Below are 72089 nucleotides of genomic sequence, written 5' to 3'. Positions count from 1 at the left end.
ACCTGCATGCATTACACCACATTGCCGTGGGGCAGGGCGACCAATATGCCCCTGAGATGGGCACGACAGTCCCTGTCCCTGGCTGGAGTGGGGGGAGGGAACACTGAGGAAGGGGAACCCTGTAGTGCAGGAGCAGGGAGGAAGCAGTTCCTGGGTGCATTGAGAAGGGAGTATAAAAGGTGGGCACCATCTTAGTTCAGTGCAGAGAAGTCTGAGCAGAAGTGGCAGGGAGCAGGGGCTCTGCATGAGCTCTGCTCCGGAGGCGGGCCTAGTAACAGAGGCCCAGGCCTGGAAGAGGGAGAAGGAAGGAAGAGGAGCGGAGAAGGCTCCAGGAACGAGGAATGAAGGGATCCCAGGGGTGCGGACGGGCGAGTCGCCACCGCACGCCCGAATCCACCTGCGTGGAGGGGTCAGGCCAAAGGGGGAGACCGGTCCCCGAACTAGTGGAGGCAGGAAACGACCCTCAGCTAGAAACCGGAGGCTCTGACATTTTATGTGGCGCAGCCCCTCGCTACACCCGCTAGGAAGGCACCACATAGGGTCAGGGAAACTGGCGCCAAGTTTACCAAGAGGAGGCCCTAGGCAGCCGGACAGAAGTGTTGGTAAGAAAGGCCAGACAAAGGACACACAAAGGGGGTCCTGTGAAGTGCTCCAAAGTTATCTGGGAGTTGTCTGAGCCCCTCACCTGGTGAGCACAGTACGACGTGGGCAGCCGTTACCTGCAGACGTGGTCTGGATAATAAGAACTGTGAGTAAAGGCCCTGGACTGCATCACTGACTCCGTGTCGTTACTGCTGCTGCCCTGCACCATCACCCCCATCCTCCGCATACACTGCCCTGAGGCTATACTCCTCCCGTGGGGAGTTATGCTACGCTCTTCTGCACCCACAACACCAGCCTCAGCGGTCTGCCCTGGAGCGGCGGTTCACTCTGACCGAAATCCACGGGTGGCGTAGTCGGACATTTTAACATCAAAACCACATAAATAGTTCCGCCAATGGTTTGACCGCCCTGAGCCACGGAACCGGGTTGCCGCCACGGAGACTACAACCACCAGCATCCACCAAAAAGGGTCCGGCTCCTGGTGTCCCAAGGCCCAGGGGGCGCGTCAGAACATTTTCATCACCTTTCACAATCACCAATGGGACAAGGCAGGGATGTTCTCTGTCCCCTCTCTTATACATCCTAGTGACGGAGCACCTGCTCTCATCAATTCGCCATAACCCCAATATTAGGTGGATTGAGGTGGGAGGCACCGAGTACAAGTGCTCTCTATTTGCTGATGATGTCCTAGTATATATCACTCAATCACATATATCCATCCCTGCTGTTATGGCTGAAATAGATCACTTTGTTACATGGTCAAATTTTAAAATCAATGCAGCGAAGTCTGAGGCCCTCGATGTCTCCCTCCCCAAATCCATATAGGATTCCATCCAGTCCAACTTTCCCTTTGCCTGTCCCTCACAGGGTATCAAATACTTAGGAATTCCTATTCATAGAGACCTCTCCCATCTATGTTATCTTAATTTTGGGCCCTTTATTGAACAACTCCATACAGACCACGGTTGGCAAGTTAGAACTGTAAGATTCACTACGTGAACCGCTGGTGTTTTGTGGAAAAGCACATGTACACTGCGTTCCAAATTATTATGCAAAAAGTGTTTAGGAGTGATAAGGGAAGAATTTGTTTGTTTGTCAGTTAAACTCATTGATGGTGATGTGTGTCAGGGCTCTTTATATCACTGTAAGCAATTGCAGACACCTGTGCTAATTAGTTTGGCAGGTGTGTCCAATGAAAGGCAAGACTACTTAAGAAGGCTCTCTCACATTATTAAGCAGCCTACATTTTCTGCCAAAATGGGAAAGAAAAAGGATGTGTCGGCTGCTGAGAAGCAACAAATTGTGGAGTGTTTAGGTCAAGGCATGACTACAATCAACATTGTGCGATGATCAGGATGAAGTGTCTTGGCAATCAAGAAGTATGTAGCTGATTCACAGTACACACGTGTGCGTGCTGATAAGGGCAAATTGAGGACTCTTTCCTACAGGCAATTACGTCAGGTTGAAAGAGCAGCGGCCAAAAAGCCTTGTCATAGCAGCAGACAAGTTTTTGAAGCTGCTTGTGCCTCCAACGTCCCCCGAACAACAAGATGCAGGGTCCTTCAGAGGTTTGCAGCTGTGCATACGCCATCCTGTCGACCTCCTCTATCCACTTCACACAAGCAGAAACGGCTCCAGTGGGCCAAACATTACATGAAGACTGATTTCAAAACAGTTTTGTTCACGGATGAGTGCCGTGCAGCGCTCGATGGTCCAGATGGATGGAGTGGAGGATGGCTGGTTGATGGACACCCCACGCAAACACGGCTACAGCGCCAACAAGGAGGAGGTGGAGTAATGTTTTGGGCTGGAATCATGGGGAGAGAGATTGTCGGCCCCTTTAGGATCCCTGAAGGCGCTAAAGATGAACTCCATAATGTATGTGGATTTTCTCAAACAGCACTTCCTGCCATGGTTCAAGAAGAAGAACCGTGTATTTCACAGCAAGATCATTTTTCTGCATGATAATGCACCATCTCATGCTGCACATAAAACATCTGCATCTCTGGCTGATATGGGCATAAAAGGGGACAAACTTATGGTGTGACCCCCATGCTCCCCTGACCTCTACCCCATTCAGAACCTTTGGAGCATCATTAAAAGGAGTGTCTATGATGGCGGGAGGCAGTTCACATCTAAGCAACAGCTCTGGGAGGGTATTCTGTCCTCATGCAAAACAATTGAAGCAGAAACCATCCAAAACCTGACAAATTCAATGGACGAGAGAGTTCAGAAGCTCCTTTCGAACAAGGGGTCCTATGTGAAAATGTAACATCACCTAGAATAAAGTTTTGAGTTGAAAACTGTTTGATTTCAGTTTCTAACAACCTGCTAATGCTTATAATTTCAAAAATGACCATTTTTTTGGTCTTTATTAAAATGAAAAGGTTGATCGAAAAGTTTGGGGGATCTAAGAGTGTGGCAACCCAGTAGTCATGATTACTTCGAATTCTGACAATATGAGGGTCATGCTGCAGGTAGTGCAGCAAGAAGGCACTTATGTGTCTTGCGCATCTCGGAGCCCCAAAATTATTTTCCGGGCTAGATGCAGCTAAAAATTATTTTAAATTTTAAATCTGGTGAAGCTTTAGTATAGATGGCCTAATAGGATCAGTGCTGCACACTGCTACAAAGCCCAAATTATTTTCCAGTCAAGATACAGATAAACATGATTAGTAATTTGAAAGCTTAAAATGGTTGGTAGGGTGATTTTAACCAATCATCAAGCTTTTACTCTCCCCAGGATGACACAGGGGTAGAAAAGTCGTTTCGGATCCATGATTTGTTCATCTTTATGAACGTGAGTCTGTCTACATTATCAGTGGAGAGCCGCGTGCGCTTATCTGTCAGCACACCACCAGCAGCGCTGAACACACGTTCAGACAGAACGCTGGCTGCGGGGCATGACAAGATCTCCAAGGCGTAAGTGGCTAGCTCCGGCCATTTATCCAGATTGGAAGCCCAAAAAGAGCAAGGGTCCAGTGACACAGTCGTGGCTTCAATGTTTACTTGGAGATACTCCTGTACCATCGTCTCTAGGCGTTGACTATGTGTCAGACTTCTTGTCTCCTGTGGCCTTGCAAAGGATGGGCTAAAAAAGTGGTGAAATGATTCCGCAAAATTGATGTTACCAGCAGATACTGTGGTTCTGTTACGGTTTGAGTGCTGAACACTTGACAGTCCCACGGTTGGCAAGTTGGAACTGTGAGATTCACTACGTGCACCACTGGTATTTTGTGGAAAAGCACATGTAAGATTCTGCAACAGTCTCTGCTGATACTCCTGCATGCGTGCATCCCTTTCTATGGCAGGAATAATTTCTGCAAATTTACTTTTGTACCGGGGATCTAACAGTGTGGCAACCCAGTAGTCAGGATTATTTCTAATTCTCACAATTCGAGGGTCATGTTGCAGGTAGTGCAGCAAGAAGGCACTCATGTGTGTTGCGCATCCAGGAGCACCAAGTCCCTGTTGTGTTGGTGGCGAGGTAACAATCATGCTTCCTTCCTCTGTCCTCTCCCCCCAACCTCGCACAACAGAAATGTGATCAAGGTCTCCCTCATCTGATGAGTCTTCCATCAGTTCATCCTCCACTTCTTCCTGGGCTCCTGCACCTTCCTCACTAGTTTGGCTGCTACCATGCGCCCTGGTAAAACCATCTCCCCCACCCTCACATGCCTGCCGCCTTGGTGCTGCCGACCGTCTGGACCTTGCAGATGTTAGCCCTTCCGCATACAACTCCTCCTCCTCTACTTCCTCCACCTCTTCTTGTGCCACCACCTGACTCCGAATTCTGTTTAACATGTGCTCCAGCATGTAAGTCACCGGAATAGTCATGCTGATAATGGCATCGTCAGCACTAAACATCTTCGTCGCCATTTCAAAACTGTGCAGAAGGGTGCATAGGTCCCTGATCTGAGACCACTCCTCCAGCGTGATTTTCCCCACCTCTGAATCTCGTTGGCCCAGGCTATACGTCAGAACGTATTGCACCAGGGCTTGTCGGTGCTGCCACAGTCGCTGCAACATGTGCAGAGTTGAATTCCACCGGGTAGGCACATCGCATTTTAGCCGGTGAAGTGGCAGGCCCAACGACTTCTGTAGAGATGTAAGTCGCTGAGCTGCGGGATGCGAATGGCGGAAGTGAGCACACAGCGACCGTGCCCTCTGCAGAAGGCCATCTAGTCTGGGATAGTGGGCTAAAAATTGCTGGACAACCATTCATGAAATTGGTTCTCCAGAGCTGACCACAACTCCTCAGCTGTGTGACTCACATTTCCCAGACATTTCAATGTAAAAACCGCCTGATGACGTTGAGCCCTACTGCCAGCATAGTAAGGAGGTGTGCAGGATCCCTTCTGCGCAGTTAGAAAGCTTGTGGCATGACCAGACAGGCTTTGGGTGCAGGTGGAAGGTCGAGAGGAGGTTGAGGAGGCAGAAGCAGTGGAGGAACTTTGACATAAAGAGGATTGACGCACAACTCGTGGGGACGGCAAGACTTGGACAGCAGCCCCTTGTCCTGCTGTCACCATAGTTACCCAGTGCCCAGTCAGCGACATGTAACGCCCCTGTCCATGCCTACTCGTCCAAGTGTCTGTGGTGAAATGCACCCTGTCACACACAGAGTTTCTCAAAGAAGCGGTGATGTTGTGTGCGACATGCTGGTGGAGCGCAGGCACACCTTTCTTTGAGAAGTAGTGCCGACTGGGCATCTGGTACTGGGGCACTGCGACGGACATAAGGTCTCGAAAATCCTCTGTGTCCACCAGGCGGAAAGGCAGCATTTCTGTAGCCAAGAGCTTGCAGATGGTGAAATTCAACCTCTTAGCTTTCTCATGGCTAGGAGGAAATGGTCTTTTACTTGTCCACATCTGAGGGACCGAGGGCTGGCTATTGTGCTTAGACGGGGTTGATAAGGGTGTCCCCGGCAAACTGCCGGTCTGTGAGGAAGATGCAGGCGGACATGTTAGGTTGCCTTGATCCAAAGGTGGTGCTATCGATGTCGGACAGCGCTCAACACCAGCTGGTGTTCCCACCTCCAAAGAAAATGATGACCTGCCAATCACGCTGGCTGTTGCGGGTAAAGAGGTGGCAGGTCTGCGCCCCAAAACAGGTGTGACTGCTGTCCCCCCAGTCACAGAGGATGAAGAGGCCGCGGATGCACAAGATATGGCAGACGGCGGTTGGCCCGGCCGGCTAGGCCGCATTGTAGCACACTGAGCTTCCCACTGCAACTTATGCTTCATGTCCATGTGCCGGTTCATGCATGAAGTACTCAAACTATGTATTTTTTGGCCTCTACTTAGCTTTTGCTGACAAATGTTACAGATAACACGAGTTGGGTCATCTTTATCGATCTGAAAAAATGCCCAGGCTATGCAAGGCTTAGCACCCATGCGACCTGAAGAGCCACCACGACTTGTGGTGAGAGGCAGAGTTGTGTTTGAGGATGCAGTTGTTGACGTGCTTCCAGTACTACGTCTCTGTCCAGGAAGGCGCAACCTGACCTCGTCGTCACTAGCATCTTCCTCCACCTCCTCTGCTGACCTCATCTCTTGGCTGACTGTGGGTTGACAGTAAGTGGGATCTCCAACCTCATCATCATCACCCTGTGTGTTATCACACCCGTCGTCCTCAGAGCCAACCTGTTCCTGCCCTGATAAAAAACTAAAGTTGTCGCTCCAATCAAGTATTTGAGTCTTATCATCGTCTTCCTCATTGTCTCCACCAACAGGAGTTACAGTTTGGGAATGAGGGTCTACATTATAGTCAGAACCTTCTGCGTCTGGTCCTGGATCCGACTCACAAAGATTCTGGGCATCAGTGCAGATCATTTCCTCGTCTGGATTCACAGAAGCGCTGGAGTCGACCTCTGATTCCCAGGCTATAGTATGAGTAAACAGCTCTGCAGACTCAACCATCTGTTCTACCTCATACTCAGACGGGCAGCTGGAGATTTGGGAGCTGTGAGGAAGCAAGTGCGATTTGGGTGACACCTTTGAGGACTGGAGTATTTGTGATGTTGAAGTTGATGTGGAGGAGAGCCCACTTAAAGGAGCACTTGATATCCGTTGAAGCACCTGCTGTTTTTGTGCCTCATCTGGAATTTGTAGCGATTGGCGTGGCCGTAAGAAAGGGATCTTATCACATTGTCCGCTAAAAGAAGTAGACATTTTAGTTTGGTTGGAAGATGGTCTTTCTTCTGCAGATGTTACTGTTGCTTTAACACCTACCCCACGGACACAACCTTTTTTCCCCTTCCCAACACGCCTATTCCCCTTTCCACCAGCAGCAGGCCTTTTTCCACTCATTTTGGTGGTTAACTAATTCACAACTCTGGAGTTGTTTCCACAAAAAAACAATGGATGGTAACCGAGCAGAGCTGAGTGGCCAAACTGTGGTATTAGGCCAAAACTATTGGCTGGGTTAGATGCAGAAAAAAATTATATTCAATTTGCAACCTGATGGAGGTCAGTATAGATGGACTAATACAACAAGTCCCACACACAGCTAGAAGCCCAATATTTTTTCAGAGGTAGATGCAGAAAAAAATATATTCAGTTTGCAACCTGATGGAGGTCAGTATAGGTGGACTAATAGAACAAGTCCCACACACTGCTAGAAGGCCAAATATTTTTTCAGAGCTAGATGCAGAAAAAAATTATATTCAGTTTGCAACCTGATGGAGGTCAGTATAGATGGATTAATAGAACAAGACCCACACACAGCTAGAAGCCCAATATTTTTTCAGAGGTAGATGCAGAAAAAAATATATTCAGTTTGCAACCTGATGGAGGTCAGTATAGATGGACTAATACAACAAGTCCCACACACAGCTAGAAGCCCAATATTTTTTCAGAGGTAGATGCAGAAAAAAATATATTCAGTTTGCAACCTGATGGAGGTCAGTATAGGTGGACTAATAGAACAAGTCCCACACACTGCTAGAAGGCCAAATATTTTTTCAGAGCTAGATGCAGAAAAAAATTATATTCAGTTTGCAACCTGATGGAGGTCAGTATAGATGGATTAATAGAACAAGACCCACACACAGCTAGAAGCCCAATATTTTTTCAGAGCTAGATGCAGAAAAAAATTATATTCAGTTTGCAACCTGATGGAGGTCAGTATAGATGGATTAATAGAACAAGACCCACACACAGCTAGAAGCCCAATATTTTTTCAGAGCTAGATGCAGAAAAAAATTAGATTCAGTTTGCAACCTGATGGAGGTCAGTATTGATGGACTAATACAACAAGTCCCACACACAGCTAGAAGCCCAATATTTTTTCAGAGGTAGATGCAGAAAAAAATATATTCAGTTTGCAACCTGATGGAGGTCAGTATGGGTGGACTAATAGAACAAGTCCCACACACTGCTAGAAGGCCAAATATTTTTTCAGAGCTAGATGCAGAAAAAAATTATATTCAGTTTGCAACCTGATGGAGGTCAGTATAGATGGATTAATAGAACAAGACCCACACACAGCTAGAAGCCCAATATTTTTTCAGAGGTAGATGCAGAAAAAAATATATTCAGTTTGCAACCTGATGGAGGTCAGTATAGATGGACTAATACAACAAGTCCCACACACAGCTAGAAGCCCAATATTTTTTCAGAGGTAGATGCAGAAAAAAATATATTCAGTTTGCAACCTGATGGAGGTCAGTATAGGTGGACTAATAGAACAAGTCCCACACACTGCTAGAAGGCCAAATATTTTTTCAGAGCTAGATGCAGAAAAAAATTATATTCAGTTTGCAACCTGATGGAGGTCAGTATAGATGGATTAATAGAACAAGACCCACACACTGCTAGAAGCCCAATATTTTTTCAGAGGTAGATGCAGAAAAAAATATATTCAGTTTGCAACCTGATGGAGGTCAGTATAGATGGACTATTACAACAAGTCCCACACACAGCTAGAAGCCCAATATTTTTTCAGAGGTAGATGCAGAAAAAAATATATTCAGTTTGCAACCTGATGGAGGTCAGTATAGGTGGACTAATAGAACAAGTCCCACACACTGCTAGAAGGCCAAATATTTTTTCAGAGCTAGATGCAGAAAAATATTATATTCAGTTTGCAACCTGATGGAGGTCAGTATAGATGGATTAATAGAACAAGACCCACACACAGCTAGAAGCCCAATATTTTTTCAGAGCTAGATGCAGAAAAAAATTATATTCAGTTTGCAACCTGATGGAGGTCAGTATAGATGGATTAATAGAACAAGACCCACACACAGCTAGAAGCCCAATATTTTTTCAGAGCTAGATGCAGAAAAAAATTATATTCAGTTTGCAACCTGATGGAGGTCAGTATAGATGGATTAATAGAACAAGACCCACACACAGCTAGAAGCCCAATATTTTTTCAGAGCTAGATGCAGAAAAAAATTAGATTCAGTTTGCAACCTGATGGAGGTCAGTATAGATGGATTAATAGAACAAGACCCACACACAGCTAGAAGCCCAATATTTTGTCAGAGCTAGATGCAGAAAAAAATTATATTCAGTTTGCAACCTGATGGAGGTCAGTATAGATGGATTAATAGAACAAGACCCACACACAGCTAGAAGCCCAATATTTTTTCAGAGCTAGATGCAGAAAAAAATTATATTCAGTTTGCAACCTGATGGAGGTCAGTATAGATAGATTAATAGAACAAGACCCACACACAGCTAGAAGCCCAATATTTTTTCAGAGGTAGATGCAGAAAAAAATATATTCAATTTGCAACCTGATGGAGGTCAGTATAGATGGACTAATACAACAAGTCCCACACACAGCTAGAAGCCCAATATTTTTTCAGAGGTAGATGCAGAAAAAAATATATTCAGTTTGCAACCTGATGGAGGTCAGTATAGGTGGACTAATAGAACAAGTCCCACACACTGCTAGAAGGCCAAATATTTTTTCAGAGCTAGATGCAGAAAAAAATTATATTCAGTTTGCAACCTGATGGAGGTCAGTATAGATGGATTAATAGAACAAGACCCACACACAGCTAGAAGCCCAATATTTTTTCAGAGCTAGATGCAGAAAAAAATTATATTCAGTTTGCAACCTGATGGAGGTCAGTATAGATGGATTAATAGAACAAGACCCACACACAGCTAGAAGCCCAATATTTTTTCAGAGCTAGATGCAGAAAAAAATGATATTCAGTTTGCAACCTGATGGAGGTCAGTATAGATGGATTAATAGAACAAGACCCACACACAGCTAGAAGCCCAATATTTTTTCAGAGCTAGATGCAGAAAAAAATTAGATTCAGTTTGCAACCTGATGGAGGTCAGTATAGATGGACTAATACAACAAGTCCCACACACAGCTAGAAGCCCAATATTTTTTCAGAGGTAGATGCAGAAAAAAATATATTCAGTTTGCAACCTGATGGAGGTCAGTATAGGTGGACTAATAGAACAAGTCCCACACACTGCTAGAAGGCCAAATATTTTTTCAGAGCTAGATGCAGAAAAAAATTATATTCAGTTTGCAACCTGATGGAGGTCAGTATAGATGGATTAATAGAACAAGACCCACACACAGCTAGAAGCCCAATATTTTTTCAGAGCTAGATGCAGAAAAAAATTATATTCAGTTTGCAACCTGATGGAGGTCAGTATAGATGGATTAATAGAACAAGACCCACACACAGCTAGAAGCCCAATATTTTTTCAGAGCTAGATGCAGAAAAAAATTAGATTCAGTTTGCAACCTGATGGAGGTCAGTATAGATGGACTAATAGAATGATGCTATGCCCAAAAGATTTTACTTCACTAGGTGCAGTAAAAAAATTGGTATTCTATACACAGGTGGTATATCTTGCAACACAGATAGGCTACTCCACTGACTAACACACGCTGCAATAGGCCAAAAAGGATTAGCTTTGCTAGATTCAGCCAAATGCTGTGAAAAAAACTTGCAGAGCACTGGCACAGACCTGCCTGGCAAAAACTGATAGGAACTGATGTAACCTAGTCCTGAAAAGGACTCCAATTACAATTAGTCTTTACTCCCACAACCTATCTATTTAAGAGCACAGATCTGCCTGATAAAAGTCGTAGGAAATGCTGTAACCTAGTCCTTAAAAGGACTGCAATCACAACTATTCCCTACTCCCAAGCTATCTGTATATTTGTGCGAAAATTGGCTTGAAATTAACAAGGTATAGCGCACACAGCAACAGCGGTGCCGTCTAACACGCAGCTGCAGCAGTGAGAAAATGGTGGCGACGGGGAAAATGGCTTGGTCTTATAGGGCAAGGACATGTGACATACACTGCCAATGACACATGCCCTTGCTTGTGTGAAAAAAAGCACTTCGCTCCGTGTGTGCGCTGCTGATAGGTTGACAGATTGCACCTCCCCACTGTAAATGCGGGAAAGAGAAAAAAAATGGAGATCTTCATTGTTCCTGCAGAGATCCATCCCCTGCCCCTCCCCCCACCCCGCTGTACACTCAAACTGCGTATTAACATTAATTTTCATCATTACTGAGAAAAAATCCAGTTATGATTTTGGTGCACGAACAGTTATCGAACATAACCTCGAACAGCCGAATTTTTCTCAAATTGTTCGTGTTCGCCGAACGGCTCGAACACCGCCCAAAACAGCTCGAAATTGAGATTGGCGAACAGTTCGAGTAGAACAACGCTCATCTCTACTGCTGAGTGAGGGACATATTTGCTTGTTTATTAGTTAGTATAGGTATTCCACAACATATCTATATATCCATCTGAACTAACAGTCTTTGTGCATAATCTGCATATTCTGCATAATCCAGCTGCATATATTCAGTGGTGAAGGTGATAGCAGGGTAGGGTTTGTGGCAGTGAATACAGCATAAGAGGGTCCATTACACGTTCTGTCTGCTCTTGCTGTTACAGGTATTTGGAGACATTGCTCCAGATATCAGGGGCCAGGGCTATTTTTTTTATCTTAATCCTGATTATTTGCTTAAAAAGCAATCCAGAGTACATCATTTTACTGCTCCATTTGCTTGTTAGCACTGCAAAATACAGCCAGATATTTTCCATCATCAGATGTGATCCCATATTACAGTGATAAAAATCCAGAAATTTGCAGTGAACGTGGAAAATATTGTCCTCCAAACAGAGTATGCAGCAGTGTGTCAGTGAAGCTATTCACACGTGGTCGTTGCCAAGAATAGAAAACTAAAGGGCCACTATTTAAAACCTTGGGTGTCCGTCAGATGTATTACATATAACTGCAGTACAAATCGAGCCGTTTGTAGTGAACATGGAAAATATTATCCTCCATTTAGAGTTTGTAGCAGTGTGTCAGTGAAGCTTTTCACACTTGGTCGCTGCCAAGAATACTAATATACAGGGCCGCTATTTAAAACCGGGAGTGTCCGTCAGACGTATCATATATAACTTCAGTACAAATCCAGCCATTTGTAGCGAATGTGGAAAATATTATCCTCCATTTAAAATTGGCAAGGTGCGTGGCAAGGGCCGGGAAAGTGGACGTGATGGTGATGGTGCATGCAGAGGCCGAGGCCATGGGCAAACTGAAATTGTGCCACAACAAACACCCACATTTTGTCGCCGACCTTCCTGTCCCAATTGCTAGGGGACCGCAGCACACAACTATTGAACCCAGAGCAATGTCAAAAGGTTGTTGGTTGGATAGCAGAAAATGCTTCCAGTCAATTTGCCACCACTACCACCACCCCCCTGTCTTCCACATGGTCAAGTCTCAGTAGCCATGAGTCTGGACCACATATTCCTCACCCTGATCCTCCTTCCTCCCACCATGCCGTGTGCCCGGAGACAACTGATCCCACACTTGGAAACTCCAAAGAGCTGTTCATGTTCACTTTCCATTTATAGATTCGGGCCTCTCGCACAGCCAGCTTCAAGCGGGGCAAGAGGAGAACCCGTGTAGCGATGCCCAAATATTTGAGCAGCCACAGTGTCATGAAGGCAATGGTGGGAAAGTGCAATTACTGTCACAAGAGGTGGATGATGATGAGACACAATTGCTAGAAAGTCAGGATGAGGACCAGGGTACGGAACTGGAAGACGAGGTGGTGGACGATGAAGTCACTGACCCAACCTGGCAAGGTGACATGCAAAGTGAGGACAGCAGCACACAGGGAGAGGGAGGCATAGAACCACAACAGGCAGGAACAAGCAGTGTGGTAGCCACAGACACAAGGTGGCAACCGTTCCCCGGAACACCAACACGACAGAAGTTGCCAGTACAACTGTTAGGTCTTCCCGAGCCTGGTTGTTTTTTAAAGACTCTACAGTTAACCCCAAAAAGGCCATTTGCACCATCTGCCAGGCCAGCATTAGCAGGGGTAGCAAAACAAGCAGCCTGACCACCACTAGCATGAACAGGCACATGAAAGCAAAGCACCCAACTAAGTGGGCCGAACGCCAGGGTCCAGAAACAGTGTCTGCGGGTGACACCACTGCTTGTTCTGCTGTTGTGCATGCACGCCAATCCCCTGTCCATGGCGCATGCCAAGATGCCTCCCGCTCTGCACCTGTCGTTGCACACTCTCAACTAGCACCATGAGAAACCATGTCCTTGTCCCAGCACAGTATTCATTTGTCCCTACTCAAGTCTTTGGAATGAAAGTGCAAATACGCAGCCAACGCCCCACAAGCCACACTACTAAACTCACACATTTTACGAATGCTTGCGCTCGAAATGTTGCCTTTTAGGCTTGTGGAGATGGAAGCTTTCCGATACCTGATGGCGGTGGCCGTCCCTTGGTACTCGGTCCCCAGCTGCCACTATTTCTCCCGGTGTGCCGTCCCTGCATTATACAAGCATGTGTCCCAGAACATTATCCGTGCCCTCAACAACGCAGTTACTGGGAAGGTCCACCTAACCACGGAAGCGTGCATAAGTGCTTGTGGGCAGGGAAATCTCGCTGATGGCATACTGGGTTGATATAGTGGAAGCTGGGACCAAGTCAGACCTTGGGACGGAACACGTCCTTCTGTTTCTGAGGATTGTGGGCCCTGGGTCAATCAGGGTTGCCCCCACATTCTACAGCTCCTGCACCTCCTCCTCTTCAGCCTCCATCTCCGAAATTCCCACATCAGTCAGAAGCTGGAAGCACTGCAGCACTGCCTTGGTCAATGGGCAACAGGCTGTGCTGAAGCTAATATGCTTAGGTGACAAACTGCACACCCTGAAGAGTTGTGGATAGCTTTGAAAGAGCAGGCAGATCTGTGGCTGACACCGCTAAACCTACAGCCAGGCATGGTCGGGTGTGACAATGGCTGGAACCTGGTGGCGGCTCTGAAGCGAGGCGAGCTCACACATGTACCATGCCTGGCCCAAGTGCTTAACCTCGTGCTTCAGCGGTTTCTCAAAACCTACCCGGATATGCCAGATCTGCTCTTCAAAGTACGCCACGTGTGTGCCCATTTTAGAAAGTCAGCTACAGCTCATGCCGCCCTTGCCGTGCTTCAGCAGCGTTTGCAGCTTTTAACTCACCGACTGGTGTGCGATGTTCCCACATGTTGGAACTCAACATTGCAGATGTTGGGAAGGATTTGTGAGCAGCAGAGGGCAGTTATTGACTACCAATATCAACACGGTCTTCGGTATTCAGGTCAGCCTCTGCACATAAGACCTCAGGAGTGGCATGGATGTCAGACATCTGTGCCATCCTCCAAAAACTTTTAGGACTCCACCAAGATGGTGAGTGGCGATGACGCCATAATTAGTGTCACCATCCTGCTTCTCTATCTTCTGAAATGCTCGCTGCTCACAATTAAAGAGGAGGCATTGCAGACGGCGCAAGATGAGATGGACCAAGGAGCCATACATGGTGATTACACACAGACCAGTCTCATCTCATCCCAACGTGGATTGAGTGACAATGAGGAAGAGGAGGAGGAAGAACAGGAGCTAGTTTCCTGCGCTATAGACGGTACTACCCGCACAGCTGTCATACCATCTGTTCAGCGTGGATGGACTGAGGAGAGGGTGGAGGAGGATGAGGAGGAGAGCATGGTCAATCGTCCTCTTCGTGAGGACATCAAAGTCTTGCCCGATATCAGTCTGGCACACGTGGCTGAGTTTATGTTACACTGCCTTTCCCGTGACCCTCGCGTTGTCCAAATTTTGGGTGACAGTCATTACTGGTTGGTGACACTTCTAGAAACATGCTACAAGGAGAATTTTCTATCTCTTATTCCCGTGGTGGACAGGTCTACTAAAATGGGGCAGTACCAGAAGGCCCTTCTGAAGGAGTACATTGCCGACTGCACCAAAGCTCTCTGTGATTCTTCTGTTTGTGCCTTATAATTATTGGGTATCAAAGCTGGAGACCTGGCATGAACTGTCTCTCTACGCCTTGGAGGCCCTGGCCTGTCCTGCTGCTAGTGTTTTGTCACAGCGGGTTTTTAGTGCCCCTGGGGTAATTTTACATGATAGGTGCATCCGTCTGTCAACTGAAAATACTGACAGGCTAACTTACAAAAATGAACAAAGGCTGGATTGGCCAGTCTTCTCAACACCTCTGAATGATGACAGCGCAACATAAACTCAAATCCAGTGTCTTTTTCTTGGGAGGTCTATTCCCATGCACATTTTCACACCCAGACATGGGTATACGCTTCCTGATTTTGTCTACTTCCTCTTTTCCTCCTCCTTCTCCTCATCCTCCACCACCACAACACCACCATATCAACCATATTACCATATTTACATCTCTTGTAAGAGGAATTTGAAGTGCCAGCAAATTTTGGGCAGCCCTGCATAGGCAATAACAGTATGGGAGACCCACTTCCTAATAATGGGAACATTTCGTTCATGAGGCCCTCCTCTATGCCCCTTGTAAGGGGCATTGAAGTGCCTCCACATTTTTAGGAGCCCTTGCATTCACTACATAGGCAATAACAGTATGGGAGACCCACTTCTTAATTATGAGAATCAATTTTTCATAAGGCCCTCCTCTACGTCTCTTCCAAGGGGCATTGCAGTGCGTCCAAATTTTTGGCAGCTGTTGCAGTCACAGCATACGCAAGAACAATATGGGAGACCCACTCCTTTATAATGGGAACATTTTGCTACCAAGGCCCTCCTCTATATTTCTTCAAATTGGTATTGGGGTATTTCCCAAATTTAGGCAGCCGTTGTACTCACTGTATACGCAATAACTGTATAGCAGAACAGCTCCTTTTTAATGGGAACATGTCATAACTGAGGCCCACCTCTATGTGTCTTCAAATTGGTATTGGGGTTTTTCCCAAATTTAGGCAGCCGTTGTACTCACTGCATACGCAATAACTGTATAGCAGAACCGCTCTTTCTAATGGTGTAACATCCTTGGCGGCGTGCTTTCATGGTGCACCACCTCCCACCATGCAAGACCGCAATCTTACCTGTCAGTCCATGCTGCACTCTTTGCTCCATTACCTGCTGTGTCCATGTCTCTTGTCTGATTGCTTAGGGTGTCGGCGCAGCTTTCTGCTTGTTTCTTATAGCTACTGTGTGCACAGTCCTAATACGTCCCCAGCCTATTGCTGTGAGTCACTGGATACTTAAAACCCCTCCACCCAGTAGGAGGTGCCTGAGCAACACTTTCACTCAGTTTGTCTTTTGCAACTGTGGTGCAAGGTCCTGTCCTGACTCTAGTCTGTCGCCACCCTGGGGGCTGAGTACCCAGGGCCTTTTCCTGTACCTGTTACTTCTAGTCTGTTTCTGACACCCTGGGGGCAGAGTACCCAGGGCCGCTACCTGTATTTCTGACTTCTAGTCTGTTTCCGCCACCCTGGGGGCTGAGTTCCCAGGCTCGTTCCTGTATCTTGTTCCCGGTTCAGTTCCTGTCTGAACAGTGTCCTAGCCCATTACTTGTTTCTCTCTATGTCCATACCTTCCATTTGCCTGCAGTGTCTGAACCTGCACCTAACTCCAACTCGTTGTCTCTGTACTTCTGTTTGTGAGTTTTGTGTCCACTCGCTACTTCATTGTAAGTACCTTGTGTGCATCTGGTTCCGCTTGTCCCCTTTCCCTGCCTCCGTATCTACCTCCTGTGTTCTAACCTTCTTCCAGTATTTTCCAGTCTGTTACATGTGAACAGAGCCCTGTCCTGTCTGCCTTCACCTTCTGCTCTGTTCTGCTCTGCTTGTTCACCGCTCCGGCGGTTCCGCTCTGCTCCGCTTGTTTACCGCACCTGCGGTTCTGTTCTGCTCTGCTTGCTCACTGCTCCGGCGGTTCCGCTCTGTTAAGCTTGTTTACCGCACCTGCGGTTCTGTTCTGCTCTGCTTGCTCACTGCTCCGGCGGTTCCGTTCTGCTTTGCTTGTTTACCTCACCTGCGGCTCTGCTCCGCTCTGCTTGTTCTCCGCACCTGCAGTTTTGCTCCGCTCTGCTTGTTCACTGCACCTGCGGTTTTGCTCCGCTCTGCTTGCTCACCGCACCTGCGGTTTTACTCCGCTTTGCTTGTTCACCGCACCTGCGGTTTTGCTCCGCTCTGCTTGTTCTCCGCACCTGCGGTTTTGCATTGCTCTGCTTGTTCTCCGCACCTGCGATTTTGCTCGGCTCTGCTTGCTCACCGCACCTGCGGTTTTACCCCGCTCTGCTTGTCCACCGCTCCTGCGGTTTTGCTCCACTCTGCTTGTTCACCGCACCTGCGGTTTTGCTCCGCTCTGCTTGTTCACCGCTCCTGCGGTTTTGCTCTGCTAGTCCACCGCGCCTGTGGCTCTGTTCCTGTATCCCATTCTGTAGTGGTCCCAATCCAGCCTGCGTTCATACCTGCCAGTATCTGCCTGTCTGCATTCCAGCCGTGCCTGTCAGCACCCGCCTGTCTGCATACCAGCCGCGCCTGCCAGTACCCACCTGCCTACATACCAGCCGTGCCCGCCAGTACCCACCTGTCTGCATACCAGCTAACCTGCCTGTTCCTGCATTCCCCGGTGTGGGTCAACAGCTGTGTCCGGTGTCTGACCTGGAGTAGCACCTGGTTCCTCTGCTCAGTTCCTCCCTGGTTCACGGAGTCGACTAAGCCACCGTGCGACCTTGGTCGGACCGGGTTGATACTTGGTACAGTGGGATCACTAATCACGCTCACGCCAGTCAGTCCGGACGTGAGCGTAACAAATGGGAGCATGTCGTTACTGAGGCCCTCCTCTATGTGTCTTTAAATTGGTATTGGGATTTTTCCCAACTTTAGGCAGACATTGTGCTAGCTGCATATGCAATAACTGTATAGCAGAATCGCTCCTTTCTAATGGGAACATGTCGTTACTGAATCCCACCTCTATGTGTCTACAAATTAGTATTGGGGTTTTTCCCAAATATAGTCAGCCGGTGTACTCACTGCATACGCAATAACTGTATAGCAGAACCGCTCCTTTCTAATGGGAACATGTCATTACTGAGGCCCACCTCTATGTGTCTTTAAATTGGTATTGGGGTATTTCACAAATTTAGATGGCCCTTGCATCATGGCATGGGCATTACCACTATAGGAAACCCACTCATTTATAATGGGAACTTTTTTTAATGAGACCCTCCTCTATGTCTCTTCAAAGGGGTATTGCAGCAAATTTTTTGGCAGCCCTTGCAGTTACTGCATATGCAATAACAGAATAGGAGACCCACTTTTTAATAATGGGAACAACAAAGTATAGTCCGCTGTTGGCTCTCTTACAATAGTGAGGGCCGACTGCTGGCCCTTTAAGAATAGTAAGGGCCTCCTGATGGCCCTATAAAAATAGGCTTTGCGACTTTCAGAATCACTCCTTCATAAATGAAACAGGATGCACCTGATCATGTCTCACACACAACATGCCCAGATAAGGTTGTAAAATCTTAAAATTACATTTACTGCTGAAAGTATTTTTCACCGTTGAAAGCAAAGCAAAAGTACAAAAATACATCAAAAACACTACGTGTGAACATAGCCCAAGGTATGGAGGAGCATTTTTGTTTTTTGCTATTTATTTTGCCTTATATTCAAGTCATTACCCTGGAAAGGGTGTTCCTTAATATTTTTCCCAGGAAAATCCATTTTGGTTTAGTTTTTGTATGTTTTATTGTGAGTCCGTAAAAGTGGCATAATACCCTTCAACATTGTTCACAGCAGTAACCCGGGAGTCAGAGATACTTCCAGGGGTCTTCCCCTTGCTGTTCCCATGTCATTTGAGCACTGTTCCCATCAATTTTGGCAATTTTTAGGCCAACTGGGGGTGCCAGAAAAATGCTTGAGTTTCCCATAGACTTACATTGGGCTCGCTGCTTGAATCGAGCACTCGAGCATTCCAATTTGCTCGTCTCGGACAAGGAGTATACAAGCATTTTAGTGCTCTCTCATCACTAGTAAAGAACATGCCTACATCTGAGAACATTTGGTTTTCTTTTTATTGTGATGCAAAAACCAAATACGACAAAATAAAGGAAAACTTCAGTGTGCATAACTTTTCACCTCCCTAAAGTTAGTACTTTGTAGAGCCTGCTTTTGCGGCAATTACAGCTGCAAGTTGCTTTCGATAAGTCTCTATGAGCTTTCCACATATTGCTAGTGTTGAGCCACCCCCGTAGTGTTCGAGTTCGGTTTGGTTTGTCGAACACCCGTATGTTCGCCGAACTGTTCGTCGAACTGTTCGTCGAACACCTTCGAACACCGTTAAAACCAATGGCAGGCAAACAAAAACACATAGAAACACATAGAAAACACCTTCAAAGGTGTCCAAAACCTGACAAACTGCTCAGAAGACACTACTAACACATGGAAAAGTGACAAGGGGGAGACACAGATATAGGCATGTCATGCCCTTCTAAAACCAAAATAGTGCGAAGCCGACACGGCCAGTCCGTTCCTGCCCGTGCGACCTCCGTGTCGCCAGCTTTGTGCCAGAGCTGCGGTGGACCCTGACGACCAGCCCCCCTCTCCCAATACTGGTGCCTGTCCGCTTGTGGGTCGAGTGAGCCCCCCTGTGGTGCAGGCAGGTCTAAGCTTTTTAATTTAAATTGTCTCTCTAATTTGAATGAATACACTTTAAATCCTTTTACAAGGATCTATTGGAGGGCAAGTCTCATGCCAGCAGCCGCGTAATTCCAGCTCCAGTAGCGTCCACTAAAGCTGCTGCAGTTAAAAAGCTTTTATAAGGATCGAGCTCGGCAGACCACCGCAAGGCGTCCTACCGCCAGTCCCAGCCCCTATGACTTGGGGTGCCTCCTGATGCTCTTCACTGAGTATCCCGGGGTCCCGAAGCATTTCCTTTGAAAAAATTAAGTGTACAAACTACAGGTGGTGTAGCTTGCTTAACAGCTGGGATAATCCGCTGACTAGCAGACACTGCTACTAGGCACAAAGTATTTCCTGGGCTAGATGCAGTTAAAAATTTGTAATTAGATACTCTCGTTGGATGCTGAGAAAGTATTCCATAGAGTCTCCTGGCATGCCATATATTATTCTCTTAAAAAGCATGTGGTAGGGGTCCCTTTTATAGCCAAAATCACGGGCCTGTATGTCAATACGTCACCTAGGCTGAAGATAAATGGAACTGTAGCACCCCGAGGGCTCGGTTGCTACAGAGGTATTGCACCTTACCCAGAGGTGTGATATCTCACTCTCAGGTAAGGATGGAGTGTGGATCAGAACCCCGACACCTGCATGCATTACACCACATTGCCGTGGGGCAGGGCGACCAATATGCCCCTGAGATGGACACGACAGTCCCTGTCCCTTCCTGGAGTGGGGGGAGGGAACACTGAGGAAAGGGAACCCTGTAGTGCAGGAGCAGGGAGGAAGCAGTTCCTGGGTGCATTGAGAAGGGAGTATAAAAGGTGGGCACCATCTTAGTTTAGTGCAGAGAAGTCTGAGCAGAAGTGACAGGGAGCAGGGGCTCTGCATGAGCTCTGCTCCGGAGGCGGGCCTAGTAACAGAGGCCCAGGCCTGGAAGAGGGAGAAGGAAGGAAGAGGAGCGGAGAAGGCTCCAGGAACGAGGAATGAAGGGATCCCAGGGGTGCGGACGGGCGAGTCGCCACCGCACGCCCGAATCCACCTGCGTGGAGGGGTCAGGCCAAAGGGGGGAGACCGGTCCCCGAAACTAGTGGAGGCGGGTAACGACCCTCTGCTTGAAACCAGAGGCTGTGACATTTTATGTGGCGCAGCCCCTCGCTACACCCGCTAGGAAGGCACCACATAGGGTCAGGGAAACTGGCGCCAAGTTTACCAAGAGGAGGCCCGAGGCAGCTGGACAGAAGCATTGGTAAGAAAGGCCAGACAAAGGACATACAAAGGGGGTCCTTTGAAGTGCTCCAAAGTTATCTGGAAGCTGTCTGAGCCCCTCACCTGGTGAGCACAGTACGACGTGGGCAGCCGTTACCTGCAGAAGTGGTCTGGATATTAAGAACTGTGAGTAAAGGCCCTGGACTGCATCAATGACTCCGTGTCGTTACTGCTGCTGCCCTGCACCATCACCCCCATCCTCCGCATACACTGCCCTGAGGCTATACTCCTCCCGTGGGGAGTTATACTACGCTCTACTGCACCCACAACACCAGCCTCAGCAGTGGCGGTTCACTCTGACCGCAATCCACGGGTGGCGTAGGCGGACATTTAAACATCAAAACCACATAAATAGTTCCGCCACTGGTTTGACCGCCCTGAGCCACGGAACCGGGTCGCCGCCACGGAGACTACAACCACCAGCATCCACCAAAAAGGTTCCGGCTCCGGGTGTCCCAAGGCCCTGGGGGCGCGTCAGAACATTTTCATCACCTTTCATAATCACCAATGGGACAAGGCAGGGATGTCCTCTGTCCCCTCTCTTATACATCCTAGTGACGGAGCACCTGCTCTCATCAATTCGCCATAACCCCAATATTAGGTGGATTGAGGTGGGAGGCACCGAGTACAAGTGCTCTGCATTTGCTGATGATGTCCTAGTATATATCACTCAATCACATATATCCATCCCTGCTGTTATGGCTGAAATAGATCACTTTGTTACATGGTCAAATTTTAAAATCAATGCAGCGAAGTCTGAGGCCCTCGATGTCTCCCTCCCCAAATCCATACAGGATTCCATCCAGTCCAACTTTCCCTTTGCCTGGCCCTCACAGGGTATCAAATACTTAGGAATTCCTATTCATAGAGACCTCTCCCATCTATGTTATCTTAATTTTGGACCCTTTATTGAACAACTCCATACAGACCACGGTTGGCAAGTTAGAACTGTAAGATTCACTACGTGAACCACTGGTGTTTTGTGGAAAAGCACATGTACACTGTGTTCCAAATTATTATGCAAAAAGTGTTTAGGAGTGATAAGGGAAGAATTTGTTTGTTTGTCAGTTAAACTCATTGATGGTGATGTGTGTCAGGGCTCTTTATATCACTGTAAGCAATTGCAGACACCTGTGCTAATTAGTTTGGTTGGTGTGTCCAATGAAAGGCAAGACTACTTAAGAAGGCTGTCCCACATTATTAAGCAGCCTACATTTTCTGCCAAAATGGGAAAGAAAAAGGATGTGTCGGCTGCTGAGAAGCAACAAATTGTGGAGTGTTTAGGTCAAGGCATGACTACAATCAACATTGCCAAGACACTTCATCCTGATCATCGCACAATCAAGAAGTATGTAGCTGATTCACAGTACACACATGTGCGTGCTGATAAGGGAAAATTGAGGACTCTTTCCTACAGGCAATTGCGTCAAGTTAAAAGAGCAGCGGCAAAAAAGCCTTGTCATAGCAGCAGACAAGTTTTTGAAGCTGCTGGTGCCTCCAACTTCCCCCAAACATCAAGATGCAGGATCCTTCAGAGGTTTGCAGCTGTGCTTAAGCCATCCTGTTGACCTCCTCTATCCTCTGTACACAAGCAGAAACGGCTCCAGTGGCCAAACAATACATGAAGACTGACTTCAAAACTGTTTTGTTCACCGATCAGTGCCGTGCAACGCTCGATGGTCCACATGGATGCAGTGGAGGATGGCTGGTTGATGGACACCCCACGCAAACACGGCTACGGCGCCAACAAGGAGGAGGTGGAGTAATCTTTTGGGCTGGAATCATGGGGAGAGAGATTGTCGGCCCCTTTAGGATCCCTGAAGGGGTAAAGAAGAACTCCATAATGTATTTGGAGTTTCTCAAACAGCACTTCCTGCCATGGTTCAAGAAGAAGAACCGTGTTTTCCGCAGCAAGATCATTTTCATGCATGATAATCCACCGTCTCATGCTGCACATAACACATCTGCATCTCTGGCTGATATGGGCATAAAAGGGGACAAACTTATGGTGTGACCCCCATGCTCTCCTGACCTCAACCCCATTGAGAACCTCTGGAGCATCATCATACAACTCCTCTTCCGCATACAACTCCTCCTCCTCTACTTCCTACACCTCCTCTTGTGCCACCACCTGTCTCCGAATTCTGTTTAACATGTGCTCCAGCATGTAAATCACCGGAATAGTCATGCTGATGATGGCATCGTCAGCACTAAACATCTTCGTTGCCATTTCAAAACTGTGCAGAAGGGTGAATAGGTCCCTGATCTGAGACCACTCCTCCAGCGTGATTTGCCCCACCTCTGGATCTTGCTGGCCCAGGCTATACGTCAGAATGTATTGCACCAGGGCTTGTCGGTGCTGCCACAGTCGCTGCAACATGTGCAGAGTTGAATTCCACCGGGTAGGCACATCGCATTTTAGCGGGTGAAGGGGCAGGCCCAACGACTTCTGTAGAGATGTAAGTCGCTGAGCTGCGGGATGCGAACGGCGGAAGTGAGCACACAGTGACCGTGCCCTCTGCAGAAGGCCATCTAGTCCGGGATAGTGGGCTAAAAATTGCTGGACAACCAGGTTCAACACGTGAGCCATACAAGGCACGTGTGTGACATTGCGCCGGCGAAGGGCTGCACCCAGGTTTGCAGCATTGTCGCACACGGCCTTCCCTGGTTTCAGGTCCATTGGAGACAACCATTCATGAAACTGGTTCTCCAGAGCTGACCACGGCTCCTCAGCTGTGTGACTCACATTTCCCAGACATTTCAAAGTAAAAACCGCCTGATGACGTTGAGCGCTGCTGCCAGCATAGTAAGGAGGTGTGCAGGATCCCTTCTGCGCAGTTAGAAAGCTTGTGGCATGACCAGACAGGCTTTGGGTGCAGGTGGAGGACCAAGAGGAGGTTGAGGAGGCAGAAGCAGTGGAGGAACTTTGAGATAAAGAGGATTGACGCACAACTCGTGGGGACGGCAAGACTTGGACAGCAGCCCCATGTCCTGCTGTCACCATAGTTACCCAGTGCCCAGTCAGCGACATGTAACGCCCCTGTACATGCCTACTCGTCCAAGTGTCTGTGGTGAAATGCACCCTGTCACACAAAGAGTTTCTCAAAGAAGCGGTGATGTTGTGTGCGACATGCTGGTGGAGCGCAGGCACACCTTTCTTTGAGAAGTAGTGCCGACTGGGTATCTGGCACTGGTGCACTGCGACGGACATAAGGTCTCGAAAATCCTCTCTGTCCACCAGGCAGAAAGGCAGCATTTCTGTAGCCAAGAGCTTGCAGATGGTGAAATTCAACCTCTTAGCTTTCTCATGGCTAGAAGGAAATGGTCTTTTATTTGTCCACTTCTGAGGGACCGAGGGCTGGCTGTTGTGCTTAGACGGGGTTGAGAAGGGTGTCCCCAGTAGTGTTGAGCCACCCCCGTAGTGTTCGAGTTCGGTTCGGTTCGTCGAACACCCGTGTGTTCGCCGAACTGTTCGTCGAACTGTTCGTCGAACACCTTCGAACACCGTTAAAACCAATGGCAGGCAAACAAAAACACATAGAAACACATAGAAAACACCTTCAAAGGTGTCCAAAAGCTGACAAACTGCTCAGAAGACATAACTAACACATGGAAAAGTGACAAGTACATATAGTCATGTGAAAATAAAAGAGGTGGAGGAGTAAAAGGAGGGGGAGACACAGATATAGGCATGTCATGCCCTTCTAAAATCCAAAAAGTGAGAAGCCGACACGGCCAGTCCGCTCCTGCCCGTGCCACCTCCGTGTCGCCGGGTTTGTGCCATAGCCGCGGTGAACCCTGACGGCCAGCCCCCCTCTCCCAATACTGGTGCCTGTCCGCTGGTGGGTCGAGCGAGCCCCCCTGTGGTGGAGGCAGCTCTAAGCTTTTTAATTTAAATTGTCTCTCTAATTTGAATGAATACACTTTAAATCCATTTACAAGGATCTATTGGAGGGCAAGTCTCATGCCAGCAGCCGCGGTAATTCCAGCTCCAGTAGCGTCCACTAAAGCTGCTGCAGTTAAAAAGCTTTTATAAGGATCGAGCTCGGCTGTCCACCGCAAGGCATCCTACTGCCAGTCCCAGCCCCTATGCCTTGGGGTGCCTCCTGATGCTCTTCACTAAGTATCCCATGGTCCCGAAGCATTTCCTTTGAAAAAATTAAGTGTCTAAACTACAGGTGGTGCAGCTTGCTTAACAGCCGGGATAATCCGCTCACTAGCAGACACTGCTACTAGGCACAAAGTATTTCCTGGGCTAGATGCAGTTAAAAATTTGTAATTAGATACTCTCGTTGGATGCTGAGAAAGCATTCCATAGAGTCTCCTGGCACGCCATATATGATTCTCTTAAAAAGCTTGGGGTAGGGGTCTAGGGGACCCTTTTATAGCCAAAATCACGGCCCTGTATCGCAATACGTCACCTAGGCTGAAGATAAATGGAACTGTAGCACCCTGAGGGCTCGGTTGCTACAGATGTATTGCACCTCACCCAGAGGTGTGATATCTCACTCTCAGGTAAGGATGGAGTGTGGATCAGGACCCGACACCTGCATGCATTACACCACATTGCCGTGGGGCAGGGCGACCAATATGCCCCTGAGATGGGCACGACAGTCCCTGTCCCTGGCTGGAGTGGGGGGAGGGAACACTGAGGAAGGGGAACCCTGTAGTGCAGGAGCATGGAGGAAGCAGTTCCTGGGTGCATTGAGAAGGGAGTATAAAAGGTGGGCACCATCTTAGTTCAGTGCAGAGAAGTCTGAGCAGAAGTGGCAGGGAGCAGGGGCTCTGCATGAGCTCTGCTCCGGAGGCGGGCCTAATAACAGAGGCCCAGGCCTGGAAGAGGGAGAAGGAAGGAAGAGGAGCGGAGAAGGCTCCAGGAACGAGGAATGAAGGGATCCCAGGGGTGCGGACGGGCGAGTCGCCACCGCACGCCCGAATCCACCTGCGTGGAGGGGTCAGGCCAAAGGGGGAGACCGGTCCCCGAACTAGTGGAGGCAGGAAACGACCCTCAGCTAGAAACCGGAGGCTCTGACATTTTATGTGGCGCAGCCCCTCGCTACACCCGCTAGGAAGGCACCACATAGGGTCAGGGAAACTGGCGCCAAGTTTACCAAGAGGAGGCCCGAGGCAGCCGGACAGAAGTGTTGGTAAGAAAGGCCAGACAAAGGACACACAAAGGGGGTCCTGTGAAGTGCTCCAAAGTTATCTGGGAGTTGTCTGAGCCCCTCACCTGGTGAGCACAGTACGACGTGGGCAGCCGTTACCTGCAGACGTGGTCTGGATAATAAGAACTGTGAGTAAAGGCCCTGAACTGCATCACTGACTCCGTGTCGTTACTGCTGCTGCCCTGCACCATCACCCCCATCCTCCGCATACACTGCCCTGAGGCTATACTCCTCCCGTGGGGAGTTATGCTACGCTCTGCTGCACCCACAACACCAGCCTCAGTGGTCTGCCCTGTAGCGGCGGTTCACTCTGACCGCAATCCACGGGTGGCGTAGTCGGACATTTAAACATGAAAACCACATAAATAGTTCCGCCACTGGTTTGACCGCCCTGAGCCACGGAACTGGGTCGCCGCCACGAAGACTACAACCACCAGCATCCACCAAAAAGGGTCCGGCTCCGGGTGTCCCAAGGCCCAGGGGGTGCGTCAGAACATTTTCATCACCTTTCACAATCACCAATGGGACAAGGCAGTGATGTCCTCTGTCCCCTCTCTTATACATCCTAGTGATGGAGCACCTGCTCTCATCAATTCGCTATAACCCCAATATTAGGTGGATTGAGGTGGGAGGCACCGAGTACAAGTGCTCTCTATTTGCTGATGATGTCCTAGTATATATCACTCAATCACATATATCCATCCATGCTGTTATGGCTGAAATAGATCACTTTGTTACATGGTAAAATTTTAAAATCAATGCAGCGAAGTCTGAGGCCCTCGATGTCTCCCTCCCCAAATCCATATAGGATTCCATCCAGTCCAACTTTCCCTTTGCCTGGCCCTCACAGGGTATCAAATACTTAGGAATTCCTATTCATAGAGACCTCTCCCATCTATGTTATCTTAATTTTGGGCCCTTTATTGAACAACTCCATACAGACCACGGTTGGCAAGTTAGAACTGTAAGATTCACTACGTGAACCACTGGTGTTTTGTGGAAAAGCACATGTACACTGCGTTCCAAATTATTATACAAAAAGTGTTTAGGAGTGATAAGGGAAGAATTTGTTTGTTTGTCAGTTAAACTCATTGATGGTGATGTGTGTCAGGGCTCTTTATATCACTGTAAGCAATTGCAGACACCTGTGCTAATTAGTTTGGCAGGTGTGTCCAATGAAAGGCAAGACTACTTAAGAAGGCTCTCTCACATTATTAAGCAGCCTACATTTTCTGCCAAAATGGGAAAGAAAAAGGATGTGTCGGCTGCTGAGAAGCAACAAATTGTGGAGTGTTTAGGTCAAGGCATGACTACAATCAACATTGTGCGATGATCAGGATGAAGTGTCTTGGCAATCAAGAAATATGTAGCTGATTCACAGTACACACGTGTGCGTGCTGATAAGGGCAAATTGAGGACTCTTTCCTACAGGCAATTACGTCAGGTTGAAAGAGCAGCGGCAAAAAAGCCTTGTCATAGCAGCAGACAAGTTTTTGAAGCTGCTTGTGCCTCCAACGTCCCCCGAACAACAAGATGCAGGGTCCTTCAGAGGTTTGCAGCTGTGCATGCGCCATCCTGTCGACCTCCTCTATCCACTTCACACAAGCAGAAACGGCTCCAGTGGGCCAAACATTACATGAAGACTGATTTCAAAACTGTTTTGTTCACGGATGAGTGCCGTGCAGCGCTCGATGGTCCAGATGGATGGAGTGGAGGATGGCTGGTTGATGGACACCCCACGCAAACACGGCTACAGCGCCAACAAGGAGGAGGTGGAGTAATGTTTTGGGCTGGAATCATGGGGAGAGAGATTGTCGGCCCCTTTAGGATCCCTGAAGGCGCTAAAGATGAACTCCATAATGTATGTGGATTTTCTCAAACAGCACTTCCTGCCATGGTTCAAGAAGAAGAACCGTGTATTTCACAGCAAGATCATTTTTCTGCATGATAATGCACCATCTCATGCTGCACATAAAACATCTGCATCTCTGGCTGATATGGGCATAAAAGGGGACAAACTTATGGTGTGACCCCCATGCTCCCCTGACCTCTACCCCATTCAGAACCTTTGGAGCATCATTAAAAGGAGTGTCTATGATGGCGGGAGGCAGTTCACATCTAAGCAACAGCTCTGGGAGGGTATTCTGTCCTCATGCAAAACAATTGAAGCAGAAACCATCCAAAACCTGACAAATTCAATGGACGAGAGAGTTCAGAAGCTCCTTTCGAACAAGAGGTCCTATGTGAAAATGTAACATCACCTAGAATAAAGTTTTGAGTTGAAAACTGTTTGATTTCAGTTTCTAACAACCTGCTAATGCTTATAATTTCAAAAATGACCATTTTTTTGGTCTTTATTAAAATGAAAAGGTTGATCGAAAAGTTTGGGGGATCTAAGAGTGTGGCAACCCAGTAGTCATGATTACTTCGAATTCTGACAATATGAGGGTCATGCTGCAGGTAGTGCAGCAAGAAGGCACTTATGTGCCTTGCGCATCTCGGAGCCCCAAAATTATTTTCCGGGCTAGATGCAGCTAAAAATTATTTTTAATTTTAAATCTGGTGAAGCTTTAGTATAGATGGCCTAATAGGATCAGTGCTGCACACTGCTACAAAGCCCAAATTATTTTCCAGTCAAGATACAGATAAACATGATTAGTAATTTGAAAGCTTAAAACGGTTGGTAGGGTGATTTTAACCAATCATCAAGCTTTTACTCTCCCCAGGATGACACAGGGGTAGAAAAGTCATTTCGGATCCATGATTTGTTCATCTTTATGAACGTGAGTCTGTCTACATTATCAGTGGAGAGCCGCGTGCGCTTATCTGTCAGCACACCACCAGCAGCGCTGAACACACGTTCAGACAGAACGCTGGCTGCGGGGCATGACAAGATCTCCAAGGCGTAAGTGGCTAGCTCCGGCCATTTATCCAGATTGGAAGCCCAAAAAGAGCAAGGGTCCAGTGACACAGTCGTGGCTTCAATGTTTACTTGGAGATACTCCTGTACCATCGTCTCTAGGCGTTGACTATGTGTCAGACTTCTTGTCTCCTGTGGCCTTGCAAAGGATGGGCTAAAAAAGTGGTGAAATGATTCCGCAAAATTGATGTTACCAGCAGATACTGTGGTTCTGTTACGGTTTGAGTGCTGAACACTTGACGGTCCCACGGTTGGCAAGTTGGAACTGTGAGATTCACTGCGTGCACCACTGGTATTTTGTGGAAAAGCACATGTAAGATTCTGCAACAGTCTCTGCTGATACTCCTGCATGCGTGCATCCCTTTCTATGGCAGGAATAATTTCTGCAAATTTACTTTTGTACCGGGGATCTAACAGTGTGGCAACCCAGTAGTCAGGATTATTTCTAATTCTCACAATTCGAGGGTCATGTTGCAGGTAGTGCAGCAAGAAGGCACTCATGTGTGTTGCGCATCCAGGAGCACCAAGTCCCTGTTGTGTTGGTGGCGAGGTAACAATCATGCTTCCTTCCTCTGTCCTCTCCCCCCAACCTCGCACAACAGAAATGTGATCAAGGTCTCCCTCATCTGATGAGTCTTCCATCAGTTCGTCCTCCACTTCTTCCTGGGCTCCTGCACCTTCCTCACTAGTTTGGCTGCTACCATGCGCCCTGGTAAAACCATCTCCCCCACCCTCACATGCCTGCCGCCTTGGTGCTGCCGACCGTCTGGACCTTGCAGATGTTAGCCCTTCCGCATACAACTCCTCCTCCTCTACTTCCTCCACCTCCTCTTGTGCCACCACCTGACTCCGAATTCTGTTTAACATGTGCTCCAGCATGTAAATCACCGGAATAGTCATGCTGATAATGGCATCGTCAGCACTAAACATCTTCGTCGCCATTTCAAAACTGTGCAGAAGGGTGCATAGGTCCCTGATCTGAGACCACTCCTCCAGCGTGATTTGCCCCACCTCTGAATCTCGTTGGCCCAGGCTATACGTCAGAACGTATTGCACCAGGGCTTGTCGGTGCTGCCACAGTCGCTGCAACATGTGCAGAGTTGAATTCCACCGGGTAGGCACATCGCATTTTAGCCGGTGAAGTGGCAGGCCCAACGACTTCTGTAGAGATGTAAGTCGCTGAGCTGCGGGATGCGAACGGCGGAAGTGAGCACACAGCGACCGTGCCCTCTGCAGAAGACCATCTAGTCTGGGATAGTGGGCTAAAAATTGCTGGACAACCAGGTTCAACACGTGAGCCATACAAGGCACGTGTGTGACATTGCCCCGGCGAAGGGCCGCACCCAGGTTTGCACACGGCCTTCCCTAGTTTCAGGTCCAGTGGAGACAACCATTCATGAAATTGGTTCTCCAGAGCTGACCACAACTCCTCAGCTGTGTGACTCACATTTCCCAGACATTTCAATGTAAAAACCGCCTGATGACGTTGAGCCCTACTGCCAGCATAGTAAGGAGGTGTGCAGGATCCCTTCTGCGCAGTTAGAAAGCTTGTGGCATGACCAGACAGGCTTTGGGTGCAGGTGGAAGACCGAGAGGAGGTTGAGGAGGCAGAAGCAGTGGAGGAACTTTGACATAAAGAGGATTGACGCACAACTCGTGGGGACGGCAAGACTTGGACAGCAGCCCCTTGTCCTGCTGTCACCATAGTTACCCAGTGCCCAGTCAGCGACATGTAACGCCCCTGTCCATGCCTACTCGTCCAAGTGTCTGTGGTGAAATGCACCCTGTCACACACAGAGTTTCTCAAAGAAGCGGTGATGTTGTGTGCGACATGCTGGTGGAGCGCAGGCACACCTTTCTTTGAGAAGTAGTGCCGACTGGGCATCTGGTACTGGGGCACTGCGACGGACATAAGGTCTCGAAAATCCTCTGTGTCCACCAGGCGGAAAGGCAGCATTTCTGTAGCCAAGAGCTTGCAGATGGTGAAATTCAACCTCTTAGCTTTCTCATGGCTAGGAGGAAATGGTCTTTTACTTGTCCACATCTGAGGGACCGAGGGCTGGCTATTGTGCTTAGACGGGGTTGATAAGGGTGTCCCCGGCAAACTGCCGGTCTGTGAGGAAGATGCAGGCGGACATGTTAGGTTGCCTTGATCCAAAGGTGGTGCTATCGATGTCGGACAGCGCTCAACACCAGCTGGTGTTACCACCTCCAAAGAAAATGATGACCTGCCAATCACGCTGGCTGTTGCGGGTAAAGAGGTGGCAGGTCTGCGCCCCAAAACAGGTGTGACTGCTGTCCCCCCAGTCACAGAGGATGAAGAGGCCGCGGATGCACAAGATATGGCAGACGGTGATTGGCCCGGCCGGCTAGGCCGCATTGTAGCACACTGAGCTTCCCACTGCAACTTATGCTTCATGTCCATGTGCCGGTTCATGCATGAAGTACTCAAACTATGTATTTTTTGGCCTCTACTTAGCTTTTGCTGACAAATGTTACAGATAACACGAGTTGGGTCATCTTTATCGATCTGAAAAAATGCCCAGGCTATGCAAGGCTTAGCACCCATGCGACCTGAAGAGCCACCACGACTTGTGGTGAGAGGCACAGTTGTGTTTGAGGATGCAGTTGTTGACGTGCTTCCAGTACTACGTCTCTGTCCAGGAAGGCGCAACCTGACCTCGTCGTCACTAGCATCTTCCTCCACCTCCTCTGCTGACCTCATCTCTTGGCTGACTGTGGGTTGACAGTAAGTGGGATCTCCGACCTCATCATCATCACCCTGTGCGTTATCACACCCGTCGTCCTCAGAGCCAACCTGTTCCTGCCCTGACAAAAAACTAAAGTTGTCGCTCCAATCAGGTATTTGAGTCTTATCATCGTCTTCCTCATTGTCTCCACCAACAGGAGTTACAGTTTAGGAATGAGGGTCTACATTATGGTCAGAACCTTCTGCGTCTGGTCCTGGATCCGACTCATAAAGATTCTGGGCATCAGTGCAGATCATTTCCTCGTCTGGATTCACAGAAGCGCTGGAGTCGACCTCTGATTCCCAGGCTATAGTATGAGTAAACAGCTCTGCAGACTCAACCATCTGTTCTACCTCATACTCAGACGGGCAGCTGGAGATTTGGGAGCTGTGAGGAAGCAAGTGCGATTTGGGTGACACCTTTGAGGACTGGAGTATTTGTGATGTTGAAGTTGATGTGGAGGAGAGCACACTTAAAGGAGCACTTGATATCCGTTGAAGCACCTGCTGTTTTTGTGCCTCATCTGGAATTTGTAGCGATTGGCGTGGCCGTAAGAAAGGGATCTTATCACATTGTCCGCTAAAAGAAGTAGACATTTTAGTTTGGCTGGAAGATGGTCTTTCTTCTGCAGATGTTACTGTTGCTTTAACACCTACCCCACGGACACAACCTTTTTTCCCCTTCCCAACACGCCTATTCCCCTTTCCACCAGCAGCAGGCCTTTTTCCACTCATTTTGGTGGTTAACTAATTCACAACTCTGGAGTTGTTTGCACAAAAAAACAATGGATGGTAACCGAGCAGAGCTGAGTGGCCAAACTGTGGTATTAGGCCAAAACTATTGGCTGGGTTAGATGCAGAAAAAAATTATTTTGAATTTGCAACCTGATGGAGGTCAGTATAGATGGACTAATACAAATAGTTCCACACACTGCTAGAAGCCCAAATATTTTTTCAGAGGTACTGTAGATGCAGATAAAAATTATTTTTAATTTGCAACCTGATGGAGGTCAGTATAGATGGACTAATAGACCAAGTCCCACACACTGCTAGAAGCCCAAATATTTTTTCAGAGCTAGATGCAGAAAAAAATTATTTTTAATTTGCAACCTGATGGAGGTCAGTATAGATGGACTAATAGACCAAGTCCCACACACCGCTAGATGCCCAACTATTTTTTCAGAGCTAGATGCAGAAAAAAATTATATTCAATTTGCAACCTGCTGGAGGTCAGTATAGAAGGACTAATAGAACAAGTCCCACACACTGCTAGAAGCCCAAATATTTTTTCAGAGCTAAATGAAGAAAAAAATTATTTTTAATTTGCAACCTGATGGAGGTCAGTATAGATGGACTAATAGACCAAGTCCCACACACTGCTAGAAGCCCAAATATTTTTTCAGAGCTAGATGCAGAAAAAAATTATTTTTAATTTGCAACCTGATGGAGGTCAGTATAGATGGACTAATAGACCAAGTCCCACACACCGCTAGAAGCCCAAATATTTTTTCAGAGCTAGATGCAGAAAAAAATTATTTTTAATTTGCAACCTGATGGAGGTCAGTATAGATGGACTAATAGACCAAGTCCCACACACTGCTAGAAGCCCAAATATTTTTTCAGAGCTAGATGCAGAAAAAAATTATTTTTAATTTGCAACCTGATGGAGGTCAGTATAGATGGACTAATAGACCAAGTCCCACACACCGCTAGAAGCCCAAATATTTTTTCAGAGCTAGATGCAGAAAAAAAATATTTTTAATTTGCAACCTGATGGAGGTCAGTATAGATGGACTAATAGACCAAGTCCCACACACTGCTAGAAGCCCAAATATTTTTTCAGAGCTAGATGCAGAAAAAAATTATTTTTAATTTGCAACCTGATGGAGGTCAGTATAGATGGACTAATAGACCAAGTCCCACACACCGCTAGAAGCCCAACTATTTTTTCAGAGCTAGATGCAGAAAAAAATTATATTCAATTTGCAACCTGCTGGAGGTCAGTATAGAAGGACTAATAGAACAAGTCCCACACACTGCTAGAAGCCCAAATATTTTTTCAGAGCTAAATGAAGAAAAAAATTATTTTTAATTTGCAACCTGATGGAGGTCAGTATAGATGGACTAATAGACCAAGTCCCACACACTGCTAGAAGCCCAAATATTTTTTCAGAGCTAGATGCAGAAAAAAATTATTTTTAATTTGCAACCTGATGGAGGTCAGTATAGATGGACTAATAGACCAAGTCCCACACACCGCTAGAAGCCCAAATATTTTTTCAGAGCTAGATGCAGAAAAAAATTATTTTTAATTTGCAACCTGATGGAGGTCAGTATAGATGGACTAATAGACCAAGTCCCACACACTGCTAGAAGCCCAAATATTTTTTCAGAGCTAGATGCAGAAAAAAATTATTTTTAATTTGCAACCTGATGGAGGTCAGTATAGATGGACTAATAGACCAAGTCCCACACACCGCTAGAAGCCCAAATATTTTTTCAGAGCTAGATGCAGAAAAAAAATATTTTTAATTTGCAACCTGATGGAGGTCAGTATAGATGGACTAATAGACCAAGTCCCACACACTGCTAGAAGCCCAAATATTTTTTCAGAGCTAGATGCAGAAAAAAATTATTTTTAATTTGCAACCTGATGGAGGTCAGTATAGATGGACTAATAGACCAAGTTCCACACACCGCTAGAAGCCCAACTATTTTTTCAGAGCTAGATGCAGAAAAAAATTATATTCAATTTGCAACCTGCTGGAGGTCAGTATAGAAGGACTAATAGAACAAGTCCCACACACTGCTAGAAGCCCAAATATTTTTTCAGAGCTAAATGAAGAAAAAAATTATTTTTAATTTGCAACCTGATGGAGGTCAGTATAGATGGACTAATAGACCAAGTCCCACACACTGCTAGAAGCCCAAATATTTTTTGAGAGCTAGATGCAGAAAAAAATTATTTTTAATTTGCAACCTGATGGAGGTCAGTATAGATGGACTAATAGACCAAGTCCCACACACCGCTAGAAGCCCAAATATTTTTTCAGAGCTAGATGCAGAAAAAAATTATTTTTAATTTGCAACCTGATGGAGGTCAGTATAGATGGACTAATAGACCAAGTCCCACACACTGCTAGAAGCCCAAATATTTTTTCAGAGCTAGATGCAGAAAAAAAATATTTTTAATTTGCAACCTGATGGAGGTCAGTATAGATGGACTAATAGACCAAGTCCCACACACCGCTAGAAGCCCAAATATTTTTTCAGAGCTAGATGCAGAAAAAAAATATTTTTAATTTGCAACCTGATGGAGGTCAGTATAGATGGACTAATAGACCAAGTCCCACACACTGCTAGAAGCCCAAATATTTTTTCAGAGCTAGATGCAGAAAAAAATTATTTTTAATTTGCAACCTGATGGAGGTCAGTATAGATGGACTAATAGACCAAGTCCCACACACCGCTAGAAGCCCAACTATTTTTTCAGAGCTAGATGCAGAAAAAAATTATATTCAATTTGCAACCTGCTGGAGGTCAGTATAGAAGGACTAATAGAACAAGTCCCACACACTGCTAGAAGCCCAAATATTTTTTCAGAGCTAAATGAAGAAAAAAATTATTTTTCATTTGCAACCTGATGGAGGTCAGTATAGATGGACTAATAGACCAAGTCCCACACACTACTAGAAGCCCAAATATTTTTTCAGAGCTAGATGCAGAAAAAAATTATTTTTAATTTGCAACCTGATGGAGGTCAGTATAGATGGACTAATAGACCAAGTCCCACACACTGCTAGAAGCCCAAATATTTTTTCAGAGCTAGATGCAGAAAAAAATTATTTTTAATTTGCAACCTGATGGAGGTCAGTATAGATGGACTAATAGACCAAGTCCCACACACTGCTAGAAGCCCAAATATTTTTTCAGAGCTAGATGCAGAAAAAAATTATTTTTAATTTGCAACCTGATGGAGGTCAGTATAGATGGACTAATAGACCAAGTCCCACACACCGCTAGAAGCCCAACTATTTTTTCAGAGCTAGATGCAGAAAAAAATTATATTCAATTTGCAACCTGCTGGAGGTCAGTATAGAAGGACTAATAGAAGAAGTCCCACACACTGCTAGAAGCCCAAATATTTTTTCAGAGCTAAATGAAGAAAAAAATTATTTTTAATTTGCAACCTGATGGAGGTCAGTATAGATGGACTAATAGACCAAGTCCCACACACTGCTAGAAGCCCAAATATTTTTTCAGAGCTAGATGCAGAAAAAAATTATATTCAGTTTGCAACCTGATGGAGGTCAGTATAGATGGACTAATAGAATGATGCTATGCCCAAAAGATTTTACTTCACTAGGTGCAGTAAAAAAATTGGTATTCTATACACAGGTGTTATATCTTGCAACACAGATAGACTACTCCACTGACTAACACACTCTGCAATAGGCCAAAAAGGATTAGCTTTGCTAGATTCAGCCAAATGCTGTGAAAAAAACTTGCACAGCACTGGCACAGACCTGCCTGGCAAAAACTGATAGGAACTCATGTAACCTAGTCCTGAAAAGGACTCCAATTACAATTAGTCTTTACTCCCACAACCTATCTATTTAAGAGCACAGACCTACCTGATAAAAGTTGTAGGAAATGCTGTAACCTAGTCCTTAAAAGGACTGCAATCACAACTATTCCCTACTCCCAAGCTATCTGTATATTTGTGCGAAAATTGGCTTGAAATTAACAAGGTATAGCGCACACAGCAATAGCGGTGCCGTCTAACACGCAGCTGCAGCAGTGAGAAAATGGTGGCGACGGGGAAAATGGCTTGGTCTTATAGGGCAAGGACATGTGACATACCCTGCCAATGACACATGCCCTTGCTTGTGTGAAAAAAAGCACTTCGCTCCGTGTGTGCGCTGCTGATAGGCTGACAGATTGCACCTCCCCACTGCAAATGCGGGAAAGAGAAAAAAAAATGGAGATCTTCATTGTTCCTGCAGAGATCCATCCCCTGCCCCTCCCCCCACCCCGCTGTACACTCAAACTGCGTATTAACATTAATTTTCATCATTACTGAGAAAAAATCCAGTTATGATTTTGGTGCACGAACAGTTATCGAACATAACCTCGAACAGCCGAATTTTTCTGAAATTGTTCGTGTTCGCCGAACGGCTCGAACACCGCCCAAAACAGCTCGAATTTGAGATTGGCGAACAGTTCGAGTAGAACAACGCTCATCTCTAGTCCCCAGCAAACGGCCGGTCTGTGAGTAAGATGCAGGCGGAAAAGTTAGGTTGCCTTGATCCAAAGGTGGTGCTATCGATGTCGGACAGCGCTCAACACCAGCTGGTGTTACCACCTCCAAAGAAAATGATGACCTGCCAATCACGCTGGCTGTTGCGGGTAAAGAGGTGGCATGTCTGCGTCCCAAAACAGGTGTGACTGTTGTCCCCCCAGTCACAGAGGATGAAGAGGCCGCAGATGCACAAGATGGGGCAGACGGTGGTTGGCCTGGCCGGCTAGGCCGCATTGTAGCACAGTGAGCTTCCCACTGCAACTTATGCTTCATGTCCATGTGCCGGTTCATGCATGAAGTACTCAAACTATGTATATTTTGGCCTCTACTTAGCTTTTGCTGACAAATGTTACAGATAACACGAGTTGGGTCATCTTTATCTATCTGAAAAAATGCCCAGGCTATGCAAGGCTTAGCACCAATGCGACCGGAAGAGCCACCATGACTTGTGGTCAGAGGCAGAGTTGTGTTTGAGGATGCAGTTGTTGACGTGATTCCAGTACTACGTCTCTGTCCAGGAAGGCGCAACCTGACCTCGTCGTCACTAGCATCCTCCTCCACCTCCTCTGCTGACCTCATCTCTTGGCTGACTGTGGGTTGACAGCAAGTGGGATCTCCAACCTCATCATCATCACCCTGTGTGTTATCACACCTGTCGTCCTCAGAGTCAACATGTTCCTGCCCTGACAAAAAACTAAAGTTGTCGCTCCAATCAGGTATTTGAGCCTCATCATCGTCTTCCTCATTGTCTCCACCAACAGGAGTTACAGTTTGGGAACGAGGGTCTACATTATGGTCAGAACATTCTGCGTCTGGTCCTGGATCTGACTCATAAAGATTCTGGGCATCAGTGCAGATCATTTCCTCGTCTGGATTCACAGAAGCACTGGAGCCGACCTCTGATTCCCAGGCTATAGTATGAGCAAACAGCTCTGCAGACTCAACCATCTGTTCTACCCCATAATCAGAAGGGCAGCTGGAGACTTGGGAGCTGTGAGGAAGCAAGTGCGATTGGGGTGACACCTCTGAGGACTGGAGTATTTGTGATGTTGAAGCTGAGATGGAGGAGAGCCCACTTAAAGGAGCACTTGATATCCATTGAAGCACCTGCTGTTTTTGTGCCTCATCTGGAATTTGTAGCGATTGGCGCGGCCGTAAGAAAGGGATCTTATCACATTGTCCGCTAAAAGAAGTAGACATTTTAGTTTGGCTGGAAGATGGTCTTTCTTCTGCAGATGTTACTGTTAATTTAACACCTACCACACGGACACAACCTTTTTTCCCCTTCCCAACACGCCTATTCCCCTTTCCACCAGCAGCAGGCCCTTTTCCACTCATTTTGGTGGTTAACTAATTCACAATTCTGGAGTTGTTTGCACAAAAAAACATTGGATGGGAACCGAGCAGAGTTGAATGGCCAAACTGTGGTATTAGGCCAAAAGTATTGGCTGGGTTAGATGCAGATAAAAATTATGTTGAATTTGCAACCTGATGGAGGTCAGTATAGATGGACTAATAGACAAAGTCCCACACACTGCTAGAAGCCTAAATATTTTCAGAGCTAGATGCAGAAAAAAATTAGATTGAATTTGCAACCTGATGGAGGTCAGTATAGATGGACTAATAGACCAAGTCCCACACACTGCTAGAAGCCTAAATATTTTCAGTGCTAGATGCAGAAAAAAATTAGATTGAATTTGCAACCTGATGGAGGTCAGTATAGATGGAATAATAGACCAAGTCCCACTCACTGCTACAATCTGAAATATTTTTTCAGAACTAGATGCAGAAAAAAATTAGATTGAATTTGCAACCTGATGGAGCTCAGTATAGATGGACTAATAGACCAAGTCCCACACACTGCTAGAAGCCTAAATATTTTCAAAGCTAGAGGCATAAAAAAATTATATTGAATGTGCAACCTGATGGAGGTCAGTAAAGATGGACTAATAGACCAAGTCCCACACACTGCTAGAAGCCTAAATATTTTTTCAGAGCTAGATGCAGAAAAAAAATAGATTGAATTTGCAACCTGATGGAGGTCAGTATAGATGGACTAATAGACCAGGTCCCACACACTGCTAGAAGCCTAAATATTTTTTCAGAGGTAGATGCAGATAAAAATTATTTTTAATTTGCAACCTGGTGGAGGTTAGTATAGATGGACTAAAAGAACAAGTCCCACACACTGCTACAAGCTGAAATATTTTTTCAGAGCTAGATGCAGAAAAAAATTATATTGAATTTGCAACCTGATGGAGGTCAGTATAGATGGACTAATAGAACAAGTCCCATACACTGCTACAAGCTGAAATATTTTTTCAGAGCTAGATGCAGAAAAAAATTAGATTGAATTTGCAACCTGATGGAGGTCAGTATAGATGGACTAATAGACCAAGTCCCACACATTGCTAGAAGCCTATATATTTTCAGAGCTAGATGCAGAAAAAAATTAGATTGAATTTGCAACCTGATGGAGGTCAGTATAGATGGACTAATAGACCAAGTCCCACAAACTGCTAGAAGCCTAAATATTTTTTCAGAGCTAGATGTAGAAAAAAATTAGATTGAATTTGCAACCTGATGGAGGTCAGTATAGATGGACTAATAGACCAAGTCCCACACACTGCTACAAGCTGAAATATTTTTTCAGAACTAGATGCAGAAAAAAATTAGATTGAATTTGCAACCTGATGGAGCTCAGTATAGATGGACTAATAGACCGAGTCCCACACACTGCTAGAAGCCTAAATATTTTCAGAGCTAGAGGCAGAAAAAAATTATATTGAATGTGCAACCTGATGGAGGTCAGTATAGATGGACTAATAGACCAAGTCCCACACACTGCTAGAAGCCTAAATATTTTTTCAGAGCTAGATGCAGATAAAAATTATTTTTGATTTGCAACCTGATGGAGGTCATCATAGATGGACTAATAGAACAAGTCCCACACACTGCTACAAGCTGAAATATTTTTTCAGAGCTAGATGCAGAAAAAAATTAGATTGAATTTGCAACCTGATGGAGGTCAGTATAGATGGACTAATAGACCACGTCCCACACACTGCTAGAAGCCTATATATTTTTTCAGAGCTAGATGCAGATAAAAATTATTTTTGATTTGCAACCTGGTGGAGGTTAGTATAGATGGACTAATAGAACAAGTCCCACACACTGCTACAAGCTGAAATATTTTTTCAGAGCTAGATGCAGAAAAAAAATATATTGAATTTGCAACCTGATGGAGGTCAGTATAGATGGACTAATAGACCAAGTCCCACACACTGCTACAAGCTGAAATATTTTTTCAGAGCTAGATGCAGAAAAAAATTAGATTGAATTTGCAACCTGATGGAGGTCAGTATAGATGGACTAATAGACCACGTCCCACACACTGCTAGAAGCCTATATATTTTCAGAGCTAGATGCAGAAAAAAATTTGATTGAATTTGCAACCTGATGGAGGTCAGTATAGATGGACTAATAGACCAAGTCCCACAAACTGCTAGAAGCCTAAATATTTTTTCAGAGCTAGATGCAGAAAAAAATTAGATTGAATTTGCAACCTGATGGAGGTCAGTATAGATGGACTAATAGACCAAGTCCCACACACTGCTAGAAGCCTAAATATTTTTTCAGAGCTAGATGCGGATAAAAATTATTTTTAATTTGCAACCTGGTGGAGGTTAGTATAGATAGACTAATAGAACAAGTCCCACACACTGCTACAAGCTGAAATATTTTTTCAGAGCTAGATGCAGAAAAAAATTAGATTGAATTTGCAACCTGATGGAGGTCAGTATAGATGGACTAATAGAACAAGTCCCACACACTGCTACAAGCTGAAATATTTTTTCAGAGCTAGATGCAGAAAAAAATTAGATTGAATTTGCAACCTGATGGAGGTCAGTATAGATGGACTAATAGACCAAGTCCCACACACTGCTAGAAGCCTATATATTTTCAGAGCTAGATGCAGAAAAAAATTAGATTGAATTTGCAACCTGATGGAGGTCAGTATAGATGGACTAATAGACCAAGTCCCACAAACTGCTAGAAGCCTAAATATTTTTTCAGAGCTAGATGCAGAAAAAAATTAGATTGAATTTGCAACCTGATGGAGGTCAGTATAGATGAACTAATAGACCAAGTCCCACACACTGCTACAAGCTGAAATATTTTTTCAGAACTAGATGCAGAAAAAAATTAGATTGAATTTGCAACCTGATGGAGCTCAGTATAGATGGACTAATAGACCAAGTCCCACACACTGCTAGAAGCCTAAATATTTTCAGAGCTAGAAGCAGAAAAAAATTATATTGAATGTGCAACCTGATGGAGGTCAGTGTAACGGGTCTGGGAGGCGGAACCTCTGAGCTACTATACAAGGGGGCGGTCCTTGTAAGGGAGCGGGTGGCGACCAGGGTAGACGGGCAGGCAGTCACAGCAGGTGACTGGGACAGTCTCTGAATGAACGGACAGGAGGTCACGGCAAGTGACCGGGGCAGTCTCTGGATGAACGGGCAGGAGGTCACGGCATGTGACCGGGGCAGTCTCTGGATGAACGGGCAGGAGGTCACGGCAAGTGACCGGGGCAGTCTCTGGATGAGCGGGCAGGAGGTCACGGCAAGTGACCGGGGCAGTCTCTGAGTAAAGGGTTGGTACGACCTGTGGCGGCTGATGGTAGACGTGAGCTCCCAGGTGAGCAGGCGAGAGTCTCTGGATAAACGGGTGGTCACAGCATGTGACGGCGGAGCCTCCAGGAAGACCAACAGACAGCCGGCAGATGAGCGCTCCCAGGTGAGCGGGCAGAAGTCTCTGGACAGGCGGGTGGTCACAGCACGTGACGGCAGAGCCTCCAGGTAGGCTAGCAGACAGGTAGCAGATGAGCGCTCCCAGGTGAGCGGGCAGGAGTCACTGGACAGGCAGGTGGTCACAGCACGTGACGGCAGGGCCTCCAGGTAGGCTAGCAGGCAGGTAGCAGATGTGCGCTCCCAGGTGAGCGGGCAAGCTGGTCCATAGACAGACTGACAAGAGTAGGAAGGCAGACCGTCGGACCTCAGGCAAGCAGACAGGTAGTTGATGTGTGCTCCCAGGTGAGCGGGCAAGCTGGTCCTTAGACAGACTGACAGGAGTAGTAAGGCAGACCGTCGGACCTCAGGCTAGCAGGCAGGTAGCAGGAATATCAAGCAGGAAACAGACAGCAAACTGGCAGGGCTCTGGCAGGAATCAGGCAGGTAACTGGCAACGGGACCTGAGGGCTGAAGCAGAGTAGTGAACAGTGCAACAACATTGCTCGGGCACCTCCATTTTGGAGGAGGTGCCTTATATATGGTGAAGTCCTCCGGCCATTGGCCGGGGACTCCTTAGGACGGCGCGCGCGGCCCCTTTAAGAGGGAGGGAGCGCGCGCGCGCGCGCCCTAAGCACAGTGGCCGGGAAGGAGCACGCGCTGCCAGCAGAGCGGGAGGAGGACGCCGGGCTCGGAGCAGAGAGGTGAGGGGAACAGCGTCCCTGCCTAGCAGAGGGCAGGGACGCCGACGCTACAGTACCCCCCCCTTTAGGCCCCCCTTTTTTAGGCCAGACAGAAATTTAGCAAGGATGAGAGGGGCATGGATGTTCTCCCGGGGCTCCCACGTTCTCTCTTCAGGACCAAACCCCTTCCAATCTACTAGAAAAAAGGTCTTCCCTCTTACCCTTTTGGTGGCCAGAATGTTCTCTACCTCAAATTCGTTTTCAGCGGAAACCGGAGCAGGAGGCGTGCCTGTAGACTTGGAAAAAGAGTTAAGTACCACAGGTTTGAGGAGAGATACATGGAAGGAGTTAGGGATCCGCAAGTTGGCTGGGAGTTTCAATTTATAGGCCACCGGGTTGATCTGACTGATGACTTCCAGAGGACCGATGAACCGAGGCCCTAACTTATAGGAAGGAATCTTGAGCCGGACATACTTGGACGAGAGCCAGACCTTATCCCCTGGACGGAATTGAGGAGGATCCAGACGTTTTTTGTCAGCATGTCTTTTCATACGCTCGGATGACTGAAGAAGTGCGGACCGGGTACTCTCCCATGTGGAGGAAAATTTGTTAACAAGAGATTCCGCAGCCGGATTGTCCACCGAGGTGGAGACGGGAAACGGGATCCGAGGATGCTGACCGAAGACTACAAAAAACGGGGATTTGGAGGAAGATTCGCTCTCGTGATTGTTGTACGAGAATTCGGCCCATGGCAGGAGATCCACCCAGTCAGAATGGTGGGCATTAACGAAGTGCCGGAGGTAACTGGTCAGGATCTGATTGATCCGCTCCACTTGACCATTAGACTGTGGGTGGTAAGCGGAGGAGAAGTCCAGGGTGACGTCTAGCAATTTACAAGTGGCTCTCCAGAAACGAGAAGTGAACTGTACCCCACGATCCGACACGATGTGACGGGGCAGGCCATGAAGACGGAAGATGTGGCGGATAAAGTCTTTAGCCAGCTCGGGTGCAGACGGGAGGCCTGGCAGGGGAATGAAGTGAGCCATCTTGGAAAAGCGGTCAGCGACCACCCAAATGACCGTACAACCGGCAGAGACGGGAAGATCAGTTATGAAGTCCATCGCTATATGCTGCCAGGGGGCAGCAGGTACTGGCAGAAGAAGAAGGCGACCGGCTGGCAGGTGTCTCGGAACTTTGTTGCGGGCACAGGACACACAGGCAGAAACAAAGTCTATTACATCCTTGCGCAGGTTAGACCACCAGTAGTGCCGGGAAATAAGCTGGAGGGTCTTTTTCTGACCGGCGTGGCCAGCTAGTTTAGACGAATGACCCCAGTGTAGGATCTTCTCCCGATCAGGTACCGATACGAACGTCTTACCGGGAGGGAGACGATTTAGACTCACGGGAGCCACCTGCATTACTCTGGCGGGATCGATGATATGTTTAGGTTCTTCCTCGAGATCAGATACCAGAAAGGATCGGGACAAGGCGTCTGCTTTGATGTTCTTGTCAGCCGGGCGAAAATGTAGAACAAAATCAAAGCGAGCAAAAAACAAGGACCGCCGGGCTTGGCGCGGATTAAGTCTCTGGGCATGCTGTAGATAAGCCAAGTTCTTGTGGTCAGTGTAAATTATTACCGGATGAAGAGCCCCCTCGAGTAGGTAACGCCACTCCTCCAATGCCAGCTTGATGGCCAATAACTCTCGGTCTCCTATGGAATAATTGCGCTCAGAAGAGGAGAAGAGTTTGGAGAAGAAGCCGCAAGTTACCATCCTCCCGGAAGAAGATTTTTGAGTAAGTACAGCTCCGGCTCCAGAGGAGGAGGTGTCAACCTCCAGAAAGAACTGCTTGTTGCCGTCCGGACGATGCAGCACCGGGGCGGAAGAGAAGGCCTGTTTTAAGGAAAGAAAGGCCTCCTCTGCTTCGGGCGGCCACTCTTTGGGATTAGTACCCTTACGGGTGAGCGCGGAAATTGGGGCAGTCCGGGAAGAGAAGTGCGGTATGAAAAGGCGGTAGTAGTTGGCGAAGCCCAGGAACCGCTGAATGGCCTTCAACCCCTCCGGTCGGGGCCATTTCTCGATGGCAGACAGTTTCTCTGGATCCATTCGTAGGCCGGTCTGAGAAATAATGTAGCCCAAAAACGGAAGCGAGGTCTGCTCAAAGAGGCACTTCTCATATTTAGCGAAGAGGTGGTTCTGCCTGAGCCTGAGCAGGACCTGACGAACGTCCCTCCGGTGAGTCTGGAGATCCGGAGAGAAGACCAAGATGTCGTCCAGGTACACCACAACGCAGGAGTAGAGAAGGTCCCGGAAGATGTCATTGACCAACTCTTGAAAGACGGCAGGAGCGTTACAGAGACCAAAGGGCATTACCAGATATTCATAGTGGCCGTCCCGGGTGTTGAATGCAGTCTTCCATTCATCCCCTTGACGGATACGGACCAGGTTGTACGCCCCACAGAGGTCCAGTTTGGTGAAGATTCTAGCCCCCCTCAGACGATCAAATAACTCCGGAATGAGCGGAAGGGGGTACTTATTCTTCACCGTGATCTGGTTAAGGCCTCTATAGTCTATACAGGGACGGAGAGAGCCGTCCTTCTTTTTTACGAAGAAGAAGCCTGCTCCCGCTGGGGAGGTAGATTTCCGGATGAATCCCCTGGCCAAATTCTCCTCAATATATTCGGACATCGACCGGGTCTCAGCAGCGGACAATGGGTAAATACGCCCACGGGGAGGAGTAGTACCAGGTAACAGGTCGATAGGACAGTCGTATGGTCTATGAGGGGTTAATGTCTCTGCCTCCTTTTTATTAAAGACATCAGCAAATGACCAATAGGGAATCGGAAGTCCAGGTAGATTAGTTGGGGTAGGAGAAGGACGGACGGGATGAACAGGAACCAAACAAGTCTTATGACAGTCCTGTCCCCAGCGAAGAACTTCTCCGGTCTGCCAGTCAAGCACGGGTGCATGTCTCTGGAGCCAAGGTAGACCTAGTAAGAGGGCGTGAGAGAGTCCAGGCAGAACATGAAAAGAGATGCTCTCAGAATGCAGCATTCCCACCTGCAGAGTTACGGATTCGGTGATGAGTTGGATGGGACGTGGTAAGAGGCCCCCATCCACAGCAGCGACAGATAATGGTACAGCCAGAGGTTTAGTGGGAATGCGGTATTTTTCTACCAGGGACTGTGAGATAAGATTCCCGGCCGCTCCAGAGTCAAGTTGGGCTAGTTCGAAATAACGATTCTCCCCGCAGATAATAGAGACTGACAGTAGCAGAGATGGAGAGGATTTATTCTTGTCTAGGTTGACCTCTCTGAGCGAACCTAGACACAGGCGTTTCCCGACCTCTCCGGGCAGGTACGGATCCGGTGCTCCTTACTGCCACAGTAGAAGCAGCTCCCTTTGGCACGGCGTAAGTCCTGACGGGTTTTGACCATCTTGGTCTGGTCGACCTGCATAGGCTCAGGAGAGTGTACCTGGGGAGAGACGGATTTCTGAAAAGTAGAGGCTAGACGTGGAAACCTCCTCTCACGGGTGACCTCTTTGGCACGCTCCTGGAACCGTAGGTCAATCCGGGTGGCAAGAGTTATTAGGTCATCGAGAGTGGTAGGAATGTCCCGACCGGCAAGTTCATCTTTAATACGGCCGGACAGACCCTCCCAGAAGACGGATACCAGAGCGTCGTTATCCCAGGCCAGCTCCGAGGCAAGGGTACGGAACCGTATGGCATATTGGCCCACGGTGAGACTTCCCTGACGGAGGCGTAGCAGAGATGATGCGGATGAGGTCTTCCGTCCGGGTTCGTCGAAGACTTTCCGGAAAGCCATGAGAAAGGCAGGCAAGTCGGACACCAGGGGGTCTCCTCTCTCCCATAGAGGATTTAGCCAGGCCAGGGCCTCCCCGGTGAGATGGGACATGATGAAGGCAATTTTGGCCCGGTCGGAGTTAAACTGGTGGGACAGGAGTTCAAAGTGCAGGGTGCACAGATTTATGAAGCCCCGAGCCTGGGCGGAGTCGCCTCCGAAGCGAGGAGGTGCAGAAAGCCGGGGTCCGGGGTAGGATACCATGGTATTGGTGGGCAGTGGAGCTGCCGGGTTGCGAGTCATGGCACTGGCGGTGGTTGCTGGTGGAGCAGTCAGAGTGTCCAGGCGAGAATTGACATTCCGCAGGTGACCCAGGATGGACTCCTGTTGGGACCTCTGACGGGACAGTTCATGACAGAGGTCCGAGAGCGAGGGAGCTTGGGTGCCACCGGGTTCCATGGCCCGAGCAAACTGTAACGGGTCTGGGAGGTGGAACCTCTGAGCTACTATACAAGGGGGCGGTCCTTGTAAGGGAGCGGGTGGCGACCAGGGTAGACGGGCAGGCAGTCACAGCAGGTGACTGGGACAGTCTCTGAATGAACGGACAGGAGGTCACGGCAAGTGACCGGGGCAGTCTCTGGATGAACGGGCAGGAGGTCACGGCAAGTGACCGGGGCAGTCTCTGGATGAACGGGCAGGAGGTCACGGCAAGTGACCGGGGCAGTCTCTGGATGAACGGGCAGGAGGTCACGGCAAGTGACCGGGGCAGTCTCTGGATGAGCGGGCAGGAGGTCACGGCAAGTGACCGGGGCAGTCTCTGAGTAAAGGGTTGGTACGACCTGTGGCGGCTGATGGTAGACGTGAGCTCCCAGGTGAGCAGGCGAGAGTCTCTGGATAAACGGGTGGTCACAGCATGTGACGGCGGAGCCTCCAGGAAGACCAACAGACAGGCGGCAGATGAGCGCTCCCAGGTGAGCGGGCAGAAGTCTCTGGACAGGCGGGTGGTCACAGCACGTGACGGCAGGGCCTCCAGGAAGGCTAGCAGGCAGGTAGCAGATGTGCGCTCCCAGGTGAGCGGGCAGGAGTCACTGGACAGGCAGGTGGTCACAGCACGTGACGGCAGGGCCTCCAGGTAGGCTAGCAGGCAGGTAGCAGATGTGCGCTCCCAGGTGAGCGGGCAAGCTGGTCCATAGACAGACTGACAAGAGTAGGAAGGCAGACCGTCGGCCCTCAGGCAAGCAGACAGGTAGTTGATGTGCGCTCCCAGGTGAGCGGGCAAGCTGGTCCTTAGACAGACTGACAGGAGTAGTAAGGCAGACCGTCGGACCTCAGGCTAGCAGGCAGGTAGCAGGAATATCAGGCAGGAAACAGACAGCAAACTGGAAGGACTCTGGCAGGAATCAGGCAGGTAACTGGCAACGGGACCTGAGGGCTGAAGCAGAGTAGTGAACAGTGCAACAACATTGCTCGGGCACCTCCATTTTGGAGGAGGTGCCTTATATATGGTGAAGTCCTCCGGCCATTGGCCGGGGACTCCTTAGGACGGCGCGCGCGGCCCCTTTAAGAGGGAGGGAGCGCGCGCGCGCGCGCCCTAAGCACAGTGGCCTGGAAGGAGCACGCGCTGCCAGCAGAGCGGGAGGAGGACGCCGGGCTCGGAGCAGAGAGGTGAGGGGAACAGCGTCCCTGCCTAGCAGAGGGCAGGGACGCCGACGCTACAGTCAGTATAGATGGACTAATAGACCAAGTCCCACACACTGCTAGAAGCCTAAATATTTTTTCAGAGCTAGATGCAGAAAAAAATTAGATTGAATTTGCAACCTGATGGAGGTCAGTATAGATGGACTAATAGACCAGGTCCCACACACTGCTAGAAGCCTAAATATTTTTTCAGAGCTAGATGCAGATAAAATTTATTTTTAATTTGCAACCTGGTGGAGGTTAGTATAGATGGACTAGTAGAACAAGTCCCACACACTGCTACAAGCTGAAATATTTTTTCAGAGCTAGATGCAGAAAAAAATTATATTGAAATTGCAACCTGATGGAGGTCAGTATAGATGGACTAATAGAACAAGTCCCACACACTGCTACAAGCTGAAATATTTTTTCAGAGCTAGATGCAGAAAAAAATTTGATTGAATTTGCAACCTGATGGAGGTCAGTATAGATGGACTAATAGACCACGTCCCACACACTGCTAGAAGCCTATATATTTTCAGAGCTAGATGCAGAAAAAAATTTGATTGAATTTGCAACCTGATGGAGGTCAGTATAGATGGACTAATAGACCAAGTCCCACAAACTGCTAGAAGCCTAAATATTTTTTCAGAGCTAGATGCAGAAAAAAATTAGATTGAATTTGCAACCTGATGGAGGTCAGTATAGATGGACTAATAGACCAAGTCCCACACACTGCTAGAAGCCTAAATATTTTTTCAGAGCTAGATGCAGAAAAAAATTAGATTGAATTTGCAACCTGGTGGAGGTTAGTATAGATGGACTAATAGAACAAGTCCCACACACTGCTACAAGCTGAAATATTTTTTCAGAGCTAGATGCAGAAAAAAATTAGATTGAATTTGCAACCTGATGGAGGTCAGTATAGATGGACTAATAGAACAAGTCCCACACACTGCTACAAGCTGAAATATTTTTTCAGAGCTAGATGCAGAAAAAAATTTGATTGAATTTGCAACCTGATGGAGGTCAGTATAGATGGACTAATAGACCAAGTCCCACACACTGCTAGAAGCCTAAATATTTTCAGAGCTAGATGCAGAAAAAAATTAGATTGAATTTGCAACCTGATGGAGGTCAGTATAGATGGACTAATAGACCAAGTCCCACACACTGCTAGAAGCTGAAATATTTTTTCAGACCTAGATGCAGATAAAAATTATTTTTAATTTGCAACCTGGTGGAGGTTAGTATAGATGGACTAATAGAACAAATCCCACACACTGCTACAAGCTGAAATATTTTTTCAGAGCTAGATGCAGAAAAAAATTAGATTGAATTTGCAACCTGATGGAGCTCAGTATAGATGGACTAATAGACCAAGTCCCACACACTGCTAGAAGCCTAAATATTTTCAGAGCTAGATGCAGAAAAAAATTAGATTGAATTTGCAACCTGATGGAGGTCAGTATAGATGGATTAATAGACCAAGTCCCACACACTGCTACAAGCTGAAATATTTTTTCAGAGCTAGATGCAGAAAAAAATTAGATTGAATTTGCAACCTGATGGAGCTCAGTATAGATGGACTAATAGACCAAGTCCCACACACTGCTAGAAGCCTAAATATTTTCAGAGCTAGATGCAGAAAAAAATTAGATTGAATTTGCAACCTGATGGAGGTCAGTATAGATGGATTAATAGACCAAGTCCCACACACTGCTACAAGCTGAAATATTTTTTCAGAGCTAGATGCAGAAAAAAATTTGATTGAATTTGCAACCTGATGGAGCTCAGTATAGATGGACTAATAGACAAAGTCCCACACACTGCTAGAAGCCTAAATATTTTCAGAGCTAGATGCAGAAAAAAATTAGATTGAATTTGCAACCTGATGGAGGTCAGTATAGATGGACTAATAGACCAAGTCCCAAACACTGCTAGAAGCTGAAATATTTTTTCATAGCTAGATGCAGAAAAAAATTATATTGAATTTCCAACTTGATGGAGGTTCGTATAGATGGACTAATAGAACAAGTCCCACACACTGCTAGAAGCCGAAATATTTTTTCAGAGCTCGATGCAGAAAAATATTATATTGAATTTGCAACCTGGTGGAGGTTAGTATAGATGGACTAATAGAATGATGCTATGCCCAAAAGGTTTTACTTCACTAGTTGCAGTAAAAAAAATTGTATTCTATACACACGTGGTATAGCTTGCAACACAGATAGGCTACTCCACTGACTAACACACTCTGCATTAGGCCAAAAAGGATTTGCTTTGCTAGATTTAGCCAAATGCTGTGAAAAAAACTTGCACAGCACTGGTACAGACCTGTCTGGCAAAAAGTGATAGGAACTGATGTAACCTAGCCCTGAAAAGGACTGCAATTACAATTAGTTTTTACTCCCACAACCGATCTATTTAAGAGCACAGACCTGCCTGATAAAAGTCGTAGGAAATGATGTAACCTAGTCCTTAAAAGGACTGCAATCACAACTCTTCCCTACTCCCAAGCTATCTGTAGATTTGTGCGAAAATTGGCTTGAAATTAACAAAGTATAGCGCACACAGCAACAGCGGTGCCGTCTAACACGCAGCTGCAGCAGTGAGAAAATGGTGGCGACGGGGAAAATGGCTGGGTCTTATAGGGCAAGGACATGTGACATACACTGCCAATGACACATGCCCTTGCTTGTGTGAAAAAAAGCAGTTTGCTCCGTGTGTGGCCTGCTGATAGGCTGACAGACTGCACCTCCCCACTGTAAATGCGGGAAAGAGAAAAAAAAAATGGAGATCTTCATTATTCCTGCAGAGATCCATCCCCTGCCCCTCCCCCCGCCCCGCTGTACACTCAAACTGCGTATTAACATAAATTTTCAGCATTACTGAGAAAAAATCCAGTTATGATTTCGGTGCACGAACAGTTATCGAACATAACCTCGAACAAACGAATTTTTTTCAAATCGTTCGTGTTCGCTGAACGGCTCGAACACCGCCCAAAACAGCTCGAATTTGAGATTGGCGAACAGTTCGAGTCGAACACCGCTCATCTCTACATATTGCCACTGGAATTTTTGCCCATTCCTCAAAGCAAAACTGCTCCACTTCCTTCAAGTTAGATGGTTTCCTCTGGTGAACACAAATCTTCAACCACAGATTTTCAATTGAATGAGGTCTGGGCTTTGACTAGTCCACTCCAAAACATTTACATTTTTCCCCTTAAACCAATCAAGTGCTGCTTAAGCAGTATGCTTTGGGTCATTATCTTTTTGGAAGGTGAACGTCTGTCTCAGTCTCAAATCACTGAGAGGGGTAAATACATATGCACATGCCAATTTTGAGTTATTTGATCCTATAAAATTAATTTATGCCTATGTTTTTCTCACTTCACTTCACCAACTTCACCAGACTATTTAGTACTGATGCATCACACACAAATCGGATTACAAACATATTTAAAAACAGTTTGTAATGTAACAAAATAGGTAAAAAGCAAAGGGCGGTGAATATTTTCGCAAGCCACAGTATACATAGACAAGGCTTAGAAAAGCCTGCCAATCACATACTTATGTGTGTGGAGAACCATGCCAGATTATTACAACCTAAATGCTGGCATGAGGCAGTTGATATTTTGACAAAATTAAAGGGAACCTGTAAGGTCCTCCGTGCCCCAGAAACACCAGCAGTTGTGTGTACCTATCAAAATACCTCGCTTAACTGTCCCTTTATTACATTAAACACATAAACAGATCTTTAGAAAAAGTATTTAAATAGTCAGTTTATACAGTCATGGCCAAAAGTTTTGAGAATGACAGCAAAATTATATTTTCACATGATCTGCTGGCCTCTGGTTTTTATTAGTGTTTGTCTGATGTTTATATCACATACAGAAATATAATTGCAATCATATTATGAGCACCAATAGGTTATATTGACAGTTAGAATGAGTTAACGCAGCAAGTCAATATTTGCAGTGTTGCCCCTTCTTCTTCAAGACCTCTGTAATTCTCCCTGGCATGCTCTCAATCAATTTTTGGACCAAATCCTGACTGATAGCAGTCCATTCTTGCATAATCAATGCTTGCATTTTGCCAGAATTTGTTGGTTTTTGTTTGTCCACCCGTCTCTTGATGATTGACCACAAGTTCTCAATGGGATTAAGATCTGGGGAGTTTCCAGGCCATGGACCCAAAATCTCTATGTTTTGTTCCATGAGCCATTTAGTTATCACCTTTGCTTTATGACAAGGTGCTCCATCATGCTGGAAAAGGCATTGTTGGGCGCCAAACTGCTCTTGGACGGTTGGGAGAAGTTGCTCTTGGAGGACATTCTGGTACCATTCTTTATTCATGGCTGTGTTTTTAGGCAAGACTGTGAGTGAGCCGATTCCCTTGGCTGAGAAGCAACCCCACACATGAATGGTTTCAGGATGCTTTACAGTTGGCATGAGACAAGACTGGTGGTAGCGCTCACCTCTTCTTCTCCGAATAAGCTGTTTTCCAGATGTCCCAAACAATCGAAAAGGGGATTCATCAGAGAAAATGACTTTGCCCCAGTCCTCAGCAGTCCACTCCCTGTACCTTTTGCAGAATATCAGTCGGTCCCTGATGTTTTTTCTGGAGAGAAGTGGCTTCTTTGCTGCCCTCCTTGAAACCAGCCCTTGCTCAAAGAGTCTCCGCCTCACAGTGCGTGCAGAAGCACTCACACCAGCCTGCTGCCATTCCTGAGCAAGCTCGTCACTGCTGGTAGTCCGATCCCGCAGCTGAAACAGTTTTAAGATACGGTCCTGGCGCTTGCTGGTCTTTCTTGGGCGCCCTGGAGCCTTTTTGACAACATGGAAGCTCTCTCCTTGAAGTTCTTGATGATGCGATAGATTGTTGACTGAGTTGCAATCTTTGTAGCTGCGATACTCTTCCCTGTTAGGCCATTTTTGTGCAGTGCAATGATGGCTGCACGTGTTTCTTTAGAGATAACCATGGTTAACTGAAGAGAAACAATGATACCAAGAACCAGCCTCCTTTTAAAGTGTCCAGTGATGTCATTCTTACTTAATCATGACTGATTGATCGCCAGCCCTGTCCTCATCAACACCCACACCTGTGTTAATAGATCAATCACTAAAACAATGTTAGCTGCTCCTTTTAAGGCAGGACTGCAATGATGTTGAAATGTGTTTTGGGGGTTAAAGTTCATTTTCTGGGCAAATATTGACTTTGCAAGTACAGTAATTGCTGTTAAGCTGATCACTCTTTGACATTCAGGAATGCAAATTGCCATTACAAAAAATGAAGCAGTAAACTTTGGAAAAATTACTATTTGTCTCATTCTCAATACTTTTGGCCATGACTGTATAGGTAAATGAACACTTTGAGTAGTCATTGGATCGTTCGTTTCCCAGGACTAGTTGGCCCTCTTAGCACTATATCACGTCCCTGTGGGCATGACAACAAGTCTTACAAGAGCCGGCGTCATCACCAGCGCTATACAAATCTGCAGAAGACTTCTGATCATGCGCATTGCGCCTCTCTGAATCGAGGACGCATACATCTGGCTTCAGAGGGCCAATGTAGTGAGGGAAAAAAGCCAAGCGCATGCGCAAGGTTCGCCTCGTCGACTACTCAAAATGTTTATTTACATATCATAAACGGACTTTAAAAATATTGTTTCTGAAGATCTATTTATGTGTTTAATGTAATAAAGTGACTGATAAGCAGGGTATTTAGATAATTACACACAACTGCTGGTGGTTCTGGGGGCACGAAGGACCTGACAGGTTCCCTTTAAGAAACTTTGCAACCCATACACACAGATATGGTTTTCTATATATGGTGCTGTACTCCATCACTTGTTGGGCACAGTAATAATATATATGATTTAAGTACCTCTTTGGGGACTTGTATATTCAGGTGGAAAACATATTTCTCTATGTACCATGTTAAGTTATTAATGAAGATTAAAAAAATGAATCTTTAATCATGTCTTGTTTCCTGATATGATTGCCCATTTAATGCAGCTATCATAAAGTGCACATCATTCCTGTAGTAATTTCTATATAGTTCGCTCTGAAGTATAGATTTTAAAAATATAAAAATCTACATATAAAATAAGGAAAAACAAGTGTTTTGCATCCACTTATATCTTATTAATAAAATCAAAATGTAATACACCATCTTCTACACTTAAAAAGGAACTGTACTATTCACAAACCTTGAATAAAGTGATAGTACAAGAGAATCTAAAAAACTTTGTAATATATTATTAGAGAATTATGTTTCTTTCTCCACTTATGAGACACTTCATTCCCTCTCGCTGCCTCTTGAACTTGTTATCAACTCTTAAAAAAACAACTCAAACCTGTGAGGCTTAAGAAAAGATGGAGTGCTAGCACAGAGAATTGGCAAATTGCACCGTTTAATATGCTATATAGAGTACAGTGGGAGGAGGAGTGGAGAGCAGAGGTATAAAACAGGCAAAGTGTGCCTCATGAAGATGGTATTCTAACAAATATTTTACCTCATCCCAAAGCTGGATTCACATCTACACTGCTCTAAACTGTTGTACAATGTCATCCATGCTGCTGCTGTTGCACCTCCCTGTGTGCTAAGGATCAAAGAGCAGGAATCCATCTATCTGTGCTGCATTCTGTGCAGGTGTGACACATCACAGCAGCTAGTCTTTTTTTCCAACTTCCCTTGTAAATTATGTGATAGAATCTAAAAATGGGAAAATTGGTGAAAAAGCAGGATACAAATCAAAGGACAGCCAGAAATAGTGTTATTCCTCATGTACTTACACAGGTTAGTTTGTTCTGAAAAAGTTACTTGAAAGTACAATTACCCTTTAAATGCACAAAAGAGAAACTCAGTTTTAATATTCTGGAAACTGTATTGTAGCTTTCAGAGCTGCTTGAGAACCTCTTAATCGATGTATGAGTACATATTCAAAGGCCACAAAACGAAATACTCTTATAGCTGTAGCATGTCATGACATGAAAACAGATAATTATTGCCTTATGCATCCAATTACCGGAAAACAGTGTAGAATCAACTAGAAACTCATGTCGACCTTTGTCATGTATTGATTTTTTTTCAACTTGTTGAGACAAGAACTAGCTGACTAACAACCATTTACTACAAACAACATACCCATTATTTTGAATAAATCTATAAATGCTGTAAATGTATTCTGTTCATTGTTTGGTCATTTTCCTTTTATCTGAACACTCTTTTAGAGGGCATGTAGTTTATTATTGATTCTGCTTCTACAGATGGTCTCTGTCAATCATATCGGCAAACTATAGTATGTGAAAAATTGTGATTTTGTTGTGAGTTAATGAAGACAATCAAAGAATGTATCCATCTTCAATTGTCTTTAACAATTACACTTAATTTCCAGTGTAATATAGTATCCAGTCAATTTAGTTGATTGATTTTTTTTCTCTTTATATTGTTTATGGTTGTTCCTTCACAATATGATATACAGATTGCCAGTTATAACTGTCCTCAATAATATATTCATATTGGATCACTGTTACTAATGTGGTAATGAGGGTCTGTTGCAAGGGACTATGCATGCCTTCTTCTCTCTATCACGCTGATTCTTACTTTTCTGTAGCCCCCAGCCACAATTCTTCTCCATAAACTTTCGTTGGAAGCTGTAATCTGCCACCTACGGGAGCTAGCAGTCCATCAATTTTTTGACCAAATCTTGTGATTGTCAATTAGCTACTGGGGAGAATCCCAATTTGTGAAGGCCAATGAGAGGCTACCTTTATTATTAAAAATGGCTCACAGAAGGACATCAATTCAAAATACTTCACAGAAAAATCAGCCTTACCATCACCAGGTCAGATTACCAATGCAGGGGGTCCTAATGCTAGTGCATTGATAATCTCTAACCTGTGTCGATAAGGCTGTTTTTTTCTGTGATGTCTACTGTTATTGTTGTTAGGTCAGATGGACCTACAGTGGCTTGCGAAAGTATTCACCCCTTGTCTTTTTACCTATTTTGCTACATTACAACCTGTGTTTAAATATTTTTGTAATCTGATTTATGTGAGATGCATCAGCACTAAATAGTCTTAGTTGGTGAAGTGAAGTGAGAAAAATATAGACCTTTTTTTTTTTTTTTTGGGATCGAATAACTAAAAATTGGCATGTTCATATGTATTCACCCCTTTTCCGATGAAGCCCCTAAAAATTTCTGGTTCAAGCAATTGCCATCATAAGTCACATGCTTAGTGAAAGGAAGTCCACATGTGTGCAATCTAAGTGTCACATGGTCTGTCAGTATATACACACTTTTTCTGAAAGGCCACAGAGGCTCCAACACCATTAAGCAATAGACACCATTAACCAAACACCATGAAGACCAAGGGAGATCTCCAAATAAGTCAGGGACAAAGTTTTTGAGAAGTACAAGTCAGGGTAAGGTTCTAAATAAAATATCTCAATCTCTGAGGATCCCCCAGAGCACCAAATCCATTATCATCAAATGGAAAGAACATAGTACCACAACAAACCTGCCAAGAGAGGGTCGCCCACCAAAACTCTCAGCACGGTCAAGGAGGGCATTAATCAGAGAGGCAGCACAAAGACCAAAGGTAATCCGCAAGGAGCTGCAGAGTTCCCAAGCACAGACTGAAGTATATGTCCATACGACCACAATAAGCAGTACACTCCATAGAGTTGGCCTTTATGGAAGAGTGGGCAGAAAAAAAACCTTTATTTACACACAAAAATTGTAAGGCTCATTTTGAGTTTGCTCAAAGACATGTGGTAGACTCCCTAAATTTATGGAGGAAGGTGCTCTGGTCAGATGAGACCAAAATTTAACTCTTTGGCCACCAAGGTAAACCAAACCAACACAGCTCTTCACTCCAAGAACACCATCCCTACAGTGAAACATGGTGGTGGTGGCATCATGCTGTGGGGATGTTTTTCGGCAGAAGAGACAGGGAAAATGGTCCGAGTTGAGGGGAAGATGGATGGTGCGAAATATGGGGATATTATTGAGCAAAACCTGTTTCAGTCTGTCAGTGATTTGAGATGGAGGTTTGCCTTCCAACAAGACAATGACCCAAAGCATACTGCTGAAGCAGCACTCTAGTGGTTTAAGGGGAAACGTGTAAATGTTTTGGAGTGGCCTAGTCAATGCCCAGATCTTAATCCAATTGAGAATCTGTGGTCAGACTTGAAGATTGCTGTTCACCAGAAACTATCTAACTTGAAGGAGCTGGAGCAGTTTTGCCTTGAGAAATGGGCAAAATTACCAGTGGCAACATGGGGAAAGCTTATAGAGTATTATCCAAAGCAACTTGCAGCTGTCATTGCTGCAAAAGAAGACTCTACAAAGTTCTGACTTTAGGGGGTCAATAGTTATGCACATTGAAGTTTTCAGTCATTTTGTCCTATCTGTTGTTTGCTTCAGAATAAAAAGAAAACCACAGTTGTAGGCAAGTTCTGTAAATGAACTGATGAAAACCCTTAAAAAAAAACAGTGGAATTCCAAGGGGGAAGGGGGGGGGCAGGAAGGGGGTGAATACTTTTGCAGGCCTCTTGTATATATTGCTCAATGCCTTTGACATTGCTTGTATCAACCCTCCATATTAGAATGCTCCCCTATTGGAGTGTTACCTTCACGCTCTACAAAATGTTATGTAATGCACCTGAGAGAGCTAGCAGTCCATCCTTTTTTGACCAAGCTGGATTCACGCTGTTTACCAGACTGAATGATGAGTCTAGAAGGCAAGAGAAGAATTGAGTCTTGAGTGGAAAAGTAAGCATATTTATCTGATAAGACATATTACAAAATTTCTTCTACTCACATGTACTATTGATTTTGGTAAAGCTTGGTGAAACGGCAGTGTGTATTTAAACTTTTTCAGACAGTTACACCAAAGAGTACAGTATTCAATTCTAGACAAATCCCAACATTTAGAATCATGGTCAAATAAATAGAAAATTAGTTTTAAAATAGATGTAAAATTATGAATATAAGACGGCAAAATTCATGTCAAATGGAAAAACCCTGAATAAAACTGAAATTGTGTCTTCCGAAAAACAAACAAACAGAACCCTGTTTCCATCCTGTGGTTTGCTTAGATTAACCCTTTTAACACCTGGAGATTTTTCGAATTTGCTCTTTCATTTTTTCATCCCCTTCTTTCAAGAGTTATAACTTTTTTTTCTTTACATAGCTATATATGGGCTTGTTTTATGCTAGATTAGTTGTAGTTTTGAATGATTCCATTCAGTTTGCCACAAAATGTATGAAGAAACAGGAAAAAAACATATAGGTTAAGGTATAAAGAAACACATTTTTACCATTGTTTTTAGGGTTCTGTTTTTACAGCATTCATTATGCTGTAAAAATGAGCTAGTAGCATAATTCTCCATGTCAGTGCAATTACGGAGACATCAAATGTATGTGTTCTTTTTCTATTTTAGTGGCTAAAAATATAGAACCTTGTTACAAAAATAAATTTCTTTGTGTTGCCACATTCTGAAACTTTTTTTAATTTTTCCACCCATGGACCTTATAAAGAATTCTTATTTTTGTGCTGAGCTGTAGGTTTTAACGACACCATTTTGTTGTACATACAATGTACTGATCTCTTTTAATTGCATTTATTTGGAGAAGAGCAGGAACCAAAAATACAATTCTGGCATTTCAAATGTTCTTTCTTTAAGGTGTTTAATTTACATGTTAAATAATTTTATATTTTGAAATATTGAAATTTTACACAGACTCAAAGAGACCAAATATATAAAAAAATGTATTTCTTTAATTTTGAACACAGATAAGGGAGTGATTTCAACTTTTATATACAGTCATGGCCGAAAGTTTTAGCACACTTGAAATTGTTCCAGAAAAAAAAGTGTTTCTCTCAGAAAATTATTTCATTTACACATGTTTTGCTATGTACATGTTTATTTCCTTTGTGTGTATTGGAACAATATAAAAAAGCAGAGAAAAAAAGGCAAATTGGACATCATTTCAACCCCAATAATGGGCCAGACAAAATTGTTGGCACCCTTCCAAAAATGTGGGTAAGCAACTTTTTTTCAATCATATGATGCTCATTCAAACGTACCCCTGGCAAGTAACAGGTGTGGGCGATATGAAAATCACACATGAAACCAGATAAAAAGAGAAGTTGACTCAATCTTTGCATTGTGTGTCTGTGTGTGCCACACTAAACACGGAGAACAGAAAGAGGAGAAGAGAACTGTCTGAGAACTTGAGAACCAAAATTATTGAAAAATATCAACACTCTCAAGGTTACAAGTCCATCTCCAGAGATCTTGATGTTTCTTTCTCCATGGTGCACAACATAGTCAAGAAGTTTACAACCCATGGCACTGTAGCTAATCTCCCTTTGGCACACAAAAATTGATGAAAGCTTGCAACACAGGATAGTCCAGATGGTAGATAAGCAGCCCCAATCATGTTCCAAAGAAATTAAAGCTTTCCTGCAGGCTCAGGGTACATCCGTTTCAACGCAAACTATTCATCAACATTTGTATGAAATGAAACACTATGACAGGAGGACCCCACTGCTGACACAGAGACATAAAAAATCTAGGCTGCAGTTTGCCAAATTGTACATGAGTAAGCCTAAATCCTTCTGAGAAAGTGTCTTGTGGACAGATGAGACCAAGATAGAGATTTTTTTTTACAGCACATAGCTCTACTGTTTTTCAAACATGGAATGTGGAATACAAAGAAAAGAAGACAGTACATATTTTGAAATATGGTGGAGGTTCAAAGATGTTTTGGGGTGGTTTTTCTGCCTCTGGCATGGGGTGCCTTGACTGTGTGCAAGCCATCATTAAATCTGAAGATTACCAAAGGATATTGGGTCACAATGTTAGAAATCTGGGTTTGCGTCCTAGGTTATGGGTCTTCCAGCAGGACAATGACCCCAAACATACTTCCAGAAGCACCCAGAAATGGATGGAAACAAAGCACTGGAGAGTTCTGAAATGGCCAGTAATATGTCCGGATCTAAATCCCATTGAATACCTGTGGAGAGATCTTAAAACTATTGTTGGGAGAAGACACCCTTCAAATATGAGAGACCTGGAGCAGTTTGCAAAAGAAGAGTCATCCAAAATTCCAGTTGAGAGGTGTAAGAGGCTTCTTGATAGTTATAGGAAGTGATTGATTGCAGTCATTTATTCCAAAGGGTGTGCAACCAAATATTAAGTTGAGGGTGCCAACAATTTTGTCCGGCCCATTTTTGGGGTTTTATTTGAAATTGTGACCATTTTGCCCTTTTCTTCTCTTTTTTTTTGTGTTGTTCCAATACACAAAGGAAGTAAACATGTGTATAACAAAACACGTGTAATTGCAATAATTTTCTGGGAGAAATACTTAATTTTCTGGAACAATTTCAATGGTATCAATACTTTCAGCCATGACTGTATATAATATTTTTACATATTTTATTTTTACTTTATATTTTAGTACTCTTAGGGACTTAGCGATCATTTGATCATTTACACTGTATACTGCAATACTAGATTGCAATATACCGTAGTGTGAAAAAGTGTTTGCCCCTTCCTGATTTTTTACTCTTTTGCAGATTTGTCACACTTAAATGTTTCAGATCGCAAAGCAAAATTAAATATTAGATAAAGACAATACAAGTAAACACAAAATGCAGTTTTTAAATGAAGGTCTTTATTATTAAGAGAAAAAGAAATACAAACCTATAGGGCCCTGTCTGAAAAAGTGATTGCCTCCCCCCTTATAATATAGATTAACTGTGGTTTATCACATCTTTTGGAAGTTGAGTTCAATTTCCCCAGCCACATACAGGCTTTAATAGTGCCATACCTGTTCTCAATCAAGAAATTGCTTAAATAGGACCTGCATAACAAAGTGAAGTAGACCAAAAGATCATCAAAAGCTAGACATTATGCTGCGATCCAAAGAAATTCAGGAACAAATGAGAAACAAATTTAGATCTATCAGTCTGAAAAAGGTTATAAAGCCATTTCAAAAGCTTTGGGCCTCCAGCAAACCAGAGTGAGAGCCATTATCCACAAATGGCAAAAACATGGAACACTGGTGACCCTTCCCCAGAGTGGCCAGCCTGCCAAAATTACCCCAAGAGCACAGTGATGACTCATCTCATCCAAAAGACCCCACAACAACGTCCAAACAACTGCAGGCATCACTTGCCTCACTTAAGGTCAATGTTCATGACTCCACCATAAGAAAGAGACTGGGCAAAAATGGCATGCATGGCAGAGTTCCAGGATGAAAACCACTGCTGAGCAAAATGAACGTAAAAGTTCGTCTCAATTTTTCCAGAAAACATCTTGATGATCGCCAAGACTTTTGGGAGAATACTCTGTGGACAGACGAGACAAAAGTTGAACTTCTTGGAAGAAGTACATCTCATTACATCTGGCGTAGAAGTAACACAGGATTTCAGAAAAGGAACATCATACCAACAGTAAAATGTGGTGGTGGTAGCATGATGGTCTGTTGCTGCTTTGCTGCTTCAGGACCTGGAAGACTTGCTGTGGTAAATGGAACCATGAATTCTGCTGTCTACTAGTGATGAGTGAACATGCTCGCCATTACTCAGTACTTGCCCGAGCATCATGGTGCTCGACAAGCTCAGCGAGTATTTCCGGGTTGCTCGGGTGGGAGCTCGGGTCCCCGCCCTGCATGTTTGGCGCTCTTTAGAGTGCCAATTGTCGCACGTGTGCCTCGCCCTGTCTTTCCCTGGCGTATGGCTAAGGCTAGGGATGGGAGGAGATGAGCACTAGTCGATCTTCACTAAACTCTATAGACAACAAGGGTAGACAAACAGGGGGAGAATGCTTAGCTTTAGACGACTCCAGACAAATGTGAATTCGGCCTCAAACTCCAGAGAGGATGAAGTACTGCTCTTGCTAAGCCTTCACAAGTAGAAATGAATATAGCCGGCACCACCCTCTCAGACACACCAGGTATATGTACACCCAGGCCAGGGAGCTAATTACCAGAGGGAGCTAGCTGCTAGGTCCTAGAGACAGCCTCTCATGTAAGAAGATGTCTGAAATGCCAAACGTAGAGATCTCCTGCAACAAACTGCCGGGCGACTGTCTGTCACCTCTGATACACCCGTGACTCCACCGGTTATAGGAAGTTTCGCCCCCAGCAGTTCACCCCCAGCAATTTGCCTCCAGCAGTTCGCCCCCATCTGTTCGCCCCCAGGTACATTTTTCCCCCGCACATTTCGCCCCCAGGAAGATTCGCCCCCACATGTTTCGCCCCCGGACATTTCAAACTGGGGGCGAGATGTGCGGGGTTGAGATGTGCGGGGGCAAAACATCCTGGGGGCCAAATGCTGGGGACGAAATGTGCGGGGGCGAAATGTACCCGTGGGTGAACTGCTGGTGGCGAACTGCTGGGGGTGAACTGCTGGGGGCGAAACATCCAATTCCTGACTCCACCATACCGCTGCACAACCAGCTGTACCCTCACCTACAGTATCCTCACCCATCTCTTATAGACTGTGTGCCCTCATGGGCAGGGTCCTCTCTGCTCTTGTACCAGTCAGTGACCTCTTTTCACATGTAAAGCACAATGGAATAAATGGCACTATATTAATAAATAATAATAATTATACTACTTGTACTCGGGGTCAATTGATGGCACTTTCCTAGAGACTGCCCCTAAATTGATGTGTTTTGGCAGCTTTTGGTCCCGTTTGAAGGTGTTGTGTATGCGTTTGGTTTTGGCACACATTGAATCAAATGTCATTCGGCAATGTTCGGCGAATATTCGACAATAACATTGGCGAATATTGCAAAACCGGCGATTGTAATCCGAAACGAATATTGAAATATTTGCGCTTCTCTAATCAGAAACACCCTTAAAAAAATTATGTGGGTGTTGCATCACCATCACCATGGTTATATAGTGGTGGAGGATGAGGAGAAGGAGAAAGGTGACATAAAATAGAACACTTCCTGAAGTGTATACCCATGTCTGGGGGTGAAGAGGTGCATGGGAATAGACCCCCAAAAAATAACCACTCGTTTTGAGTTAATGTTTGATGCTATCATCTGGTGGTGTTGAGAAGTCTGGCCCAATTCAGCCCTTGTTCATTTTTATAAGAGTCAGCCTGTCAGCATTTTCAGTTGACAGGCGGATGCGCCTATCAGTTTTATCGGTTATAATGCCCCCGGCGGCACTAAAAACCATCTCTGACAAAACGCTAGTGGTCAAGACCTCCAAGGCGTAGAGAGACAGTTCATGTCTTGTGTCCAGCTTGGATACCCAACAGTTGTAAGGCACAGAGACAGAGAGGAATCATGGAGGACACTGGTATGGTCGCCAAGGTAGTACTTCAGCATCTTCCAAAACTTTTCCCTTCTTCCCTCAGAGTACCCCATGAATCAGGGCCTGGGCGCTGGGAGGGTGGGAAAAAACTGTCCCAGACCTTTGACAGCATTCTCCTGCCTCTGCCGCATCTGGTTTGTGTCTCCCTCACTTGTACTCCTTGGTTGTCCAATGAACTGTCTGACTGTGACCTCTGCCGCCAGCGTTGCCATATGGGAATTTTTTGTTATAATTCTTCAACAAGAGCCTGAACTTAATATCTCCAAAAATGAACGCCTTCGGTTTCCTCCCTCTACTAACCTGTGCCACCATAACTCCCACTCGGCACATTCTGAAGTCATATTTGACACACAACTTTCCTTTATTCAATGTGGAAAATCAATCACTCGCTCATGTCACCTGCACCTTAAAAACATCTCCAGAATTTGATCTTTTCTTACCTTTGATACTGCAAAAACTCTTACAGGCGCTCTTATTCACTACTGCAATTCTCTTCTAATCGGACTCCCTCTAAACAAACTGTCTCATCTCCAATCCCTTCTGAATGCAGTAGCCAGGGTCGTATTTCTATCAAGCCACCTCACCAAAGCCTCTATCCTGTGCCAGACATTGCAATGGTTAGGTTAAACAATCAATCACTACAGAATACAATACAAACTCATCTCTCTCACCCACCAAGCTGTCCACAGTTCTGCACCGGCCTATATCTCATCCCTCATTTCGGTGTATCACCCCTCCTGTGCCCTCCATTCTGCAACTGATTGAAAAACTGACATCCTCCTTAATCAGAACCCCACACCTCTGTCTCCAAGAATTTTCTCGTGCCGTGCCAATTTTCTGTAATGCCCAAAATGCTTGCAACACGATGGTCACGGTAAAGGCAGTGGAACATAAAGTTGGCCATGTCTGCCAGACTGCTAACAGCCAAGTCTTCCCTGTTCTCACCAAGAGGACGACTGTCTATGTTCTCTTCCTCCTCTGCCTCATTATTATCACCCAATCCACGTTGAGATGAGATGAGGCTGGGTTGAGTAGCATCGCCCTGTATTGTTCCTTCCTCCGCCTGCAATGCTTCCTTATTAACTGTGAGCAGCGAGCGTTTCAGTAGACAGAAGTGGGATGATGATGCTAATTGTGGCATCATAGCCGCTCACCATCTTGGTGGAGTCCGCAAAGTTTTGGAGGAGGGCACAGATGTCAGACATCCATGCCCACTCATCAGCTCTTATGTGCAGAGGCTGAGCAGAATGCCGACAGACATGTTGAAGCTGGTAGTCAACAACTGCTCTCTACTGCTCAAAATCATTCCAAACATCTGCAGCGTCGATCTCCAACGCATAGTCACATCGCACACCAGTCGGTGAGCTGGAAGCTGCAAACACTGCTGAAGCCCTGCCAGGGCTGCAGAAGCTGTAGCTGAATTTCTGAAATGCGCACACACGTGGTGTACTTTCATAAGCCACTCTGGCATATCTGGGTAGATTTTGAGAAACCACAGAATCACTAAGTTGAGCACATGGGCCAGGCATGGTACGTGTGCAAGCTTGCCTAGCTTCTAAGGAGCCTCCAGGTTCTCTGATACAGCGTTCAACAACTCTGCAATGGTGTGCGGTTTGTCGCCTAAGCATACAGTCCTGCATATTGTTATTGACACACATGAAGTTTAAGTAAATAATCTGGAATATCTCCTGAAAAAATGAATCAAATGATGGAGATGGAGGCTGAAGAGGAGGAGGCGGAGGTGGTGCAGGAGCTGTAGAATGTAGGGGCAATCCTGATTGACCTGGGGCCCGCAATCCTCTGCATCGGGAGGACATGTTCTGTCCCAGGGTCCCAGCTTCCACAATATTAACCCAGTGGAATGCGTCAGTGAGATGTACGGTCCCTGGCCACATTCACTTGTCCACGTGTTTTATGGTTAGGCGGTCCTGTCAGTTTAGTATTGCGGCCTGTGGGTGGGTGGGTGGTTGGCTGCATACTTGCGCTTGCATTCCAAGTAGCACAAAGCTAAGGAGATGGATAATCTGACCATTATGAATAATTTTGTCATTGTCTAGGAGACCAAGCACAATATTAACCCAGTGATGCGTCAGTGAGATGAACCGTCCCTGGCAACATTCACTTGACCAAGTGTTTGTGGTTGGGCGGTCCTTCCAACTTAAGTACACTGGGAAGGGCACGGGTAATGTTCTGAGACCCGCGCTTGTGGAAGGCGGAGACGATACCGGGAGAAATAGTGGCGGCTGGGGACCGAGTATGGACGCATGACTGCCACGAGGTTGTGGAAAGTTTCCGCCTCCACGAACCTAAAAGGCAACATTTCAAGCAAGCAGTCCAGAAATGTGGCAGTTTAGTATTGCGGCCTGTGGGTGGATGGTTGGCTGCATGCTTGCTCTAGCATTCCAAGGACTGTGATAGGGACAACTGAAAGCTGCGAAGGGATAAGGACGTGGACAGTAATGGTTACAAGTCTGCAAAAACAGGTGCAGGGTGGGAGTCAACTTCACATGCGCCATGGACAGGGGATCGGCGTGTACACACAACAGCGGAAAAGGCAGTGGTGTCACCCGCAGACATTGTTTCTGGACCTTGGTGTTCGGCCCAGCTAGTTGGGTGCTTTGCTGTCCTGTGCCTGAACATGCTGGTGGTGGTCAGGCTGGTAGTTTTGGTGCTCTTGCTAATGCTAGCCTGGCAGATGTTGCAATGGCCTTTTTGGGGTTATCTGAACAGTCTTTAAGAAAGAACCAGACTCAGGAAAACCTAACAGTTGTACTGTCAACTTCCGTCTTGTTGGTGTTCCGGGGAGCAGTTGCCTGCCTTGTGTCTGTGGCCACCACACTGCTTCTTCCTACTTGTTGTGGTGCTACGCCTCCCTTCTCCGGTGTGCTGCTGTCCTTGCTCTGCATGTCCCCTTGCCAGGTTGGGTCAGTGACTTCATCTTCCATCACTTCATCTTCCACTTCCGTACCTTGGTACTCCTCCTGACTTTCTGTCCATTGTGTCTCATCATTATCCACCTCTTGTGACAGTAATTGCACTTTCCCACATTCACCTTCGGGTGACCATTCCTGCTCAAATCGCTACATGCGATCTTCTGTTGCTCTGCTTGAAGCTGGCCAGCCGAGAGGCCCAAATCTATCGATAGAAAAATGAACAACTCTTGGGGTAACCCTGGACTCTAATCTCTCTTTCAAACCACATATCCAAGCTCTTTCCACTTCTGAATGGATCGAGCTAGAGGCCAGAATCTATAAATAGAAAGATGAACAAAACAGCTCTTCAGAGTGTCCAAGTGTGTCTCAGGGCACTCTGAATGGTGGGAGTAAGGAGGATCAGGGGAAGGAAGATACCGACTCCAAGTAAAATTAATCTCCTGGATCCGTACATTCCTTAACCACGAATCAACAAAAACGCTAGTGCATGCCCTCATCATCTCCCTTCCCGACGACAGCAACCACCAACAGGGTGGTGGTAGTGGCAAACTGACTAGAAGCTTTACCTGCTATCCAGCCAACAACCTTTTCACACTGCTCTGGCTTCAATAGTGGTGTTCCGCGGCCCCCTAGAAATAATAGACCACAGACAGTATAGGGCAGTGGTCCTGGACTGGGGATATTTGTCAGTGATTTTAGCGTGGGATGCTTTCCTCCCCCTTTATTCCCATCCCTAGCATTATATTCAGTAGGTCAGAAACTTGAGGGGTTAATCCCGGCTGTACCTTTCAGTTTATCCACAGGGGTGAGGGTTTTTCTAGGGCAGAAGTTAATTCCTGATTTTCATAGGCTGCTGCTCTCCCTATATGTACTAATGCTTCCCTCACTCCTCCTGCTTCCCCCCACCCTCCTTTTTGTTGTGGTAAATGCCGATGACTGTAATAAAAACCCCTCTCCCTGTTCTCTCCCCCTCTTCTCCAGCACCCACTGTGCAGGAACTTCCCTCCCTCCCTTAATTATAATGATAATTATAATATATATAAATTTAAAATAAAAAAAAAAAAAGAAAAATTATGGTTATATTGTTATATTAAGTCACAGCTGGTGGTAAAGAATACATGGTTGGAGTTTTGAACGATCTGAAGACGGACTTGCCCACCGAGAGTCCACTGGTGCATACTGTTTCAACTCGAGTGTTTGATTAAAGTAAAATGATACCAGTGTTGGTTAACATTCATATGAATAAAAGCTATGGCCGACTCCATTCACAAAATAGTTTCATTGTATCAGTGTTTTTTGCTATAAAGGGGGAGTTTATGTTTATGGCCTACAAGTGTTCATATTAACAGTCTTGGGACAGGAAGGAAGTTCGATATGATGTGGGTGTTTGTTGTGCTCCCTCATCAGGCACAGTTTCATCTTGCCCACAGCCTCTGCGTGCACTATCACCATCACCATAACGTCCACTTCCCCGTCCCTTGCCACACACCTTGCTCATTTTAAATGAAGTTTAATATTTGTCACAATGCCAAAAATGTCTGAATTATTACCGCAGTAATATAGGATCATGTCTGATGAGATGACCACAGTTTTAGGCAGTGACCTGAGAGTCAGAGATGCTTCCAGGGGTCTTCTCATTCTGTACCCATGTTTTTTCAGCACTGTGTGAATGTGTCTGATCATGTTTCACACACCACATGGCCAGATAAGGTTGTAAAATGTAAAAAGCAATGCAAAAGTGCAAAAACGCATCAAAAACGCTACGTGTGAATATAGCCCGAGGTGTGAAGGAGCATTTTTTGTTTTTGTATATTTATTTTGCCTTAGAAGCAAGTCATTACCCTAGAAAGGATGTTCCTTAACATTCTTCCCAGGAAAATCCATTTTGGTTACGCTTTTGTATGTTTTATTGTGAGTCCGTAAAAGTGGCGTAATAACTCTGACAATATTGTTGACAGCAGTGACATGGGAGTCAGAAATGCTTTCAGGGGTCTTCCCCATGCTGTTCCCATGTCATTTGAGCACTGTTCCCATCGATTTGGGCAATTTTCATACCGTCTATAGACCGCGGGGGGGGGGGGGGGAGGGAGTTTCCCATAGACTTACATTGGGCTTGTTGCTCGGATCGAGCACTCAAGCATTCCAATTTGCTCAACTCGAGCAATGAGTATCCGAGCATTTTTGTGCTCACTCATCACTAATAGTAACCAATGTCATGCAGCTGCCGAAAAGGCTAATAATAGTAATAATAAAAATAATTACAAAATAATAATCATCCTAACATCAATGCCGAGATGGAAAATAACATATATGTATTATAGTACCCAGAAAGATAGAAATTAGTTATTTGGCAAAGATGGCCCAGAGTTGATTGAAGTATAAATATTTCAATTCCAGTATCAATTTCTTTACGAAGTATAAATATATCAATTTCAATTTCTTTACTTGTCTATGGATCTATTTGCCACAAGATGATGTATTGTTTAAATTATTGAAGGATTTCGTAGCCACAAAAATCTGTCACCGTGGACTGAATTGCTGCCAATCAGAATTATCACATACTGAACAATTTGAAATATAAATATACTAATCACGCAAGGTTATGTAATTAATCTGATCCATTGCCACTGTTTTTAATGCATAGAAATAGTGTGAGTGTTTTCTATTTTGTCTTTATTTTGACTCTGCTAATACTACTTTACTGGGAATTAATCGGCCTTATTCCACTAGATTAGATAAATATTCACAAAGTCTTAGTGCTGTGAATGTATAAATTATAGTTTGCTCCTGATGTTGTATTTTTATTAAATGAAACCGGAGCACACAAGCTGTATTAATATTTCTAAAATGCCTGCCTCAGTTTGATGAAATCACTAGTAAAATCCAATAAAAAAGACAAACTAGTCCTTAGTGAGGGAATGCTCTCCTAGCATTATACAACACAGACTACAAAGAGGTTTACTAACTTGTCGGAAACTACCATTTCATGCTGCAGTAAAATAAAATGCTAATATGGGATCAGACGTGTTGCAGTCAGATTTAGCTTAAACTGATTAATTATTTATCAAAAGCATTTCACCTGGCAAGAAGTTCTAAACCAATTTTAAGCTATGCTGACATTTTTCGTTTTTTTCTATGTTTTATTTTTGTAATGTTCTTTATATGGATTAATTTGAAGGAGGCATTGATTGAGGGCATGTACACAATCTACTGTACTAATTGTTAAGTGTGTTAACTGCTAGAGCACCTATGGTTTCAGAGGCTGGCTGGCAAATTTTGGCCTCAGGGGCAAGCACACAGCAGTGGCCCATGAGTAGCGACTAGTGTTGAGTGAGCACTAAAATGCTCGGGTGCTCGAAGCTCGGGCCGAGCTCGCCGTGATACTCGGGTGCTCGACCCGAGCAACGAGCCCAATGTTAGTCTATGGGAGGCTCGAGCATTTTTGCGGTGGTACCGCCGGCAGTCTTTTAAAAGCCTAACAAGTGCCCAAAACGATAGTGACAGTGCTCAAATGACATGGGGACAGCATGGGGATTTCTGACCCCCAGGTCACTGCTGTCAACAATGTGGTCAGAGGTATTAAGCCACTTTTACAGGCTCACAATAAAACGAAAGTGAAACTTTTTTCCTGTGAAATATGTTAAGGAACATCCTTACCAGGGAAAAGACTTGTGTATAAGTTAAAATAAATGACCAAAAACAAAAATACTCCTCCACACCTTCGGCTATGTTCACAAGTAGCATTTTTTATGCGTTTTTGCACTTTTTAATTTCTTTCAACTATGACAAATGCATTCACCGGGAAATGTTATTTTAACATTTTACAACCTTATCTGGCCATGTGCTGTGTGACACATGCATAAAGTGCTGAAAAGACATGAGAACAGCATGGGGAAGACCCCTGGAAGCATCTCTGACTCCCAGGTCACTGTCTAAAAGTGTGCCCATCATAAGTGATCCTTGCAGCATCAGAAGATGCAGACTTGCAACTATCCCCATGCAAGTTCTAGTCCCAGGGCAGTGTTCAATTGTACCTCCCCCATTCCTTGCAATACAAGCGCAAGTATGCAGCCTGCCACCCACCCACCCCCAGGCTGCAATACCATACTGCTTGCTTGCTTGAACTTGAAATTGGGCCTTTTAGGCATGTGGAGGCGGAATCTGGCCACCACGTCATGGCTGTGTTGGCGGCCTGGAATCCATACTCAGTCCCCAGCCGCCCGGCGGCCGGGTGTCCATACTCAGTCCCCAACCGCCCCGCGGCCGAGTGTCCACACAGTCCCCAGCCGCCTGGGGGCAGTCGGGTGTCCATAAACGGTCCACAGTCGCCCCCATTTCTCCTTGGAACATCCCCCCACACACTTTTCTTAGCCCGGCCTGCTTTAGGCAGCATTGGACGGGCCCACCAGAGAACCAGACTCCTCCGGTGGGCTCTGACTTCTCCATTGGTGGAGTTGAGAGTTCCAAGGTGAGGAGCATGATGATGATGACAGAAGTTAGCATCTGCTATGTTTTCTTTTAATGCAAGTGTAAGTGTGCAGCCTGCCACCCACCCACCCCCAGACTGCAATTCATACTGCTAGCTTGCACTTGAAATGGGGCCTTTTAGTTTAGAGGAGGCCGAAGCTGGCCACTACCTCATGGCTGCTTCGGCAGCGAGGTATCCATACTCAGTCCCCAGCTGCCCCTATTTGTCCTGGTGTGCCTTATACATAAGATTAAGCGCGTATACCAAAACATTACCTGTGCCCTCCCAAGTGCATTTAGTGGGAAGGAGAGCCTATTCCGCTGTAGTGTGTGCATGCCAAACCCCTGTTCATGGTACATGCGAAGATGCCTCCCACCCTGCACCTGTCGTTGCAGACTTGCAACTATCCCCATTCAAGTCCTTGTCCCAAGGCAGTGTTCAATTGTACCTCTCCCATTCCTTGCAATGCAAGCACAAGTATGCAGCCTGCCACCCACTCCCAGGCTGCAATACCATACTGCTTGCTTGCTTGCACTTTAAATTGGGCCTTTTAGGCATGTGGAGGCGGAATCTGGCCACCACGCCATGGCTGTGTCGGCGGCCTGGTATCCATACTCAGTCCCCAGCCGCCTGGTGGCCGGGTGTCCCCGCTTGCTCCCCAGCCTTCAGGGGGTGGTTGGGTGTCCATACTCGGTCCCCAGCCACCCCTATTTGTACCGGTAACCTTTCCCACACTTTTCTTAGCCTGGCCTGCTTTAGGGCAGCATTGGCCGAGCCCACCAGACTATCAGACTCCTCCAGTGGGCCCTGGCTTCTCCATCTGGGGAGTTGAGAGTGCCAAGGTGAGGAGCATGATGAGGATGATAGAAGTTAACATCTGCTTTGTTTTGTTGTAATGCAAGCGCATGTATGTAGTAGCGGCTAGGCCTGAGGAGGTCAGCGTTTTGGCGCATATCCTACCTCCTCCGAGGATTGCTGGATGTTTTCCTGCTACTATCCAAGTTCTATGACTCCCGTTAAAACAAAGCTTCAGGTGATAAATGATGGATGAGGTAGTGGCAAAGGAGAAAGAGCAGGAGGAACAGGGACCATTCACATCAATATCAGGCCAGTCAACCAGATATATCTTGTAGGATATGTTTCTGTAACAAAAGGAGCGGTTCGGCTACACAGTTATAGGGCATACAGTGAGTGCAATGCCTACCAAAAATTTCGAGGCACTCCAATGCCCCTTGGAAATGACATGGAGGTCAGAGGGCGTTAACTAAACCTTTTTTTCCATTTATAGCAACTGGGTCTCCTGTGCACTGTTGGCCTAAGCAGTGAATGGAATGCTTTCCAAAAATTATGAGGTACTGCAATGCCCCTTACAAGAGCCATGTGTGGCACCCCAGGGGTCTGGT

The sequence above is a fragment of the Phyllobates terribilis genome, unplaced genomic scaffold (genome assembly GCF_046119375.1).
Source record: "Phyllobates terribilis strain yellow unplaced genomic scaffold, ASM4611937v1 Scaffold_11__3_contigs__length_659146591, whole genome shotgun sequence".
Taxonomy (NCBI): Eukaryota; Metazoa; Chordata; class Amphibia; order Anura; family Dendrobatidae; genus Phyllobates; species Phyllobates terribilis.
The sequence above is the reverse complement of the archived record's forward strand: the minus strand, read 5'-3'. Positions refer to the sequence as shown.